The sequence below is a fragment of the Anguilla anguilla genome, chromosome 5 (assembly GCF_013347855.1).
Source record: "Anguilla anguilla isolate fAngAng1 chromosome 5, fAngAng1.pri, whole genome shotgun sequence".
NCBI lineage: Eukaryota > Metazoa > Chordata > Actinopteri > Anguilliformes > Anguillidae > Anguilla > Anguilla anguilla.
Window position 1 is genome coordinate 49,298,704 of NC_049205.1, and position 60,490 is coordinate 49,359,193.

The following is a 60,490-nucleotide window of genomic DNA, read 5'->3' on the forward strand; positions in this document are numbered from 1 at the left end:
CCGAATAACCTTGCCTTGATATCGTCTTAGATAAGGTTAAGCAATACATATTTGCACAGGACATTTTATTTTGTAAAAAGTTAGCCTTACCAGAAATCATATAGAAATTGGGGACTTGACATTCAGCCTATCATTAATTGAGACCTTTCTCTTTAGCAAGAGTAACTAGTAAAGAATTGTAGAATTGCAAAATAAACCTACAATAGGATAAGGATGTACAGTTATCATCAGGGTCCAACTGTTGCCCTTATGTGCCAATATATTATATGTTTCAAGATGGGTTTTGGCACGGTTCAACCTGTATGACAATATTCCTTTTTTTAAATTAGTACTGAGAAACATTGGGAGTCTAATTTACTGTACTGTTTGGATGCCACACTGACTGTATGTGAATTCCCAAGCTGTGAACAATAAGTAATGCACTGAATATTGTCTACATGGTCAATACACTCCAAATAAGGTCCATTCACATAAAGCACTGAGACGTCAATACAAAGAGCAAAACATATCTTTTAATTTATTTAATGCAGTGAACAATAAGGACACTAACCAAGTGCCCACAAAAGCCATAAAATCTTTTTTTTCTGTTGTCATCGATCTTCTGCTGCTTGTGGTCCTTCAGATGCAATCCAGTTTGCTTTTTGATGTGAACAGATGTAGCAAAAAGCAATATGGGCAACCTGAAAGAGGTAAATGTCTTCTTTTGAGGGAAGCAGGATGTCTTCCTGGACTTTTCCACAGTTTGGTGAGAGGGCTCTGGTCATTGAGGTAGACTATGACTTGTTGTCACGGAACTGTTACAACAACAAAATCACTAGTCTTCCACGGTGTCCAGCACCATAAATAAAAAAATGTAATAATAATGAATTCATAAATACACATACAAATTTAGAGCAAGTAACTCAAAACTCTATGCTAAATGCAGTTAGCACATTCTTTACAAATATTTCCATAGCACATAGACAGACTATTCAACACAAAATGTATTATTTTGTCAATTTATAATGTGCTGCCTGTTTTGTCTTACTGTTACTGGGTGCTTTTTCTTTCACCATCAGCCTTGATTGAAAGGCTTACTCTGTGCGCATTAAAAAGATATTGGGAGTATTCATGCCTTTCCTTTCCTACTCACCCTGTGTTAAGAATGAGCAACACGCTTATAACCTCAAAAAAAGAGTAATAGAGCATATAAACAAAAACTCAGTTAACCACAAGGATTTACTGCTACTTGCAAACTACATTTATGAATTTATAAAATACCTTCAACAATCATAAATTTTATCTTTTTAATAGTCTTAGATCCAGTGATGTATGTTGAAGGAGAAGAGGCAATGTAAATCTGGTTGTCTAAATTATTTGTTAGCGCTTTTGATACAGAACTGATATTGGTTATAAACAGAACAGTGGCACGTGTGACACGAAGGAAGAAGGTGTTTATATCTTGTCATATAAAGATGTGCAAATATACATTTATTAATTCTATTTAATAAATACTCAATTTATGTTTAGACCTTTAACCTAACAGATACTAGGCTATTTTGGCTTACTGTACACATATAATAAACATTGAAAATGCATCCGAAAGTCAGTTTTTTTGTGTGTTTCCCATTATATTTATTCCATCATTGAACTATTGATTTTATGTGAGTTGTAAACGCACAAGCAGCATTTTGAATTTCAAAAACTTAGGAATGAATATGCAGGCTTTGGCAAGCAGTCAAAAGTCAGACATGAATGCAGTCTATCTGCTCTTCAAAATTAAAAGCTCAATCTGCCAATAAAGTCCTGTTTTCAAGGAATTAATATGGTCATAATATGAGACGTCCATGTGCCCTTTTCACTGTGTGATCTAGGACCACGGCTATCTTTCCAAAATCCATCCTTTCATTTTCACAGGCTGTCATCTGTGTCCCCATTTCCCCAGCCACTCTCAGTCCTATAAAATGTGAAGATACAGTTGGTGTAATAGCTTGGCTTTCAGTTTAATAAAATGGACCAATGAAAATAGTACCGTTCTTGTAAAATTTGTCCAATACTCTGCTTATGCCCAGACCATGCAGCGAGCAGTGAACATTTTATAAAATAAAGTAGGGGGGATGCTTATCAGTATGCACATAGATAACAAATAATCTGAATTACACAGTGCTGACTGTGGAAAATAATCAGAATGAAAATGCTCAAACTACTTTACAGCATGCAACAATCTTATACAAGAAACAATTTTATACATGAACTTATCTCATGGGTCACATCAAAATTGAAACTAAACTTCCTTGGGTGCTTGGGACATATGTGTCGGGCCAAATTTAATTTTACCAACATAATTATCTACTGAAAGACTAGACACCCCTTAGCTGACAACGTCCAGCATGTTTGCTGTGCAAGAGATTATCAGGAGATGGAACACTGCTTGGTGTGCTGACTGGTCTCCATAAGGAGATTTAATTTCATGTTTCATAAAAGGTGAAAAAGGAGTGGTGTGTGGGAACAAATGATTATGTGGCAGGAGCTCAGCAGGCTGCTGAGCTCTGTCTATCTGCTCCTCCATCAGACAGTATGGAGCGTGAACATCGGGCACTGTGACTTGTTATTCAGAAATGGTGGCAGCTTCTTCATGTAGAGTGCACCTAATTGCTATACAGAAATTGGAAATGTATATGTTTTAAATGTCAGGATGAATTGTAATGCTTGTGCGCACTCTGAAATATAATAACTTAAACCCACAAACCCACACTACAATGGAGATCTTCCATTTGCAGCATCAAAAAATCATTACCATTTGGAAATAATTTTTTCCATTACCAAAGACAAAAAACTCTACCAATATCTGTAGAATATGGTATGAAAAAAAAATTGCATCTATATCTATATATGGATTTTATGTTTCTTTCCTGGAATGATCCCTTCACTCCAACTCTCCTTAACATTAATGACTAAATTGACGGTTGCTTCAAGGTGGTGTGGCTGCCCCAAGTTCAAGTTACATTGCCCATTTATTTTGTATAAGGCCCTGCTTGGGTTAGCGCATACAAAGACGATGGAACAATTGGCTGCCATTGTTCTGGAGTCAGTATTGTATAGAGAGTGACAGGACAATTCTTTGCTCTGAAGGTAAGGGTCATTAGCAACTTGCTCCTCCTGCTACTGACTCATAGAGGTAATGGATTACTTTAGAAGCCAGGCTGTGAAGGGGAAATTAGTTTGGATCAAATATGTTTTTCCTATTAAAAAATATATTAGCTATAATGGGCTACTCTGTCCCTTTGAATACCAGAGACTCTTTCAAAATAATGGAGCTTGTCCCTGCATTCATTTATGCATTTACGCAAGATTGTAGGGAAAGAGCCTTGTATCAAACCAGCTCTTTCTACCTCCAGTTGGACTCTTGGTAGAAATAATGGATCCAGCATTGAATCATGATGCATTATTAAAGCAGAGTTAAATTATGCCCTCCTGTTTGAATGAATGTTTTTCATTCTACACTAATGGCCATGAAGCACAGTATGCAGAGAGGAGTTCTGTGTCAAAGAAAAGCAGTGTTCAGATCTGCTCTTGTGCCATTTCAATTAAGCCTGGCACTCAATTAACGCAGCAATATTATTCTATATATATTCTAGATAGACTACGGTAAGAAGAGCAGTCTTTCACAGACAATATATCTGATGATCTGATAATTTATATTAAGAGAAATATTTCTGATGATCTATGCAGTTTGCAAAAAAACAAAAAAAAAAAAAACAATGCAAGCATGATTAATGCTACAGTTTCCTTGAATGAGAAAGATGCAATGAGGTGTTATCAATTACATCAGCAAATAAACATTCTCTGTGTTATTTTGGCTGGTACACTTTGGCTGGAATCTAACATTTTGCGTATGAGGATTAATTGAATGTAAAAAAACATTGAATTAAAAGAGAGCTCTCGCTGTCTTTTGATTAATTCTGACAAGTGTTCTGTCTTGAAAAGCTATTGTTCTGTGTTCTGTATTGAAAAGCTATTGTCAGAAGAGAGGTGCAATGTTTCACAACCCCAGATGAACCTTCAGAATTGGATGTGGTGCAGTTTCTGAGCTACGTATTGCTGATCATGTCCCATAGCAAATCACCTTGCTGTCACTGATTAATAAACAAGCAAGAACCCAATAAATTTGTAGTGGGTCAAAGCATGTACCTTAACATATGTGTGCATTTGAAAATATAACATCTTTTTAAGACTGAGGAATTCTCAGCATCATAAGTTAATTGTGCTCAATCTCGACACTGTATTTACATATCCAACTTACACATTTTTGGCATGTGTATGTTGCAGTGATTAAATAGCTAGGCTCCTGGAGCTGGGCTTGTAGCCCAAAGGTAATTAAAGGTGATTAAAAATAAATAAACAAAATAGATGCCCCATGGCAAAATAATCAGGTGTTAAACTCATATTCCTGTCCACGCAATGGGAATCAAACAAGGATGCAGGTGTTTTTTAATTCAATAGTGTTCACTGATAATAACCATGCCCTTAAGGTAGCACACTGCCTTTACTGTCTAACTCGATTGGGTTCCCATTGAATAAGCCTGACCTTGGGGAACATGGTGGATGTACCTTAAATGGCTGTTCATTCATCCCCTTAATTCATTACTTTTGGCTCTCCCTGGGCACCCCGGCACTGAGCAGAGCTGATTAGGAGCGTGACTTACAGAAACCAAAGTGACTGACCCCCTCCTCAGTCTCTGGGAACAAGAGAAGATATTGCTGATTAGATCTGCTCCCATTGATTTCACATTTAAAGACTGGCAGGGGATGAGGGGCTGTCAGCAGAGAACCGGGCCGAATGAATGAAATGCTGAGCTGTTCTGTCCTCTGGATAACCTGTCAAAGCCCACATCGCCCCTTCCACTCTTAGAGGAGTGTCCCAAATTATTCATGACCCATAATTGACTTCAATTAGTTTTGAAAAATGGTAAAATCATTGGTATCATCAGACAAGCAGAAATAAAGATGATACGACACAAGTGTGCGATGTTACAGTAGTTTTGTCATTTCTAGTGCGAATATCTTACAGAATACATATTAGGATGAGTAAAATGTCTTTCCTGTGGTCCTTCTAAAATGGCTTTAGTACAGCCATCCATTTTGGCTAAATAGGTAATATATGTAATAGTACGTGACATAATTGTTATTGTTGTAAGTGTGCTATAGGGAAAACGAGTCTTGTCTGTCAACAAAGTAGACAGATTTTCAATAATTAGAGCTGGTGAGAGTGTATGATTTGTGGTAATTGCCTTGACTGGGGCTGTGCGCCGCGACGCTTAATTACCCAAGCATGTTCCCTCCCAGGAGTCCTGTGGGGAATTGCCTTTCATTTTTTCCTTTGCTGAAATTGGAGGGATGTGGGGGTGGAAATTTGTCCTGCACCCCTTCGCTTTCTCTTCACACCTGTCAAAGTGACAAAAAATCCTCTCTGATGTACAATAAATACGCCCCTGCATCGCAACTATTTGCCCTACTGTAAGTAAGGGATGTACCATACATGATTAGCATTAACAGTGGGCTACGCATGTCCAGCTTTTCCCACCTTCCTTGAAATATACCTTCAACCCTACTACACACCTTTTCAAAGATAATCAGTTAGCTGTACATCATAATTTATTTTGCTCTACAATGGATGTCTATACAACTACAAATGCCTCCATAAAGTGTGCTACAGGCTTGCTACATTCTTGGTTCTGAAAACTACATTACCTTTATGTTTAATCTAATCATCTCGGACAGGTAGCCTCAATACCCTGTAGTGCCTCAAATTTTAGACTTGTAAACATTTTCTTTGTATCGGTTGCTCAACAAATCAAAACACATTTGGTTCATTGGAAGGCTAAACAGCTGTAGTGCATCCTAACATGCCCAGATGTGTTTTTTCATCCACAATACTAATACATCTTTAGAAATTTGAGAAAGAACTCACTAAACAAAATTTGGTTGATCAGGCGCCGAGGTGGATGGGAAAATCAAAAATGTAAAAAAAAGAAGAAAATGGTCATCCAAGGATGCATGCCATGCCTTCTGTATGACTGTACTCCTCCGAAACCATCCTTAATTAGGCCCATATGGAGCATGGTGGATGCAGGCAGTATTTAAACACTCATCTGCTTCCGGCTCTACCACCAGCAAACAGTCAGCATGCATCCCATTAGGCTGAGATGGCTCCCGTTCTGAATGCTGTCCGACCGCAGAGCGATGGACTTGGAGAGTGAAGTGACCTCCCAGCCCGGGTATTTCCTGTAGCGGTGTGGGTGAGAGGCGGGTGGAGAGCAGCAGGGAAGCAGAGAGGAGATGGCTGTGCGCCTGGATGGCCTGGTGACTCAGGCCCCTCACTGAGCTCAGAGCTGAGCCTGAGTCTGCGATCGTCCGTCTGGCTCCTCATCCCTCGCTCTCTCCACTCCACTCCACTCCCTCCCCCTCTGCCCCCCCCCCCCCCCCCCCCTGAACCCCCCCCCCCCCAACTCCATCAGTTTACATTTGCTTTACTCTTTCTACACAAACTAACTTAATGCTTTTTGGGCTTCTTATCAGTTTTACCTCCATTTTTGTGTAACTGTGTGCTGATTCAAACAACAACCATAGCAACCAACAGAAAACACCTGGACACTGCACCTGTTTGATTGTTTGAGCCACTTGTTGTAGGGTTGTCATAACCAAGGCAACCAAAGCAGAAATTGGCTGGTATTATAAACCCATATAAGGTGGCAATCAAATGGCTGGTTGTTATTTTTGAGTAATTCACATACGGTGCAATTATTTTAACTGGAGTTACTTAGTTCTGACACAATCCCATCTGAGAGAGAAAAAGGAAAACAGATGAAAAATATTCACGCACAGATGGTGATGAATATACTTACAGTGTACCATGGGTAAAGAATGTTTCATCGCAGGCAACATATTCATGGTTCTTTGCAACTGCTCCTTTGATATTCCTTCCAAAATCTTGAACGTGGAGAGACGAACGCCAGCTGAAATGCACAAAAAAGTATAGGACCTATGGCTGTTTTAAGAAATCCATTTAAATATTCAAGTCTGAGAAACTGCTCTTGCTCCTTGGGAGTGCCATTTTTTCCTGGGATAACATAAGCTGTATTTCCTGCCAATAGTTGAATTTGTTAGGCTCAAACACTCCTGGTTTAAACATTTCCTTAGCAGTAAGAGCTGCTTATGAAAGAATATAAATTAAGAGATCAGTTAACAAATGCTACAATGTATACATGACTCATTCAGATCTTTCAGTCTGTGGACAAAACAATGAACTCCCCAGCTCAATTCTAGCTCACTTTTATTCTGTTTAACAATGTCGTCACAGTCGCTGCTCACAAAACCGGCATATGAAAACAGATCCTGCCAAGCAACACCTTTGCTGCTGCTGCATAATATGTCATTCTGCTAAAGTGACAAAAGAGGCTATTTACTCAAAATACATCAGTTATGCAGTACAGAGGTATAAACAGCTCTCTTCCAAATGCTTCTTCAAAGCCATTGTTCACCCATAACTATGTTTGAATCACTAATTAAATGATTGTTGGCTAAATAAGTAAGGATTGAATAAATTGTGTAATGCATTGTAGACTGAAAATGTCTATCGGAAGTTGAATTATAAATGCGTAATATTTGGAGGGTGAGGGTGTGGTAATCAAAAGCACACAGATAATCCTCACACCCACAGTTCCATTGCTGTAATCCTGAAAAATGAAAAGCAATAAGGACCACAGGACCAATACACACCCCGACAGACATTCTGGCATGAAGACTGAAATATTGTGGAAGTCACCAGTAATTCTCGAAGACAGTGTTTTTGAGCAGGTTGCCATTGGTGGCCCATCCACATTAGATTGACAAGGTTCATGATTCAATTTCTGGTTGGATTACTACTGACCTTAATGACCATTTTCTGTAGATATTTCAATTCATCACAATAAGTACACATGCTGTGGCTACATAATAAGAAAGTATAGTTAATTCATAATTCAGGCCAGTCAATATAATAATGTTTTTATAATCAAACCAATAAATGTAACCATCCCTGCATGCGCTTCAACATCCAAATGATGTATGACTGTAGATTATGTATGAGATATATGATGCTGCTCTGTATTTGCCATTCACATCAAATCTCGCTCAATGATTATTCTCTATATGCAGGATAGGTGAGATAATGTCAGCCTCCACAGGTGAAGTCATGGTCTCAAGTGAAATCTCACTTCAAGGAAAGCACCTGCTTTCGCACAAGCAGGTGCACAATTCTGAACAACAAAACATACGGTATCTGGATGAGATATGGAAAAAACGGTCAGCCTGGGTTCATATTTCATGAGGCCGGCCGGCTCATCCTCTTAAGATGTACGTTTCATCACAGACCGCCGAATTCAAGTCGGGCCGATCCCAATCCGTCCGTCTGTCAGCGTCCACTCGTTTCTTTGGAGAGCAGTGTCAACAGATGCACTGAAGCATTGCTTCTCCCCGGACGGACGTGACGACCCGCGCTCCCCTAATACTCCACAGGGGCTCCTGGCCCCGGCCGCCTCTGTTCTCCGATGCGCTGCGTTCACCCCTGGGCCCGTGTGAAAGACTAGATCAAACACTGCGGCACAGTGCCCCGCTGATTTCCAGGGTCCGCCCGGCCTCAGCACACCCAGCCACTGATTGTGATTGCACTTCAAATGCACCCCTAAATGGCTCTTTTTTTTTTAATACACATACTCTGTCACGTTTTGATGTTACTCAAAATGCCCTGCGGTGCTACCACCGTCTTCAAAAAGAGCTACTCCTTCAAAAGCAGATTGCCTTTGCCAAGGTTAGGCGTGAGACACAAACTCACACCATGCTGCTCTGGAGCTTTTCAGCTGAGCCTCCCACACATTCAGATATTCTCTTGGTGTTTTTTTTTCGTAGCACTTCAGCCCTTGTGATATCCAGAAACAACTGAACAATGGACACAGCTTAATTTTTTTATGATCAATAGGTTTGTTGGAACAATAAATCATGCCATTGTTACAATAAGGCAATTTTGAATGAACTCTAGATCTGCACTGATACAAGATTTTGCTCTTGATCTTTGCCATGTAAATTCAGTCAGCTATTTTTCTTTCAAAAAGCTTTGAATAGTCCACACTCCTTATTTCAGGTATATAACTGCGATCCAGTGCAAAATAGTATCTGGCTATAATGAGGCTGTAACCAAACTGTATCTAATTACAATAATTGCATATATACAAATATATCTCCCTGCTTGAACACCTGTTCTAAATGATTGTAAATATACATTTTTGGAATAGTTTCAGAATGTTGTTATGCAGCCAAACTGCTTCAGAGACAACCTATAACCTTTACCTACACAATCATTGAAACAGGAATGCAAGGCATCCCTTTATCAGTAACAATGATAGTAATTACCATTTGTTTCTGTAACAAGTTTACGATGCCACTTTTCAGCCCAATGGAATATTAAATACAAAAAGCATAATTGTAGATTCTCTTTAGAATAATGGACATTTAAAGTTAATCACAACGTTTGTATCAAATGCATGCTTTTTTAAATTTGGAAACAGCTTTATATGATTAGCTGTTGGTCTGAGCTGTGAAAGCACTCTCACTGAATTGAAAAGCGCAAAGGGGAACTCCCCCTCCCCTTTTTTTTCTTAAATCATGTCATACTTTCTCCATTTTCCATGAGAGTGGATAGATTCAGATAAATGGATATGCGAAAATTAATATAAAGAATATATTAACATAGCAGAAAGGAATGCAATTGCACATAGGTGTTTGTTCTAAGGGAAGCTTAAGCTGAAGTAAACTAAGCAAACCTTATCCTATGTGTTAAAAGAATTGTTACAAAGTAGAGCTATTCCTACATACAGTAAAGTGATAATTCCCATACAACTAATGGTACACATCTGACATTACTTGGATGAAGCTAGAGTTCTCTGACATTTTCCTCGACTAAGACATATTTTTTAAAGACTTCAGCAGCATGAACACAGGACTGTTTCCAGCAGTGACATACAAAAACCAAGTGATTCATTATAATGGACATTTATATAAAGCAAAAGGACCAGATACTCAAAACAATTAATACTGATGACAGCTAAAGCATTACAAATGACAATCCAAATGTCCATAATCTGTACATTGTCTGTATTCAAATATTAAAAAGCAAAAATGCAGTTCATCATAGAGTATCACCGCTTTCTGCAACGAATTTGAATTTACCAGCATTTCACCTTGAGACAGCGAATGTTACTGAGGACCGTGAAAACAAACAACAATCACAAAAACTATATAAACTATTACTTAACTTTTACTATTTTCGTAGTAAAGGCACCGGTATAATTTTTGTGTCTTTGTTTATTTCAGATATTATCTAAACTTGAAGGTAAACACAACCAAGAATGTGTAAAAATATCACTATCTGGGTATCATCTCTGAGCTAGATACGTCATTTTTATTTAAACATACATCCCAGACCCTGAAATGCAAATGAACGTCTTACCGCCGCAGTTACGCTACCACATGCCGCGCACAAAGTCGACTGCTGTAGGAAAACTGACACTGTCACTTGACGTTGCCACAGATGCAAGATATTGAGGTGCATGTTTTCCCCGTACCTGATCACATAAGGAATGGGATAAGTGAACAGTAAACACAAAACCAGTGTGATAAAAATATTGCTTCGAGGATATTCGTGGTGGGTAGATCTCAGTTGTGTGGATCCTTCGGGTTTTAAGGAAGCGTAGGTGGGGGCACGATCATTATTGTATCTGGTTCCAAATAAATCATTAATCTAATGTAATCTAATGAAATTCTCCAGACAACTATAGGCCAACAGCAGATTACCATCGTGGGGCTGAAAATAATTACCGCGGAAACTGGATTTTCGTTTCTCTGGGATTTGGAGCTGTTCACACTTGTGGGTACTGAAACGGTTGCGGTACCGGTTATTTTAAAAGTGACAAAGATGACATTATAATATATGTGCTTGGCCAACACCTTAACCACTTTCGTAATTTTGACGAAAAACAATGGTGTCACATATCCTTCAAACACATCCTGTTTTTACATTTCTTGAGTTGGAATGAGAAAGTGATTGAGATATAGCTTAAATGCAGGGGGCGCTGAAAAAGGAGCACTTTATTGCCAAAATCGTGTTTCCCTACTCTTTCGTAGTGTTGACAATATGTTACCACAAAATTGTGGTGGGGGTAAACATGGAAAATAAAATTGATATTAGTACCAAACACATACTCCAGTGGCTAGAGTCCGGACTTCCTTTAAAATGCAACATAATAAGATAATGCTTTAATAAAATTCAAACTATGCAAAAGCGAGCTGACCCCGAAAGCGTACCTCAAATTACGTGATGATCCACAGCATAATACAGGCCTACTTCAAAACATGACTATATAATAATCTCCTTAGCTTTGTGCAACAGATTTAGACAAACAAGTAGGCCTGTTCGCACATATACGCGTGACAACAACTCACGTTGTGGCGTGAAAAATTCTCAAGTACTGCCTTATTAAATGACCTCACGGTTAATACTTCCATTGTGTGGAAAAAAGCCAGATGCCTTATAGAAGGGGTAATGCACGATATTTTCTTATGCAAAAATACGAAGATATAGTCGCGCTGATACGGACATTGCTGGCTACTGTGGATGATAACTGTAATACAGTGTTTTTCAAGTGTGATTACAGTCATCCGATAAACACGAAAACGCGCACACGACCATTCCTTGTGAAGTGTATTTCCTATCATCAATAATAGCCTATCATTGCATATCACATCTTGACAAGAACAAAATTATGTTGGAACGCCTGAAGGCAAAGGGACGAACTAGCCTACAGTTAACAAAAACAAAGGCAAATAATTTAAATCACTAAAATAATTTCGGGTCCATGGAAAATAAGAATAGCCCACCCATGAGTTGCACTGTATGTATGTATGGATCTATGTAGGTATGTAGCCTATGTATGGATTCACACACGCACGCACGCACGCGTTCACATATATGCACACGTGTGTGTGCGTGCGTGCGTGCGTGCGTATGTGTGTGTGTTTGAGTGCATGTGTAAGTAGGCTATCTTAACAAAAAAAAGACCAGCACAATCTGCGCAAAGAACTGAAAACAAACAAACGACAAAAACAACAGCAACAAAATAAATAATCACAAGGCAGAGTAAATAAAGCTCAACAGTGAAAAATAAAATCCACCACTTTTCCAAAGATGATAACACTGCCCCTGTTCTACCTGTTGCTCAGTCCAGCATCCTTTATATCTTGAACTCTCCCGACCCTCGACACGTTCCTTGTAAATCTGCATGTATTTTAATAAGAGTACACATCTTGCATTAATACAATTACAATATACGTCAATAATTCAATTATAAATACACTTTTAGAACATAATGCATTAACTCTTGACTGCAGACACTACGTCCTGCTTTATATAATATCGTGCATGATGAATTTGTATCCTGCCTTTTAGTGTCTGATATTTAAAATGTACAAGTCAAGCATTTGATTGTGAATATACTCACACGTTTTGTTGTTGGCGTCTTGGATGTCCATCAGATGTCCTGGTGTCGCTTCGTTTTGTGAGGTCTCCAAAAAGACCACGGTGTTCAGATGACACGCCAGCTGAATCACATGAATGCTCGCCCTCTTTACCCTTCTCTCTCTCTCTCTCTCTCTCTCTCTCTCTCTCTCTCTCGGTCTCTTCCTGCCTCTTCCTGCCTCTCTCTCTATAACGAAGAAAAAAATACAACACCGATGTTTTCCGAATATCATGATGCTTCTGTTATCCTTGTCGACTGCTTGGCTGTCGGCTGAGCGGCAATCTGTGCTGGGGTTGACAGTCTATCTTTGTGGTATGGACTGAGACAAAAGCCACAGCTCTAGTTTTAACTGATCACTGCCTCTTTAAAGCCCGGTTCGTCCCACAGGTGGCATGTCAATTTCATGAGCATCAATGACGTCACCACAAGGGGAAAGAGACGAAACCCCATTTTCATAACAAAAGTCCCCGGGGAAATTATGGCAACAGAACATACATTTAAAATAAATGTGCGTAGAGAACAGAGAAGAGCCCAAATGCTCGCTATTACGATACCACTAAATTAGGCTATGAAAGGGTTAAACCATGTACCGTTGTAGCTGATAAACATTGGTCATTGTCCTTTGAAAGCCGGCCATTTATACACTATCATATAAATGTTTTACAAAATACTTCACCAAATTACCTTAGCATATATATTTACTTTGTAAATAAAGAACAACATTTATATGCATATTTTAGTCTTTAGAACAGGTTTACATTATTTTAATAATCAAAAATGAATTTGAGCTTAAAAATTACAGACAGAAAAGTTTGAAATTGAGTAGCCACTAAAATGTCTGTGAACAGTAATACATTTTCTGGGGGGTTATTTGGCAGGGTTGTAATATTTTAAAAAATGTAAGGTCTTCTGACAGATGCAAAACAAGCCCAAGCACTTTTTTAAAGTAAAGGCTAGCTAGTCCAATATGGAACTGTACCCCGAAGCCTATTTCTCTTTTTTCTCCTTGTGAGATATGAGGCATCTGTGAGGCTCTGAGTTAGCATTTCTCCCACACTCTTCCTTGGGCGCATGGCCAGAATACTTTTCAATCTCCATTTTTGTCCACTGAACATTGATTGTGCTTCTTGAAACATGATAAGTAATTTTAAGCACTTGCAAAGATGGTTTTCCTTTTTAATTGGTAACAGTACACTCTAAAGGCAGATTTGCATTGCCAAGGTAGTACTTCATTCTGCTTCACAGGGTAATTTATAAAAAAAATAATTTTGGCTTCAGTGAACCTCTGTGTTTTGGGCCAATATTAATTAACATTAGAAAGCAAGTGCTTGTAGGTGGGGAGTGTATCATTGTAGTCTGTTATAACATTTTAAGGAAATGTAACTAACACTATACACCTTTACAGCAGAAGGGCATGTACCATGATATCATTTTACTTAAAAATCTTTTATGCGAATGGGTGCAAATAAACTGTATATGCAATAACATGTTGCAATCCTGCTTCATATTTTTTGCATTTTAATTTTATGTTGCCATTGTATTGTACTGCTACTTCAGTGTAACATTTAAACCACTGTGGTTGGTCAGATTATGTCAACAGACATATAGTGTACAGACTATATTGATAGTATATAGACTATGCAGGTGTAGATTTATGAATGTAAGTTTAATGCACATTTCTGCACAAATATTTATCTACTACCATTTACCAGTTAGTTAATTAGAACCATTATGTTTGACTAAAAGTTCATCTAGTTTTACTAACAATGTCCATAAATTAAGTGTCATAAAATGTTATGTTATGTTATCAGTAAGCATGTTAAGTTGTGCATATAGTATAATACAGAGGTGATTCCACCAACCGAATTTTGTGAGGTTTTATCCAAGCTGAACACCTCTGCCTTTTTTAAATGCCAACTCCTCCCTTTACGGCAAATCACTGTCTATAATAAACAAAGAAATTGGGATATTTTATTAAAATTGAATGTAACACAAATTATACCTCCTTTGATAGCAGTGAAAAAAAACACACCTTTGATGGTGCTTTCTATTATTTGGTACTTCTATTATTTTCTAAAAAAGCTCTAAGACATGTATTTTTTCAGGCACAATTGTGTTGTTTTAACCCCATTGTCTCCTCAGAATCACTGTTCTCCCCCGAGACACCAAAAGATGATTTGTTTTGTTTGGCTCATTATGGAATCAGTCATTCTGGGCTTTTGTTAGTGTGTGTGTGTGTGTGTGTGTGTGCACACGTGTGTGTGTGTGTGTGTGTGTGTGTGTGTATGTGTGTCAGTGTATGCATTTGAGCATATGCGTGCGCGTGCACACTTGTTTGTGTGGATGCGTGTGTCCTCGCATGCAGCTACGTTTCCTGCAGAGATTGCACCTCCAGACTCTTTTCAAAGAGTGTTGTGTCTTTATGTGTCTGATGTTGCATACTGTGAAATTCAATAATGTCTCCCTGTTCTCCCATTGAATATGATGTGTTGGGTTTGGCCATGTAATAAGGTTCTGAACAATGGTGTCTTCAAGGACTCCCTCTGAGGAAGTTCTGTACTTACACTTCTCCAGGGGGGGCCATCTTGATCACTCAGGGTGTGTGCAGATGAATTTGGGGCATAGGTGGATGGAGAAAGAGGGTCTGGTCAAGAGACATCCACATAAGTGGCTATCTGACGCAGGGTCACCGAGAAACATCTCATATTTTTTCTCTGAACAACAGGCTTTACACTGTATGTCCGGTATATCCTGACTAATTTTTTGTACGTTTATAAGTAAGCAGCACCTTCTGATTTTATTTTTTCATTTCAAAGACAACATAAGAGCGTATATTACCATTCCTAAGTGCAGCAGACCAAATAGATGAATGGAGCGCCATCTTATTGTTATTCAGTATGTAATGTAAAATGCAACATAATTATGTCATGCTGTGATTACGTGAAAGAGGAACCCAGCTGGCCAAATGAAGCAGCTGCTTTGTCAGAGAAACAGACTGGAATAGGGTGCTTTTCCAAATGAGAAGATGGTGAAATGAAAGGTCATTCTGTGTTGCTGTAGATCTACAGCTATGGTTAATATTAATTGGATGCTGTTTTTTTCTTTAAGATCTAGAATACTTTAACTTGATTTTCCAAGCATTTGTATGGAGTTAACTATAAGTCCCTTCAAAGGTTTGAGGTCTAAATAAATAAAAAAAACTTTCAAATACTAGATGGGTGGTTGATGTTCTTTATTCAGACGGAGCTTTTCATTCGCAGCTGGTTTTAATCAGCTGCACAGGCCTCTGGCAGGAGTGATAAGGGTTTTGTTACCTGACAGAAAAAGAGCAACAGAGTTCAAAGGTTACATTAGCAGATGTCCGTATCAATGTTACACAAACCCACACTGAGCGATTCCTTGTTTGCTAAAGCAGGCTATAAGTAATTCATTGTGCTCAGTGAGATGGAGCATCTGTTCATATATGCCTGGGCCAGACAGAGTCCTAATCACCTGGCAGAAGGTAGCGCTTTTCCAGGTAGCTGCACTCATAAGCTAATGACCTTTCACTGCTTAAAACCTCAAATACGGCAAAGGCTTTCCTGGGCACAGCAATGCAAGGTTTCTATTAAGTCTCACCCTAGACACGGTGCGCAAAAAGAAGGATGGTTAAAAATGAGGTGTGATGGCCACAACATGGGGTACCAGGAAAACATCATTAAGAGGAGAATGTATTGGTTGTTGGGATCAAAAGAGGAATCCAGTGTTGAAGGTTGCCAAGTTCTCATGGTGGTTATATTTCATGCACTTGGAGACGTAATGATGAGAAAATACACATCCTTTCCCTCTTAGTTGCATTTAGAGGGGAGGTGAAATTGTAGCCCTCTATATTTGCTGAGAAGGTTCAGTGTATGCACATTAAGGAGTGAGAGGGTCATTCAGTCCAAGCCTGCCTACAGTACTTGACCTCTCTGTGCCTGCTCTCAATAGCATGCATTAGCTTGAAAATGGCTCAATAATTTTCTTCCAAATTACTTTTCCATCTGTGCTGACCTGGGCTCCAACCTGGAGCCCTAGTACCCTTTGAAACTCTCGTCATTGTCCTGTTCTTTCCCTTATCCCACTTTCATGGCTCATTGAAAGCTATGCAACCAAGAACAACTGTAAGTGCAATCCAAAATAATACTCAAATGGGCAGATCTACCACACAAAAAATGGATGATGTGGTCTGATGAATAAAAGGGTATAATGGGAGAGGGACTGTTATTTGGGAAGAGTCCAGTTTGCACACGAATATGAACACACTCACTTGTGCATCCATAGCAACAGCCATTCAATCGGAATTGACAAACAAACCGACAGGTACAGGCGAGCACACACACACACACACACACAAATAAAATGAGAAACACGCGCACCAGTACAGTCACCCATCTGCCCGCACTCCCACATAACACCTTCGCAGAAATATGAGACACCCCCCACCCCCCTACACACGACACTGTTACAGCATGCCAATGACACAGGCTGTCATTAAAAAAAACAGGAAGAAATACTCCGGTTTATATCTTGAATGCAACAGTCACAATTATATATATATATATATATATATACATACAGTGTATATTTATGTTGTAGCTGATTGACTCATAAATGTGGATGATTGTACTTGTTTGTGGGGGATGGGAAATCAGAAGGAAGGTTAAACATTGTGCAGTGAGTGAAAATGTGTACTTGGTTTGTGTGTACACACAAACCAAAAACACATTTTCAATCACTGCACATGGTCATACAGAACAACAATGTTTATAACCTTTCTCCTGATTTCTCTCCCCCCCCCCACAAACAATTTGAATCACTCACATTTATGAGTCAAAACAAAAACATCACACATGCAAGCCTGTACATATGCACGCACACGCACATCCATTCAAGACGACACAAGAACCACAAAGTAGCATGGCTGCCTCCATCTCTGTTGTGTTTCTCCTCTTCCCTTTCCCTTCATCCTATGTTTGGCTCTGTGTGGTTTCCATAGTAACCAGCATTAAAAACCATCCTGTACTTTAAGACATATTACACAATGAGTGGCAGAGTTCCCTATTAAAAGTAAATAGGGATGTGGCCCTGTAAACCAAGGTACACAGAGGTGCAGTGGGTAGTTTGGGATAAATTGTTTGCAGTAGCATTACTAGAAGAGATTTGCTGTGGATTATTGTGGTCAATACCTCCAGCAACAGATTCAGGCTGTAACCAATATGATTGTACTGACAATTACTTTTATATTTGGGGACAAAGCCACAGTAACAACAAGCACACTCAAAAGTAAAGACAATGCTTCCTTAAATAAGCAGAAAATCAAAATCAAAATGTGATTTTGGGTTCTATGTCGTCGTCATCATTCTGAGAAAGACTTTACTGAAAGTCAGATTTTTCTGTTAGTGATACTCCTATATTTGTATATTACTGTATGCAGTTCAATCAGTGTGAATTGGACAGGTCATGTTTTAAACTTATTTCAAGAGAAGACCATCAATGCCATTATTCTCAAACATTAATGAGATTGGTTTTTACTGACTGAAGCAAAGCATCAGGTTGGAACTAGATTGTTTCTAGGCAGCAGTAACAAACCAGCTGACTGTAACCTAGCACTACAAGTCATGTGCTATCTTTCAGGGTCAACATTGTATGTAGGTATGTTTAGCATTACCCGTGGAGATCCTTGTTTCTTCCCCTTTAACTGTGTACCCTGCACCTAAGCCAACTGCATTTGATAAGACCTGGCAGATGCTCTTTCACTTGGTCACAGGCTTTGTGTATATTAGTTTCTTCCTGGGCAGGGACACATTCACAAGATGGAGTCCAATCTTTGACTTTCTCTCTTTCATTCAGAAGGGAATATCTTGAAATGCTAAAAAGTTTAATTCACACCTATATTGCCACAAAATATTTTATTGTATCAAATCTACAGAGTATACTATGGCATGGTCAATTTTATTTCTAATGTAAGTAAATTATCATGTTTTTAACAATTATATGAAATATTAGACTGTTCCTAACATAGAATTGTCATAATTCAAGAGTAAAAATGTTTCACAATTCTGTCAAAAAATGTCAAAAGCTTTAAGATACAACATTTGGTGTAAATATAGCATTACATTTTTTTTAAATTGACTGAAATTAAATGTAATAAAATAAAATGTATCTGTTAATACCCAGTACAGGTCACATTACAGAAAATATATTGCACACAGAAAGCTGTATACTGCAATATATGATATAATGCAAACTGGGTATAAGCCATGAATGATAAATTGAAGTTAATAATTATCATTCATATTAGTGATTAGATACATATTAGATACAATAAAACACAAGTCAACACAAGAAATTATAAGCCTCCAAAAAAGAGAAAATAGAAAAATGTAAAAAAAAATTTTTAAAAAAAATATTTAAAAAACAATGAAATTCAAATATTCTTCCAATGGTTTTTTTTAGATGGTAACTTTAATGTTTGGACATGTAACTTTTCTATGATAAGTGCATGCTGAAAATATAATGGGGTTGTTCCTTTGTTTGGGATGGCTTCAGTTAACCTGGTGCTTTCAAGGGTTTAGTACATAGTTGCATGCTATGTTTAACATTATTGCTCTGTCAAAAAAATAAAAAATAAAAAAATCCACCCAATAGGGATCAATTTCAAGAAACATCACATAACAATGGTCCATGTAATAACTAAAGTAAAATTTTCTCATGTCCCTTAGCAAATGGTGAAAAACTAATTTGGTCTCAGTTTGTCAGTTTCTTCCTATATAGGCTATTTCATTATTTGCTAAGGGAAGTCAGAAAATTGAACTGATAAGCGACACGTGGACCAAGAGGCCTACCTACACACATCTCATCGTTTAAGGCTGCTAATTTGCACTTATGATTCTCTGAAATATGAGACCTATTTCTGATAGCATTGACCAAACCTATATACTTTTAATAGAAATTATTGAATGATCAAAGAATTGTGAGATTTGCACCTACAATAAATAGGTTAAATAGAACCTAAAGGATAAAATGTATCCTCCCAACAAATATTGTCCATCTAGCCAATGCTGGATATAGCTAATATCCCTCTAGTCATAGAACTCCCCTCTTGTCCAAAAACAAGCATTAAAGCAAGTCAAAGAGACAAACAGTTGCTTCAGTCAGTGTAATTTATCATTATGATGAACCTGGCCTTTGTACTTTTTACTGAAACAACTTTATGAAATGGCAGTGATTGCCTTTTCGATATGTGGAAAGTATTTTCATTTCACACCGTTACATCCTGAAAACAGTCCCCATTGAAATGAACAATTTGCTCCATTTTGAAGTAAGTCTGGTAAAAAAAAACTATGCTGGCCATGCTTTTTGTGATATAGGTTGCGTTTTCTGAAAATAAAAAACATATTTATGAGCTGTATTTAATCATTTTAGCACAAAATTTGAATGAATGGCTTGCTGGTTGAGTCCTAAATCGGGTAGGAGAATGCCAGACAGTATTGAGCATCAGACATACTGTAAGCATTGTGGGTTTTGGTGCATTCATAGAATATGTTGACAACATAAAATTACACTGTGCTTATCCTTTAAGAATGATTCAGGCACATATGATATGTAATGCTATACATAGTGAATGATACTAACGTTTTGAAACATTAAAATGATCTGAGCAGTAGACATCTCCATGAAAACTACCATGCAGCAGGTTTAACTTAAACCTCAGTTAAAGTGACCTCTACTGGCAGTTAAGTGATTTCAACAAGACACAGCAATGTGGATTTAAGATAAACCGTAGGTGAGTATTAAACTACAGGACACAGCAATTGGATTTGAGAGACCATGTGACCAATTCTAGACAACGCAGGTTTGAAATCGTCCTAAACTCTAAACCACAACTATGCTACAGTAATGACAATAGCAATGAGCCCCAGAAATGAGCAATAGCCCCAATGTGTTTTGTGTTTCAAAATCTTAGGCTTACAGTCTAAAAAGTGAAAAGCATTTTCCGCCTTCTTGATTTCTGCTTTTATTACATATTTGTCACACTAAATGGCTGTAGATCTTTTGACAAAATGTAATATCAGACAATGGGAATCTGAGTAAACAGAAAACACATTTTAAAAATTATTTAATTTATTTAGAGGTATACTATGTAGGATTTTGCGGCCCTGTAGACTCTGTGTTTGTAACCTCACTAACGCCTCCTTTTGTCCTCAACACCACTCACACATCTTCGATGAGGACACACCCTCGAATGTTACAAGAAAAATGTCAAACGAAGAGGTGAAGGTGGTCAGAGAAAATTGCATTTTAGCAACATGAATGACTCCATATTGATTGTAACAGTAATTAGGCAGTGTTATAACCATCTTTACACCGAGTGACCCCATAGCACGTGGGAACAGGTAGCTACTCAGTAGTGCCAATGCAGCTATTTCATGTTTCTTGTCATTTATATTTAACTATTCTAGGCCCTGTTTCAAGAAGCAGGATTACTGAGTTAGCGGGATTACTGCACTGAGTAAAACTTGGAACCTTCCCAAATCTGGATCATGGACTGAAAAAGAATTGGGATATAAACACAGAATTGCACTTGGAATAAGTAAAATTAGTAGGCCATAGGTCTATCTTAGCTAGCTAATATATTTGTAAAGTGAATTACTTTTTCATAAAGTTATCTGTAGTCTTTTTAAAACTGTTTGCAACTTTGTTTGCTATGTTAGTGAAGTTGGCTACACATAATTTTGAGCATCAAACACTTCATTTCCTGCATTCTGGTGAATTATTATGCACCAATTTGTGCATTTTCTGCATCAATTTATGGTGGAAATGTATTTATTTACGTAAAGGAAAACACAAAATTCAGTTTTTATTGGGGGGTGACAAATGAATCTGTTCTAAATATTGAGGGGGACGTCACGAATCCCCTGCGACCCCTCCCCCCGCCCCCAAATCTATGCCCATGAACAGCAGTTCCCATAGTGGGGGAAGACATCTTGATAGACAAAGAAAATTTGATACAAAAGTTACCCAATCTCGGGCATCTAGTTGCGTAAGTTAACTAGCTAAAAGTACTGTTATTTACAGGTCCAACAGAGGAAAGGCTAACTCTTGACGAAGTTGGAGAACTTCAGCTGACGCCACCAAAGAAAAGAAATTTGACTGGTTGACTCCGGTTTTTCAACGAGTCCTGTCTGCTTGTCTTTTTGCTTCGCTGTATCTAGGTTTTTCACATCTGCCAGTGCAGCAGCTGACTAGCAACAAACACTTTGTTGGAATCTGATCCCAAACCACAGGCTCTGTAGCCACGTGCACCCCTCCCCAAACAGAAAAAGAGTGGCATACCCAGAGATGTGCCAAACACATTTTAGAATGTCAAATACATGTAAAAGGTGCACAAATCTGGCTAAAGTGTGTAAAGACTGAGATTGCCAGTGCATCATAGATATGCCTTAGCATTGTTATGTTATAATATTTTCTAATGAAAAATCCTCCATAGTATGCCTTTAATGAAAACATACTATCGAACACCCATACCACCCATGTGAATAATGAATTTCCCCTTTGAACTTAATAACTTATTGCACCACCTTTCAGGTCCTGCCACAGCATCTCTGTTGGGTACAATCAGGACGTTGACTAGGCCAAAATTATATTTTGTTACTTTTCAGCCCTTTGGATGTGAACTTTACTTTGAAAGTTCACAATGAAACAAAAAACTTTGTGTTTTGTTTCATTGTCTTGCCGCATAATCCAATTATGCTTCAGCTTCAGCTCATGGACAGATGAACGGACATTCACCTTAAGAATTTTCTGGTACAGGGCTGGAATTTGTGGTTCCTTCAAGTCATCGAAGTCCAGACACAGAAAAGCATACCCACTCCAACACACTACCACCACCATGTTGACTGCTGGTATGATGTTCCTACTGTGAAATGCTGTATTTGGCATCCAAAATGTTCAACCTCATTCTGTCCAAAGAACATTAGAACAGATGTTTTTTTTGCAAATGTGAGAGGAGCATGATGTTTCTTTTTGGTAGCAGTGGTTTCCACCTTGCTACACTTCCATGAATCACATTTTTTCCCAGTTTCTTTCTTATTGTGGAGTCATGAACATTGACCTTAGCTGAGGGTTAGAGAGGCCTGTAGTTCTTTTGATGTTCTTCTGGGATCTTTTGTGACTTCCTGCATGAGTCATTGTTGAACCCTTGGAGAAATTTTGGCAGACTGAGTCGGCTACCCTTGGGATGATTCACCACTGTTCCAAGTGTGCTCCATTTTTTGAAGATCTTCTCTGGAATTTTCTTTGCCCGTGGCAGTGTGCTTTGTGATGACTACTTCACTCTGATGTCTGATGAAAAGGTTCAATATGACTGAGCTTTAGATTCAACAGGGCTGGCTGCAATCAAGCCTGGCTGTGTTCAACTAACTGAATCTAATTATCAATTCAATTAGGTTAATTGGTTAATTGAGTAACTAAGGGAGCAATTACTTTTCACATGGGAGACATGGGTGTTTGATAACTTTTTTCATTAAATAAACAAAATCATAATTAAAAAATGTTTTATGTTTACTCAGTCTCCCTTTGTCTAATATTACATTTTGTCTAAAGATCTGAAACCATTCAATGTGACAAATGCAGTAATAGAGGAAAATACAGGGAGGGGAAAAAATACTTTTTCATGGCACTGTACCTGTTTTGAATGATTTTTTTTCTGGGGCATAGCCAATCAGATTTAAATGTCCAAAGTTGATTCATATTTTGCAGTGATAGATGATGTGTGGAAAGGAAATGCCACTTTCATTTCACCAAAATCTTCTCTAGTGGTGGGAAACCTCAAGCTGTGGGAGGGTCCCTCACATTGTGCAGCTAGCCCAGAAATATCTGATCATTCCTGGTACTCATGTTCAAGCAGAGCTTTGTTTTCATGCGCAAACAAAAAATGTACAGCACTGGCTTGTAACTAAATGGATCCTCTTATGTTGGGCAAATAATCTCTGACAGGAGTGTGCAAAGCTGCCAAACAGAAACAGAACTGTATTCCGTGACTTTTTCATGAAGACGTAATCTGTATTGGTCCCCATTATTACAGAATCAGAATGTTGTGGTCAACATGTAATAAAGATCTGCTATTAAGTTAAAATACATGATTTAGGTGATACATGCCATAGACTATTTTCATGATGGGTTTTCTGTTTTGAGTACTTTTGCTTGTTGTTACAAATGATCATATTCTCAGTCAGTTTTCTCCTAGTAATTTAGGGTTAACCAGCCCTGCTTTCTGTTTTGTTATCCATCAGCGTTTATGTCAAATCTTTCAGTGGAACTTTACCTTGCTTTGCCTTTGTGTCCTCCCCCCTTTGTGTGCCCCCTTATGGACATAACACACATAACAGAGGGTGCATAAATGTGTCCTACACATTTCATGGCACTGCAAAAATTATGCAAATTTTGCAATAAATATTACAATATAATTTGAATTCACGTTATTCTTTGGAAATAATTTTTTTCTGTAGAGTTGACAGCCCTACAAAACAAAAAATATTGGATTTGATGCCGTATTTATTTAGATTGGTAACAGTTTAGCAGTTTTGAACACAATGGCACCATTTGCTCACATTCTCTCACATTCTAGTGTGTCTGAAATATGACATGCATCTGCTGGAACCATCCCAATGATAATATTTCATTTAAACTGTAACTCTGATTTGAAATGTGTACATGTGTTAAACAAAAAGAGAATGTAGTCATGAAGCTATCATATTGATTTGGTAGTCAGTATGGAGTAGAATCCCACCGGATGTGTTTTAAGTACTACAGACACATAAACTCCATCTAACCATAAACATATTCATAAATAAGATGGACACAGTAGAAACTTTTATATTAGTTCTTTTCAATTTAGATTGACTTGAGAATAGAGGACATCTTTTGAAAGGTCAGACAGCTATTCTTGATAATGCAGGATTCAAAAAGAAAATCCATTGTGCGAAATAGCCAGATAATGTCATTCCATTTTCTTTTTGTGCTTAAAAGCAATCTTATCCATCATTTGTTTTTTCATTTTTTTTTTTTTTGGTGTTTTAGCAATTTCACAATCTGTCCTGCATACCATGTAACATTTTCATCATAATTTATGAGAAACTTGGCTGCTGACCATTTATGGCCATTTTATAGGAACCTGACTACTCACATGTCCTGTTCCTAAATATCATATCTCAGATTTAATATATATTCCAACTATAGCCCCAAAGCCAATATGCCCTGGTCCCAGTTCTCCTGAAGAAGAAAGGTGCTTTCTGTTCTCGGATGAGTCTCACTGAAGAGAGGTTGTGTAAGAGCTACCAAATGGAGCTCAAGTAGGGTCTGGCCTTCCTGGTTGAATAGCAGATGAGAATTCTTGTCTTTTAGCTCCTGCCTAATATCCATTTCAATAATGCATCACCAGCAGCTGCTAAAAGCCTATGCGAGGAGGAATATTTGCATTGCATTTAAAACAATGGTAAGAAAAAACAGAACAAAACACTGGGAAGAGGCCTCTTTTCAAATCCTTCAGACAGACAGAGCTATATTGGATTTCTACTGTACATTTCTTTAAGCACAGCTAAAATGCTTCAGCCTATGGTCGTATCTTCAAAATGACGCTATGGCAGATAATTCACACAACACTTATGTGCCCTTATGTTAGTTTCTTAGTTTTTACTGCATATTTTTTTCATGTGCCAAACCTACTATTACAGAAAATTACAACTTACATAATCCACATACTTGGGGCAGGGATAATTGAACACAGACCCATTATCCAGCACTCAAGGCCAAGAGTGTGGTCTCCTCCTGCTTTTAATGTCTGTATTTTTTTTGCAATTCCTTTTGGTTTTTAAATTCACCCAGTCCCAATCTATTGGAAAGAATAAATACCATACCTGGTATGTAACCAGAACAAAAATCAATTCATCCTAATGTTACAGCCATACTTTATTTTCTCAGATTTCTTGCATCAAATATTTTCTTCAATGTATCCAATACATACAGTATGTCCATCTGTCCATAGAAAGGAATATGCAAGCATACTGTCTTTATTGCCACTTTTCTAGAAAACCAGAGATACTGTTCCAGTGATGAAATGTGCAATCAATAGGTGGTGTTGTTGAAACAAGAAATGCACTGGTTAAAGATTCTTGTTTAAAACTGTTAATTTGACTTCACTGAATATATAGGGACCTAGTGCAGAACATAATAAAATCAATAATTTGCTAGATAAATTAGCATAGGCTATTCTACCCTTTAATGCTTTATTAGAAATTAGCTGTTCAGGATAGTCCTGAACAACCATATCACTTCATCTTCATAATTTTATGACGTCATGTTTATGAGCCTGATTCTGACCTGAGGAACTAAAATGCTTTTATGCACTGTCAAATGGGCAAGACTTAAGTGCATAAGAGATAGGCCTACCTGCATGCTAACTTGAGATACACATCTGCTTCGTCCTGGTTTCCACTGAAAATAATGAAATTATATTATATGGTTTATCCTGACACATGCACACAGATGAAATGTGAATTCATCGGGTGTTCCCTTTCCTTTGCTTTTGTCCTTTATAAAACCAATTACTCAGTGCAATAAAGCATGGATGACTATAATTACAATATACAGTAAGGAACTCCAAAATTTAAAGGAGGTTTCTTGTACACACAAGAACACACACAATCTAAAATGTATAAAATCAGCCAGTAGCTCATTCAATGGAAACAGAAGAACTTGGAACATTTGTTCTGCCAACCATGCAGCCTATATGGTGAACATACTTTATTTTTAGCGCCTTGCGAGGACCCACAGAACAGTATAAGAATTTTAGTTCTTATTTAGTACTGTGCATGAACCAGATAGAAAGAAACATGGGCAAATTTGACACATTTGCTGAATTTGAGAATAAACTATGCACAGCTGATTCATACTTTAAGATACAAATGTATGCAATCCATAGTATATGAACTATGAGAACGTTCACACTGAAGACGACCAGTTGGGAAATGACACAGTAATCTTGAGACTATCGAAAATAAGATAAAAGGAGTTGAAAGTGTTGGTGTTAAAATATTATTCCACACTCAACCCATGGGTAGCTGTACAGGCAAGAAGTCAGGTAAACGGAACATGGAATATGAAGGGACGTCATAAGTAATATTATAAGTAAACATTATTATTATAGTTACTTATCACAATGGTCGCGACATCTCTCCAAATTCAGAATAATAATAATAATAATAATAAACTGTATGTTGATTCTGCTGATGTTTTGGGTGCTATACTGTTTTTCGCCTCGTGAAACAATGGCGCTGTGATGAGCCGCCGGTTACAATTTCATTTTTATCTCTCTTTGCGACTTGTTGACAGTTACTTAGCTGCTTTACGTATGCACGCAAGCACAGCTCCACTTGAAAGTTAGCTATGGCAGTGTGGTGCGCATGGTAGGCTATATTTTGCCAATGGAAGTTGTGCTTAGCGTTTTCGCAGATTTCGTTATTGCTTGCTTGTGCTAATAAGTGCGATCAAAATTATCCGCAGTTGGAATGTGTCTGTTGTAAGATGGCTTTCATTTTAGTTTATCGCCCCCTCTGACGCGCAGTTAGCAGCTTGCTATGCATCGCTAATTAACTAGCTAACATCCCTTATTCGCGTGGCACAAGCTATAGAAATTTAGCGATACATATACATAGCTATATAGGCAGCAAGGGCAGAATACTTTAACTAGTAAACGTTAAGTTCAGAGTCACTACTGTGATGGTTTCAGAATGGCTAAGAAGCTATAGCTAGACATGTAAGTTAGCCATTTTAACTGGCTAACTACCGACCATCATCAGTATTAGGTGAGTGACTGTTTTGTCCACCTACGTTAACTTGAAGTTAACGTTAAAATATGTCTTTGTGTTATTCGCTAAATAATGAGCAGCATATTTAGATGCACGATTAGCTGACTGGATGCAAACATAAACCCAGCCATGATTGGTATCATAACTTGTTATGTTGCGTTCACTCTGCCGGGTGCTGGTTTGCTATCGCTGGTTGGCATTATGTTCGTTGCAGCAACGTTTAGGCTACTTCAGATTTACTGGCCACACACAGATAGCAGGCTTGCTATCTGAGATAACGTTTTAAGCACTACGTTTGCTCGTTCATTCCATTCACTGGTTCACTGGTTTACCAGCTGGTTCATTCAATCATTCACTGGTTTACAAGCTACAAATAAAAAGACACACAAGTTGGTTGGGAACAAGGAAATAGGTGGAACGCGATTCCAATTATTAAGTACACGGTCTGGAACGCTATGGAGACACAGTGATGTGCAACTGGATTGACCTTAATTTGCAGTCTCTCTAATTGTATGCATAAACGCATATTGGTATCACCCCCAGTGCTGTATGTTGGCGTCCTGTCTCCTCAGGTATAGTTAATCTCACGGAGCATTCCCTTTAACCAGTGCCATCTACACTTGTCATCTGATCATGATTGTCTGAAAGTAAACACAGAGAGACAATGAGAATTTTCTAGACAATCTAGAAAATGAGAAAATTCCCTTGAGTTCTCAATTGTGTTACACTCATTGGCCATTTTATTAGGTACACCTCTCTAGTACTGGGTCTCCTTTTTGCCTTCAGAACAGCCTGAATTCTTTGCGGTATGGATTCAACAAGGGACCGTAAGCATTCCTTGGGGATTTTGGCCCTGACATGATCGCATCACACAATTTCTGCAGGTTTTTTTGGCTGCACATTCATAGTGCAAGCCTCCCGCTCTACCTCATCCCAAAATTCAGGTGGGTTTAGTGTAGAAGTACCATTACTGCCTTTGTCTTTAACCCTTATTTTGTAACCCTGGGCAGGTGAAAACGCTCGTAGCATGGAGGACGAATCCCCCACACTGAAGCCTCGTCGTATTCAGAACCAGAACGTGGTCCACCGACTGGAGCGGCGTCGTATCTGCTCGGGCCGCGCCGGAGCGCACTGGTACCGGGTACGCTGCTTCCACCAGAACCTCTTCCCCAATTTCACGGTGGTCAACGTGGAGAAGCCGCCTTGCTTCCTGCGCAAGTTCTCCCCGGACGGACGTTGCTTCATTGCCTTTTCTTCGGACCAGACCTCGCTGGAGATCTACGAATATCAGGGTTGCCAGGCGGCGGAGGACCTGCTGCTGGGACAGACGGGGGAGACCTTGGCCAACGGGAACGACCAGCGCTCCCTGAACATACGGGGTCGCCTCTTCGAGCGTTTCTTCTCTTTGCTACACGTCACCAATGTGGCTTCCAACGGGGAGCACTTGAATAGAGAATGCAGCCTCTTCACGGACGACTGTCGCTACGTCATCGTGGGCTCGGCGGCCTACCTGCCCGAGGAGCCCCACCCACACTTCTTCGAGGTGTACCGGAACAATGAGTCAGTCACCCCCAACCCCCGCTCCCCGCTGGAAGACTATTCCCTGCACATTATTGACCTGCACACCGGCCGCCTCTGTGACACACGGGCCTTCAAGTGCGATAAGATCATTCTCTCGCACAACCAGGGGCTCTACCTGTATCGCAACATCTTGGCTGTCCTCTCTGTTCAGCAACAGACTATTCACGTTTTTCAGGTGGGGCTAAAAGCTACTGTCCATAGTGATTTGTAACATGCAGTTTCCCACACTAACCTATGTCGCCTGCCAAGCTCCCATATACAAGTGACCACAGTATCCAAGAAAATGAATGCTGTCCCAGGATCATCTCCTTCAACCCCAGGCCAAATTGTGGTCTTTGACAGTAGAATGTTCATTTTGATCCTGATTCAGTGTCTAAGGGGATCATTTAAATAAAATGGGCATTACACTTTGTTAGATTAATCACTGACCAGAAAGTTCCGTAAAGTTCCTCTTGTTTTGTCAGGAACTTTCAGGCCTACTGTTGAAATTAGTTTTTGTAAATTTGATGTTATTTACGGATTGTCAGGGAGAGCATATGGAGTGTACACGTTTTTTGTGCTGCTAATCCTCAGGTGACCCCGGAGGGAACCTTCCTGGACGTGCGGACGATCGGGCGCTTCTGCTACGAAGATGACCTTCTGACGCTGTCGGCGGTTTACCCGGAGGCGCAGGCGGAGGGGCAGGCGGGGCTCTCGCGCCTCTACAAAGAGAAGACCATCAACTCTCTGAAGCACCGGCTGCTGGTGTACCTGTGGCGCCGGGCGGAGCAGGACGGCAGCGCGACCGCCAAGCGCCGCTTCTTCCAGTTCTTCGACCAGCTGCGCCAGCTGCGCATGTGGAAGATGCAGCTCCTGGACGAGCACCACCTGTTCATCAAGTACACCAGCGAAGACGTGGTCACCCTGCGTGTCACAGACCCCTCCCAGGCACTGTCCCTCTGAACTTCCCACGTTCTCTCATAGCGGTTGAATTGAGGATGGTTAGCTTTTGAGGCAATAGCTTTTCATTTTTATTGGCAGGGAATGTAAATTTGTTTTTAAATGAGTTATTTTTTTTTAGGAACTTGACTTTTTAAAGCCAATGAAGCTATATTTGGTGTTATATCAGACAATTTATTTGTTATTATAAGAGTAATGTTTTCAACTTTTGCTTGCTTTAGATAGCATTATTTTGGTCGATTGAATAAACGGTCAGAAATGTGATGACCACTAATTAGCATTTTATTTGCATATGAATTATCATTTCAATCTGGCAATTCATACCTCTCTTTCTTGTGGTTCCGTCCTCCAGCCATCCTTTTTTGTCGTGTACAACATGGTGTCCACCGAGGTCATGGCAGTTTTCGAGAACACCGCCGACAAGCTCCTGGAACTTTTTGAGAATTTCTGCGATCTTTTCCGAAACGCCACGCTCCACAGCGAGGCCGTGCAGTTCCCCTGCTCCGCCTCCAGCAACAACTTTGCCCGGCAGGTTCAGCGAAGGTGAGCGCCAGTAAGGGATACCGAGCCTCCAGGGGTAATGCTAAACCAGTTTGGACAGCTTCCTTATCCCTGTAGCGTTTCTCCATCGAACCGCCTCAGACAGACAGGCTCTCGCCTGTCACCGGCAATGCTTTCTGCAGTCTCAAGTGCTTCTGCTGTGTTTCCTTGTGGGCAGGTTTAAGGACACGATCGTGAACGCCAAGTACGGGGGTCACACAGAGGCGGTGAGGCGGCTCCTCGGCCAGCTCCCCATCAGCGCCCAGTCCTATAGCAGCAGCCCCTACCTGGACCTCTCGCTCTTCAGCTACGATGATAAGTGGGTGTCTGTGATGGAGCGGCCAAAGACATGCGGGGATCATCCAATAAGGTAACATCGCAGCTCCACGCATTCATTCATTTCCTAGAGGTGCGATTGGCGGTGTTGTATTTTGTCTTGTAACTTTGGATCCCTGCTACTGCAAAAAATCATGTAAAAAATTCTGGCTAAACATACGGGAACATCCATCATCTTATCTTCATTTGTTCTGCTGTAGCCATATTTGAAATAGCCATAGCATGCCTTAGCCAGTTCTAGTTCAGAATGATGTAACAAATTAGATGTGACAGCCACAGGCCATTTGAGGTGTGTTAAATCACAAAGGGATATGAAACACAATTTGATAAGTATTCATGCACATGGTAAGCACTCTATGCTTATAATGATGGCTGTGGAATGAACAAAAAACAACTCTATCAAAGCTCATTTCTGGAGCACCTTTCTGTCTCAGCCCTATAGGACTGATTTTATGTTAAAATGAGGCAGAACTGTTATTAATATTAACATGGCTCACAAAATATAGTCAGTATTGTCATGTTTTTTAGTTGGGATTTTAAGCAATTAAACAAAATAACATTAAATATGGAGTAGGGGTTAGTAAAATTGTTATATTTTCATTTTGTACCCACATATATATATAGAATATTTCAATAAAAAGATGCTGTTTATAGTGAAAACTTTGCATTGACGTTCAAATGTGCTAACAGTGTGGTTGTTATTCCTGTTTTATCATTCTTTTTTGTAGTACTTTAGTATGATGTGGTGGCACATTTGCTGGGGGGGTGCACTTGTTCATTCTAGCTTTAAACACATTTTCCGTTTCTCGATCCCTCTTGCTTTATTCGGTAGGTTTTATGCTCGGGACTCGGGATTGCTAAAGTTCAAAATCCAGGCGGGACTCCTGGGGCGACCTATTAACCACGCGGTGCGGAGGCTGGTGGCTTTCACCTTCCACCCCTTTGAGCCCTTTGCCATATCGGTTCAGCGGACCAACGCCGAATACGTTGTCAACTTCCACATGCGCCACGTGTGTGTCTGAGGAGGAGGGGACGGGACCAGCACCAGAGGACTGCGCTGAATGGTGCAGCCCGGTTCCCCTCTCAACCCTCAAATCCAGCTCACCCATCTGTCTGAAGCAGCGCTCGGTATGAAACGGCACTGCAACGATGGTGTTGTCATGGGGATCTCCCCCTAGATTGACACTTGGAACGTGATGGCACACACTGCAGATACCAAAAATGATCATGGTGGATTCCGAAATGTAAAGTGGTCGAATTGTGCTCTGACTCAAAATATGCTTTATTGTATTGACCTTAGCAGCGGTCTGAAACAAAAGCCAAAGTGTAAAGCTGGTTGCAGTCGGTCCTTCATTGCTGGGGCTTTGTTAATGACACATGTTCTCACGTCATATCTGAATCTGGCTTTTATTTTCTTTTGGTTTAATATTGTTCTGTGCTATTAAACGTCTGATTTTAAATATTTCTGTTTTTAAATTATTTCATATGAGGAATCTGTTGCAGTACAGTTGTGATACAAACTGTACTACCTGTTGTGATAAAACAGTTTCAACCAAAATAAAGAAGACTGAACAGCAATAAAACGGCTGGAAAACGTTTATTTACAGATCCTGGTAAAGCGTGCCCAGTTTCTGCTACTTTGAGACTTCTGCAAATTTATTCGATTTTTCCACACTTAGAATTTTCTGATTTTCTTGTTCTGGTTGTTATCCTGAAATGTGAACTGAGTATAAGACTTTCCTCTGTTCATCAACCACTGGATTTATGCGTACAAGCATATTGCTCAAACTGAGAAATCAGCATTGACCTTGAGTTGTGTGAAACTACAGGGATTGCTTTATTGCATCTTGATTTGGAAAATGATGTGTTAGTTCTTAGTGCAATTTATGACAATGTGCAGTTTTCCATTTCATATAGTTCGTAGAATTTCAATTCAATATTTGTTGAATTTTTTTATTGCCATTATTGGTATTGTCTGTCATTTACTCCCACTTTGTAAAGCAAACTGGTTGGTTTGTAAAAAGGTTTGGTTGCTCCAATGGTAGGTAAGGCATCATACTGAGCATACAAGCATTCTACCTACCGTTATATAAGCCGTTACTGTACGTTGAGCTGTTAACATAATGAACACTCATTCATTACCATGTATTACATACTGTAATCAGGTCTGCCTCTCAGCATACAGGAATGGTTCTGATTTTAGTCTGGGGTTTTCTGGTTGATTTAGTTAGTATATAGCTTCCCATATTTGAAATAGTCCAACTTGATATGACTCTACCTGTTAAAAGTACAAATTACTGGGTAGTTCACAGGCCACAGTTTAGTTTAGGTTGAACTAATGCTGAGTCACATATATGCTAGCCACATGTGAGTGGAAGTCTTTGATTAGGGCCAGCCAGGTATTCGAATAACCAAACTGGTTCATAACGTTTCCCTATTGAGTTTTGCTATGAAAGCATCAACAGAACTGTATTTCTTTTAAACTTCACGTGGTACACAAGTGGAGAAAAAGGATGCTCTTTGCTAAAGAGAGAGAAATCTAATATAAATATGTATTTACTTTACCCTAAATAGCATTCCAGACATGAAGAATAAAACCCTACTGGAGTTAGTGTGAGTATGATAAGATCATGCACTACAGGGAAAAGATTAGATTTGCAGGGTATTTGAAAGAATATTAAACCTTGTGGTTTATCAGTTGGGACTTTATTATTTTTTCCATCTCATAGTTCAGCATATACGTATCTTCCATCCATCCACGATTTTTAAAAGCTGGATGATGGATAAAACAGCTATTCATCCATTCATAAGAACACTTGTGTCTGTGTTATGCTTATACTTATCTCACAGTTAAGCCAGTTTTTGGTTAAGCCACAAATTAAAGCTGAGCCTGGAGCCTTTATTGGTAATACAGAATATAGGTTCACAGTCTTTTTGTTTGATTAAGCGTGATGCTGAATATTTGTTTATTCATGGACATATTCATTTGACAATCAATGTATAGAATCTACTCAGTCAAGCACATGATAGCATCTGTTGTCAGAACATTGCTCAATTCAGCATCTTCACCCCCTCACTGATCTCCAGCATTCTGAAAATGTTGCATCAAAGAGGGCTTATCTTTTTCCAAATTACTGATTTTTGGACATACTGTATAAATATGTCTACAATATTATGAATGGAAACTACTACTATCACTGTATTGGCATGTGCTATTTGCAGATGTATGTGTAAGGACCTGAATGTTCTACAAGCTAAGTTAGAGAAAAACGAAACTGTTGTACACACAACAAATTTGAAATACCAACGTAATGTCACTTAATAGGGGCCAAAAGTGAATTTAATAGGGTGAAACTGTGCTCTCTCCAGCCTGTTTGCACCAAACAATGTCAGTTGACTCATGCTTACTTGAATGGAAAAAATTGTTTTGGGCAGATTATCCTGTAATTGCTCCATTGAGTTCAGATGTGGCGCTGAAGAACACTGACATACAGAGAACATGAACATTAGGCCATATGTATAATCATACAAAAACACACTGAGAAGCATTATGCTTTATAAAACAAGCGAAGGCAATGTTCAGAACAGAGACTGATAAAATTCCTTTTTGATACGAACACAAATATTGTAAAACACGTAACTATTTTATTTATAAATTGTATTTCTACAATTTGGTCAACACTCGAGAGAAACCAAATGTCTTGTAATGTCCTTTAAAATCAGATAAAGCAAGCAAGGCCCAGGCAGCTGCCATCATCAAAGCCTTGTTAAATGGAGGTTACCTGGAAGGGACAGCAGGTGTTTTAGGATTAAGTGTCCACCCAGCCTCCTGTTACACAAGCTAATTGAATGCATTCGTACTATTGCTGGCCAGCAGGAGGGGAGAGGGGGATCTGGAGACTTGGGTATTGCTGTTTATATTGTATGTCACTTGATTTGTTGGTAAGATTTCTGGGTATTATTCCCTCAACAAAATGTTTTGGAAATTTAAAACTTCTCCAATTGTGTTTTCAGTAGATAGATGATTTGAAAGATTTTGAAAGATGGGAAAGTCTACCTCTGAATCCTTGGACAGAAGGCCACAATTGCCCTGTTTCTTAGCAAATGCGCTGTGTTCATTGATGTGTGATATAAGGGTTTTACACTACTACTCTCCAATATTTTTAATGATACAGCTGAATTAAGTCCCATCTGAAATGTTGAAATATAGCTAATTAATAGATCTGTCATCTTGGATAAAACTCAAAATTGTGGAAAATGCCTGGTACACACAGGCTCTGAGTATGTCCAGTTCATGACAGCTTGCTTAGTGCAGCCAGCTGACAGGCAGAAAATGTGGATACTATACAAGAAAATTGGTAAGATGAACTGAAAACCGAATTGCTCTATTAAAGAGCTGTTATATAACAAAAGATTAACAGGTATTCAGGAATGCCATAGCTGCTGGTGCCAGTGTGGAAGAAACAATTAATGTCAATGTTATAACTCTACAGGCTTGATGAACATAACCAGAACCAGAATGAATAAAACGTTGCTTTTCCACATATTTTATGTCCTGCTGCCGTAACTGATTATTTGATATAGAGTATTTGGTGGAGAAATGAGGAATAAAATGTACCGTTAAATGCTGCGAATAATCTATGTAATGAAGTTGGTGTACAGTATTTAAATGGTTGCTTTGTAATGACAGGTTGCTCTAAACGATGGTGTCCATATTGATGTTTTTTGTACAAGACTGTGTAGTAATCAGAATGAATATTTAAACACTGCATTAGGATACATTTTAAGCTTTCAAGATATTAGCTTAATTAATTTTGACACTCTTTTTAAAATTAGTAACACATATATAATACAACACTCCAGTATCCAGGAAAAAACTAAAATGTCTCCTAACATCTCATTCGCGACCAAAGATGAGGGTCTTATAATAGCAAGTCACCAACCCCTAACAGGGTTATTGTAGTGTTGGGCATATGCTTGCGTTTAGTCACTGTATGTAATCATATCAATCCTCTTCAGTCCGTGTGCTTTGTAGCATGGCTTGTGGGAAGGCAGATGTGCACAGTTGGCTTGACCTTGGTTGCTATGACTACTTGGTGCACAGAGTCATATACACTGTCTGCCTGGAAACTCAGTTCCTGCTAATTGCTGTTGTCACGGCAACAAAGCACCTGATGTAATCGTAGGAAAAGGGCACAAATCTTAAATTAATGCATTTATTTATAGTGTTTAATTCTGCTTTGTGTTTGGGACACAGACAAGGTTGTTTTACCATTCATGGGCTTGGGGTTAAACAAAGACCAGCCTTTTAATAGAAGACACTGGGCATATCATACGATTTCCTTGACTGGAGGAACCTTCTAGTTACTTCCAATCCCAGCTGTAACTGTGTAAATGATTCCTCTACTGCCTGTTTGATGGTAATTTTCTCCAATCTGGAAAGAACCTGTTTTGCGCAGGGTCATTTTAAGGACCGCAATATAAATGTGCAAAGGACTTGCTGCATCATTTTAACCTTTCTGTTGATGAAAGTAATCTTTCAAAGAAAATAAGGAGGCTAAAATGTAAGACGTACTATTACCAAACAATATTGTAGATTGTTGTCAGACAATCTCAGATTAAAGTACTGTAATACCTTTATTCAATGGCTAATCTGGACTAAGGGATTCTTTCACGTGAAATGCTTTATAATTTAAGATATATAGTATACACTACATGGCCAAAAGTATGTGGACACCTGACATCCAACATCTCAACCTAAATTATGGGCATTAATATGAAGGTGGTCCACCCTTTGCTGCTATGACAACCTCCACTCTTCTGGGAAGGCTTTATACATGATGTTGGAGCATTTCTGCAGGGATTTGCTTCCATTCAGCCGGAAGAGCATTAGTGAGGTTTGGCACTGATTGGGTTATTAGGCCTAGGCTTTCTAAATTAACCCAAAGGTGTTGGATGGGGTCATGGTCAGGGCTCTGTGCAGGCCAGTCAAGTTCGTCCACACCAACCATTTCTATGTGGACCTCGCTGTGTGCCCAGGGGCATTGTCATCCTGAAAGAGGAAAGGGCCTCCCCCAAACTGTTGCCACAAAGTTTGAAGCACAGAATCGTCTAGATTGTCATTGCATTAAGATTTCCCTTCACTGGAACTCAGGGGCCTAGCCCAAACCATGAAAAACAGCCCCAGAGGGGTGTGGTGGTCATGTAGTGTATTTTTATAAACCAATCAAATGAATCTTGGCATATACAGCGAAAGTAGCACATATTTATCCTAACACTTAAATGGCATGAATGAAGTAGGGAATTCAAGATAAAAACTGAGCTTGAAAGTCTCCATAAGAATCATTATTGTGCTTAATGCCATTTCAGAGACAATTATAAATTATCCGCCAGTTAAAATTTTTCATTATATTTTATGCATAAAGTTGTTACTTGGACTTCAGGTAATATTTAGAGAGAAATGGAGAATCACACTGACAATAGATAACATCACATTCAATTATTTCATACATAAAAACTTCATGAAAAAAGTCAAACACCCATATGAAAAAGTAATTGCCCCTTAATAACTGCTTACAGCAATTTTAGCAGCAATTACTGCAACCAAACCCTTAACGCAACTCATTGCTGTTGGAATGAAATAATCATGTGTATGTATGTACTGTACAAGGTTTCACTCGTTGTTGTTACTGGTACGGCAGTGTAGAATACTGCAGTAACAAGATGACAACACCTTTGCACTTTGTACTTTATTTTTATGTTAACCTTTATGAAATGGAATAACTATAGTATTTTGTGAGATACGGGGATGCTAATGGCAACCTTCATGAGTCACTCAGTAAGTGTTTTAACCTTTATTTTTAATTCATAAATTTGATACCTGGAACCAGTCACTTTTTTCTGTTTTTTCTTCTTCTTTTTTTCCCCCAAGAGCCTCAAGGTTACAGTGTGTTGGCAATAACAGGACACGGTACTGTATTATAAATAATGATCTGATGAATGCATTGTATATCATTCATATAAAATATTTTATGTGGTTGCAATGTAGTTTTTTCAACAATAACATATTTCTGCATGTCAGCATTTAGTTTGCAAACATTCACTATTCCAAAGGTAGCATCATGCTATATACTGTATATGGAATCTAAAGTTGTAGTCATATCATTTGCCAGTCTGCATAACCGAGAGTGCATATGGAGCAGCATTAAAAGGTTAGCAAACTAGCTAAGTACTTAAACTATTGCTTTGTGACTTTGCATATTCACATTTATTCACTAGTTGGTTAGGTAATCAGTAGCAGCCACAGCTTTCCAGTCCTCACGCCGGCTTGGCAATGGAGGATAAACCTGCAGATAAATTAGGTAGGAGGCCTAATAGCTGGGCAGCTAGCTGTAATACAGACAGCACATTTTTATACTGGAACAATTTTATATGGTCAGCTCATTCATTATTAGTATCTTAATTCACATTTTATTTCAGCTCTGAAATTGGAATACAATAGTCTACAGTAGCATGAAAACAGGCATCTGATGGCAATATTAGAAATCAATCCACACACTTACAGGTGGGTGTGTGTACTTCCACTTGCTGACTAAGCCATTGCACTGCAACGGTCTTGTAATTCATGGTAATGTAATGATTCATTGAGATTAATGTACAATATGTTCCTTGGTTTCTGTAGTGGCTTCAGAAAGTCCTATAGCCTCTCTGCGTTGCGGCACGGAACAAAAGATTCAAATGAAAAAGCCAAGAATAACTCATGTCCTCACTTGCATTTTCCCTCCAAGAAACCATTCAAGGTAAATCTAGTCGTTCTCTGGGTCAGAGCGATTCCATTATATCATTAATATAAGGCAGTGTGATACATTCTTGTACTTATATTGTCCTTCCACTTTTCGAACCATCTAGAACTTCTCCAGTTTCTAGGGATTTCATAAAATCTTTTGAATTGGTTACGCTTAATTTTATCCCAGATAAAGAAATAATATCTGTACCTTCATCTTGTTCCTCAACTGAACTTCCTGTTTCAGTACACTCTATTCTTATCCAACTTCCCTCTTGCAGAATTACTTTTTGCGGCTTAACTGATTGGCTTCTCAGAGAATTTTGGTCATTACTTTTTTTCATAATGGGGCACATTTTAAAATATATTCCTACATTACTACATTTTACTTAGTTAATGATTCTCTGAAATGTGAATACAGCATCCAAATTAGGCACTGCCTACGGCTAAAAATAAAACTTTTTTCCACAGTGTAAATGTTTTTGGTCACGTGTGCAATAAAATACATGGTTCTGAAAGCAGAATTCTGTCCCATCCAGGATTGCTTCTATAGGATTTTCTTCTACTGGTCTGTACTGTATGTGTTACTTTTTCTGTACACTGCAATGAGTACAGTCAGGGGACACAATGAAGACAGTGATGCCCTGTACCTAAACCACATCAGCGAGTGTGATGTTTTATCAAGAATGACAATCTGAGGGCTACAACACAGGAAGTGAGGATACAGTAAATGTGTGGAAAAACTCATATACTTACTGTTGGTCAAAAGCTCTCATTGTGCCTGCAATAACTGAGCCAACCCCACACTAACTCAATACGCTAACATTGCCACACTGTTGAAATTACTCCACACTTTACAGCCATTTTTCAAATGGTACTGGAATTTGAGTCTGCGTATTCCGATACATAGATTTGGTGTGAAATTAGATACGAGAAATGTTTATTTTTTATAGTAGTTAAATGCAATCTGTTTGCTGCCCGAGATGTATGATGCAGTTTTCATATTGAGTTAGTTTTTTGGAGAGTGTGATACTGTTTTAAGTGCATGCATGCAGCCAGCCACCACTTCTTATCAGGCTGCAATCCACAAGGTGAGCTGCAGTTTCTGCGCTAAAGGGCAGTACGTCCAGCACAGACACCCGATCGACCGCAGAAATCACTACGCGCCGTTGAGATGGAGAATACTGCTGATATGATGCTATGGCCAATTGTGTGTGCCCCACAGGACTACTGGCTACAGTCAACATCCAATCTCTGCAATCTCTGATGTATCGTTGCAAAAGACACATACCACAGCTGGATCAGTCAGTAGGGATTACAGATTTTAACTGATAAACCACGTGTCATGCGTAGAATGTATCAGCACTAGAATTTATCTACATGCACCTCTCTGTTAGAGAGCAATGATACGCCCCTGATATTCCCATTTCCTGTTCCTGTAAAAAGCACTAAACAAACAAAATTGAATTGAAATTGAACTGATTCACTTGGGTGAGCGCTCCAAATAAACCAATTGAGCGGAATCCTCACAGCTAAACATAATAAAATCCCCTTAATGCCAAATGCTACGCCAATAAAACACAAGGTGTACAAAGGGACAGGCTCCGGTGCCATCGCGTATCTGAGGAGAATCATACAAACTCGCTAAAAGCAGGGGAAAGTGGGGGTGCCCCCTCCCCAACCCCAAAAGAAAAGAAAACAGCACTGATGCACTTCACTTCCCAACGAAATGTAAAGGCTGTCTGAATGCACAGGCTGCGAAACAGAAAGGAACATTTTATTGGTGAATTCACAGGCAGGCTGCGGAGTCCCCGTAGCGCACAGTATGGAGGGGAAGTCTGTCCTCACATTCTCCGAGCCTTGCGTGGGCGGCAGCCGTTGTGGGGTACAGGGGTGTTGTCAGTGATGGACACAATCTCCAATCCGCCCATCGTTAACCCCTTAATGGCAGACTGAGAGGAGAGGAAAGAAATGTGAATTACCAAACCGTTTGTAAAACTTGCGCCTAAGCGCAAATTTGCTTCTCTTTATCTGGGAGGGGGAAAAGCATGAAACGGAGCGCAAAATGTTTGCCGGTCTTTCCATCACAAAGAACCCGTTTTACTTTACGACTTGGGCTGTGTAAACCAATAACCGTTTCCCCTTCCCTTGTAATTTTATTTTCTTAAAACATGAAATCTTGGCAGAAAATGTACAGATTTCTAGTGAGGGATATCACTAAAGAGATGCTATCTATACCTAGTGCTTTCATTCAGTTTCATGTAGTTTAGTCAGTCTTTAAGCATTTACTATTACTGAGCAGGCTCTTGAATTTTTTATTTTTTAGCATATTTCCCCCTCATTCCTCGCATTAATTTAGTTATCTACCTATGCTGGACTATTTTAGGTGAGCCCTTACAAAAATGTTCAGATCTATCGGATACAGCAAAGCTCTCCGATATACTGTTTTTTTTACGGAATAAAATGGTTACGCGTCAATATTGATGGAAAACAATAAGACCAAATGCTAGCGTTTCCTAGTCATTATTCAACATGAAAAATTCCAGCTGCCTGTGAACGTGGCTGAGGGAGAGTGGACTCCCACAGCCCTGTGAAGCCCCCTGTTGCTCGCGGGTGGAGCGAGCCTCATTACACGTCCCCCCCCCGACTCCATTTCCGCCTCAGGCACACGCCCGCCCATTTGGCGGCGGGGGGTCCGGCGAATGTCCGCTGCAGGCGCAACGGAGGTGCTCGCCGAGGCTAAAAATACGGCGACTGGAGCTTCTAGCTCATCTCTCCTGCCTCCTGCATGACGAGCAATCTGAACAGAAAATCAAGGATGTTCCAAGTAAAATAATGAGAGTAACACGCTGCAATGCAGTTAAAGTGTGACTCGCTGAGTTGTTAAAAAATAAAAAATAAAAAAAATATCAGTGGACTACAGATAATTTTTGAAAAAAAAAAACAAACAAACAAACAAAAAAAAATTATTTCTGGTCTAAATGATGAAAGTATGACACGTGAGATGTACATATTAATTCTGGAATATCGAAAGTTAACGTTAACTTCAAATGCATCCCAGCAACCCGCACGTATTCACAAATATCATTGTGTGCGCTGTGAAGAGTGAATGGGACTGTCAATCCTGACTGGAGTATGATTTCTGTAGTTTACCCCATCTCTGTGATTTACCCCATCTCTGTGATTTACCCCATCTCTGTGGTTTACCCCATCTCTGTGCCAGCCTGATGTAATTCACAGCCCCGATGCCAAGGAAACTGCCCCTCAGACTCATTGGTTGGGCAGACAGGTAGGTGTGGTTGTGCTGGGTGGACAGATAGGTGAAGGGACTTACCAGCCTACCAGGGCCCAGGCCTTTCACCAACACGCGAACAAATGCCACTCCCTTTGCCTGAGCCTTCTGTCAGTAGGAAAACAAAGCAAGGCACAAGGAGTCAAGGAAACATAAGTAAAAAACCATAAATGCTTACAGTCAATCAATGGACAAGGAGGCAGGAAGTACACTAAACACAATAGTCCACCCTCTCTCTATTGCCTTCATATGCATTTCATTCTTACCAAAGAAATACGGTTTCATTTGATTCACCCTCTGATTTGTTTTTACCCTATATTTACATTTACTGTATAACACTAGTGACAGGCAAAAAATGCTCAATTAATGCATACTGTACAAAAAATTAAAATAATAAAAATAAAATCAAGGTGATGCTGCAGTATTTAAGGTGAAAAAATTCAATCACCTGTGGGTACTGATAATTATATTAGACCTGTCATTAAGCACTAAAAGAGAAAGACTGATCATAACTTGAAAATGGAGAACAGAGTGATTCAGAGGATTTCTTGAGGGCCATCTGTTCATAGCCACCAACTTCAGAAGAAAAAAAAAAAAGATTCTCTCCTGTGGCGTTTGCAGGGAAAGGAAGAGACTGCAGGTCTGCACTAACCTGATCTGACCATGTAAACATATAAATATAGATAGCAGAGCAACAGTGTGATCATCACCAAAAGATTCATATTGACAGTTTATGGCAGGGGGTTTCACTTGCTCTGTGGGACGTCATAATCAGATCATGGTTAAAGGTGTTGGGTTGTCTATATTCATAAGTAGTTGCACCATGAGGATATATCACATTATTACTGCTTAAACCCCACTGGTAGAACTGCAAAGGTGTTGGGAGGTATCAAGAAATGCAAAACGCACATCCACATCAAAGTCAATACTGTGCTGCTGCTGCCACCTCGTGGAACAATGTTGTAATACCAGAAAGGTGAGCCAGAAGATGATATGCAATTTAATTTCTGAGTTTGGTAAATCTTTGGCACAAAATAATGATTCTCTTCAGACTCTAATTTGATCAGTTATATAACTGTGCTACCTCTTTTTGTGTAATTGTTTGCAATATGAGACCAGTAAGCACAATGCAACCATTACCTCTTCATGGCACGCAGAGCCATTTCAGCCATACAGTAATGTGGCTTAATAATTTAAATAATCCCTCTAAACAGGAAAAGTACCTAATTGAGAAAAATAAACAGGTTTTTATAATTTTGGGATTGCAATTGTGGCTGGATCAAAAACCAACATACACAGACATCCCCCAGGACCGCTGATGGGAACCACTGTATCTCTAAGATCATTTTAACTTTCTATTGAACTAGTTGACTGTATGGTTATCTTACCACTGCAGCTGAGATGCCTGCAGTTTGAGCAGCGATGGGAGTTCCTTTCTTGGCATTTCTGAATCCTTCTGTACCACAGGATGTTCGGACCATGTATTGACCCTTGCTGTCTGTGACCTGGACATGAGTACTGCGGGGATAACACAATTGTACATTGGTATGTTTTAAGTATATTCAAAACTCTTGCTCTTGAAGCCATCTGCTCAACTCACATGCAGCACATGTTCAGCTTTATTATTTGTTAATGCAAGGATATGATACAAATTATTCAATTTGTTGGCTGGATTTAGTTGATTTTAGTTGGCTGGCTTATAAAACCTTACATATATTGTTAGATATTTTCATAAAAGTAGGCATACCAAGCAGAACCATTTCTGTCAGCCTTTGTGGTACAAACATTACTTTTCTATGGTCAAATTTCTGAAGAAAAGAGCCTTACTTATTGTACGTGGCTTTAATGTGTGCAATTGGCAACTCTTCAAACTTCTTTCCTGCCCATCTCAATGAACTCTCCTGGCCAGGCATAGGAGGATAGACACTGGCAGAACACATAACAAATAATTTGGTATACAATTAACAATAATAATAGTAGTAATAATAACAAGTATAATTATTATTATTTTAAATTAAAAATTTTTTTAACCTGAACTCCGTCTTTTCAGAAGGATTCGTGTTATGATCTAACGTTACAGACTCTTGCAATCGTACTGCACTGGAACACACAGCACGTGTTGTGTGGGCATTTCCGCACCTGCAAAGACAAATAAAATTCACTTTATTAATTAAACGTTCTAAACAGGGATTTAACTAAGCGAACTCAATATCGATATGTCCAATGACAGTATTGCCGGTGTAGATTTTTGCTGCATTAACGTATACATTAGTCTAACTCGCCATACATCTTTCAATATTCTCTGATATTGCACAAATAATGCTCTGACAGTATAATAAAGCGGGAAATAAAACAAAAATACAAACTTTGACTTTGTATATTAATTGTCAGCACAGAACGCTTCCGACTTACTCTGCAAAGCTTCCTGTATGCGCGGGGAAAGCAAAATGCTGGCAAGCCCCTCTTACCAATGCAGACAATTGTCTCGAGATTTTATACATGGCTGTTAGTTGCTGAGACGCTGTCCTCCAGTTTATTCTACCTTAATCTGATTAAAACCGTTAACATAATATTTAGCGGCGACATCACATGTAACTTACATGTCACCTCTACCTAACTGCTAGCAATTCATTCTTACATTTCTTAACGTGCATCAACACATGTGTATCCGGAATGTGACATTGCTCTATATGGGGGTGCATTATACCATAAGTATAATGACACAGCTGTTATATATCTTGTTTTCTGAGAAATATTAGTTTTAAGAATTATTCGCTTAGTAACTATTATATTATGAGACATATTTGACATGTATATAAACAGAGAAAATATATTTATTTTCCAAATGGAATTGTTCCACCCCATTCAGTGTCGTTTCCATTTCGTATTTCCTTTACACAGGGAATTGTGGGTATAACATAAGTTGAAAATGGCTGCGCCTACGTGCAAAATGGTTGCTCGTCCTTTAAGGAAATTTTTAACGTGTATTTCAGAAACATATTTGCGGAATAATGCCCATCGTAGGCTGTCACTCACAGTCCCACTCTCCAGCGTTTTAGAAGCTAAAAAGACTGAAATAAACGCTGTATCTCCGTGGACGCTACACGGGGCAGTTTGTCTGCAAAGACTGCCTAAAATATCACAGGAGCGGAGCCCGTTTGAAGAACAGTTTGCTGAATTAATGAGTCGGGTGAGATTGCCTAACATTCATTTAGCAAACGTTGGTGATTTACTGTGAAAGAGGTAATGAACCTGAGTTAGCTATGTTAATTAGTGTAACGTTAACTTATAGTGCCAGACCAGTGATGCACCATCTGCCATGTTTTATTTTAATTAACATGCTACTGTGCATAGTTAGTTCTTCCATGTAGACGAAATGCATATCGGAACATTTCGCTTTGCTGCTTTTTGTAGATGGAATTAGAGAGGAGCCTTCTGTCGGAGCACGAGTTGCGCCTGCTGGAAGATGTGGAGCGGATGAGCCGTAAGCAGTCGGATGATTATGACTCTGATGACGAGTGCTTGGTCGACCAAGACATTATTACGGCTCAGGATATGGAAGACGCCTGGGAGCAGAAGTTTCATCGGTTCCATCCTGCGCCAAGGCACAAAGGTGTTGATTTGTCTTATATTTATATTTATATGTTTTAAGCTATCCCCTTGCTGAACAGCACATTGATCTGTTGCTGAATCTTTCCCCTGCAAAATTCTGGCAGATGTGTGGTGAACATCTAATCTGTTTTATTAGAACCAGTTGATATGGACAGGAGCTCTGTGGACCGTTGCCTGGGAGACAGTCTGGTCCTGTTGGCGAAGCAGCAGGTTGGCAGTGAGGATTTGTGGCTGCTGCCACAGCTACAGTGGAATGCTGGGGAGACCCTCCGCCGGACAGCCGAGCGAGCTCTTGCCAGCCTGCCAGGTAACTGTCTGACTGCTCCACGCTCACATGTCCCCTTGCACATAATCTGTGCATCGGTAGCATTTAGCAAGAATTGTGAGAAGCCGCATAATTTTGAATCTGTGAGGCCTGGTCAGTTACCTTAAGTACATATGACCTTGGCTGCAGAGATGGCTTCCTCTGTGCTGAAGAGTCATGCTGCAACGGAGCAATGGCCTTGTTGGTCTGGCTCCAAAACTGCTATACTATGTGCTTTGAAAGGGAGAGGGTCTTTTTTTATTTGGAAAAAGTGCACATTGTCAGCAAATTAACAATTCAAATTAAAGTAACTTTTAATTCCAGTGGTCCATAATATTTTAGTTAATGTACTTGGTGTGGGCCACAGAATATTCTTTGTTTGATGAATTGTTTCTTTTCCTCATTTCAAGCTGTACTCAAATGGTGACAGATTGCTTTAATTAATTGAAATAAGTTTCCCCCCTCAGCTCAAAACTAATGATTGACATTATCGATTTCAGGTGCAGATTTTAAGGCGGCATTCCTCGGCAACACACCCTGCGGGGTCTTCAAGTATAAATTCCCCAAGGCCACCCGAACGGAGAGCTCTGTCGGAGCCAAGGTATTTTTCTTCAAAGCTTTGCTGTCCAGCCACAGTCCTTCACCAACTAAAAAAGGGGCCTTTGTGTGGGTGAAAAAGAGCGAACTGGCGAATTACCTCAAGCCTCGGTACCTAAAACAGGTGAATCGCTTTGTCATGAATATTTAAGACACTGGAGTGCAGAAGGAAGGAACTGTGTCTGCCCAAAGGCAGAACGAAGATCCAAAGCACCATTTCTGCACTTTGAGTACTCTTGGCATCATCATCTTTTCCTTTCACAATCCCAGCACCAGTTCTACGAACACGCTGAAATAAAGTATCACTGTTTTCAAAGCACGTCTTGTTCATGCCATCAAGATTACAAACACGTAACACCTGTTAGTAACCTTTGGTCTTGTTGCAGCTGTCAATGCCGGTGTTTTAAGGGTGACCGGTAAGAAGCCAAAAATCAGCAATGATTTTCTAAATGCAATCTGATCCAGCTTTTTGGGTGTGAGACATCTACAGAACCTACTGAGTCATTCAAGATTTTGTAGTAGTTTAAACTGTAAACTTTTTTTTCTCTTAATGTCATTTTATTACATAGAAATCAGAAAGTACAAAAATATCCAAACCCTTCCCTTTATTCATAAGCTGCTTGAAAACTGTCAGTTTTCCCAACTATCAATTTTTTCCATTGTGAATACTTGAGAGACATGCCTACCCCATCTACATCAACCTTGATGCACGCTTCAGTGCATACAAGTAAAGTTGTACGCTGGAGAGGAAGAACAAAAACTTAGCCATTTTCGCTTGATTAATCCTTATCTCTCCAAAAGTGCTTCAAGTTAAAAAAAAAAACGAAAAAAGTTTTTCTGGAGCACAAGACTTACGCAACACACACTGTCTATAAAGCAAATGATAATTTAATAACCCTTTTTACACATTAACTTTCTACTCTAAATTATTGCATAAAAGCCCAAAGGATAGCACGACATCTTTCCTGCAAACACATTTGAAATGCGGTCTGTAATGGCAATTAAAACAGATCTGCTTTACAAGCTCAAAACCACTGTAAATGTATAAATTCGAGAACAAAATCTCACAAAAGTATAAACCCTTAATTAGTTACAAGAGCACAAAAGCAAGCCTAGTTCATTTAAATATGTAGAGTTAAAACATTTATTGTGCCGTTTCCAATTTTATATTTCACTGATTCAGTTCTTCCATATCAACAGCCTCAGTTGTTCTTTAGAAATATTTCTGTTCTGGCATTGCTTGTTTAGCAGAGGGATGCCATTCCAAAGACCGATATGGGTGTTTAAAATTGGTTTGGACACTTTGTTCTTACTGTTGAATGGGACAGAACACGTTCTCTTGTTTTGTTTTTGTGTTGGTTATGGACCGTGTAAAATTTATGACTTCATGTAATTTGGAGAACTGCCATTAGTGGTGTCAAACATATGGTTGAGTGTCAGTTGGTCTACTTCACGCTCTACTGGGAACAGACGTACTTCATTGAATTTGCCAGCCCCAATGTGTGTCCTGGGGCGAAAGTTAAGAACGCATCTGATAATGTTATTTTTATAACTTGCATTCTGTTTTCAGCCTGATAGTTTTGATGGGGCACTATACCATGCTGTGCATGCACATTCGTAAAGTGTCTTAAAATCAGTGTTGTTACCAAAATACTGAAAGCTTCTTAACTTTGATATTGAACATTGTGGTGTTTCAATAATGTTATATATGCGCACACACATGCGCGCGCACACACGCACACGCACACACACAGACGGGTGACAAATTATAGGAAAAACCAACATGAAGTGTCTTCATAAGATGTTGGGCCACCACGAGCCGCCAGAACAGCTTCAACGGACCTTAGCATAAATTCTGCAAGTCTCTGGAACTTTGCTGGAGGGATGGAACACCATTCTTCCAAAAGGTATTCCCTCATTTAGTGTTTTGATGATGGTGGTGGAGAGCGTTGTCTAACACATCCATCCAAAATCTCCCATAAGTATTTTGTTGGGTCTATCTATCTTTATCTCTTGTTTGCACTTTTAGTATGACTGATTAATTTTAGTGACTGATCAAGAGTTATGCTTTGGTAATTGATACTTGTTTTGGATTCAATATTATCTGCACAGGTAGAATTAGCTTTGCAACTGACTAAATTAAGTTTTGCAAAGATGTCATCACAGTCTATTTTCTCTTGACAGTGCCTCTCAGTTTCAAGTTCTTGATCTGTACAATATAGTTCCCTTATACCAAGAAAGCATTCGCATAAAATGACCCTAGAAGAGGTCCCTGTGGTACTCCACATGCTATAATTGTGGGCCTAATATCTTGTGTTCTGGCAGTTAAATAAGACATAAAATTGTTTGCTGACAGTAAGTAAACTATAAATGTGAATATCCTGTGTTAAATGTACAGACAAGATGGTCAACTTTGTGCCTGGATAGAACACGTGAGTGCTATTTTTGACATCATCTGCTCTTTGAGAGATGCAACCATATATTCAGTTGAATCATTTAATGGTGGGAGTTCTATTTTATGTTAGTCAAAGGAAGTGAAGCACTGATCATGGCCCAACTTTATGCCCATTGACTTTGTTGTGAATGCTGTGTAGTCCGTTTGGAATCCACTTGAGGACATTAATGTTTGAATTGTTGGACTTGTATTTGTGCCTGTTGTTACACTTTTTAAAAATATGAGTAGCTATAATTCACATGGTGAAATTCCTGATCAAGTATTCATCATCGAGCAGTACATAGCATAATGTTAAATGAAAGCATTGCTTTTGTCTTTTCTAAGTCTTGTTCAGAGTCCATATTGTAAAACATATTTCTCTAGAGTGCTTCTTTTTTGGCCTTTATGGAGCAGCTGTCTTACTTCAAATATGTGTTCCAGACAGAACTTACCATGTACTTAAATTCAATTCCCACAGCTTCTGTTACTTTTTATCCTTAATGAAATTCAATTAAAATTAGTCTGCTCTGTCTCTTCAGAAAGCTCAGGTGCTAGTACCCTGGATACAGGTATAATGGGCCAATTTTAAGTTCCCACCTGACAGCCATTATTTAAAATTACAAATTTTCTGACAGTGCAAACTCCATGTGCACCCAGGAGCCAAGCTTGCAGTTAAACTGTCTGTAACACAAAAAACCTTCATTTTGCCATTTTCTTCTCTTGGTTTTTAAAGCCAGATGCAGCCCTTCCCTGGGGTCTGAGCCAGTTTCAAAGGAAAGTGTTTTGGCTGGGACCAGCAGTGTGTGTAATTGCTCAATGTTTCTGAGGACAGCCGTTATTATTTACTTTGCGAATTCCACTTTGGAACTGCGTGTCCCTCCCCTGCCTCAAGCCCACCTCTGAATCCCAGTCTATCTCTGGTAAAGCTATGCAGGCTTCTTCTTAGTTTTAATCAGGACCATTTTAATTAGATCACTAGTATGACAATTACTTACAATTCATTTTCTACACTAGTTTTTTAAGGGTGATTAAAAGTCAAGTCAGATCAATAATATTTTAGGATTTTGTTTCCATAGCCTTTTTAATGCTTTCTCTCCACACACCCCCCCCCCCCCCCCCCGATTTGAAGTTGTATTCATCAGAGCTCATTGCATTCTCAGTCTCCGCTAACAATTTGGCAGAGTGCAGGCAAGCATATTCTCTCCTCTGAAATATGTGATTGTATGGTAATACGCAAGTTGGGATATCACAGACATGAGTTGGAGGAGGACACTCGTTGTGTAGCACAACAGATGAACTTCCAGGCGCCCAATCGACCTGCCCGGGGTCACTGGTGTGTGATGGGACTCAATCCTCCAGGCCATCTGAAACCCATCCCTGGGTGGCACTAGAGCCAATTGTGTATTGCCCTGCATGGCTGTTGTATATATACATAAATATATTTATTCTACGTTTATTCAGTTAACATTGTTACAAGTTGAAACACGAAATGGACACAGTACATACTTCATCTCAGGTCTATAACCAAGGGTAATTCCCTATCCAGCCATGTCTCTTTTAATGCACACAGACAAAGTTCACTCTTTAAGTGCAGTCCAAAAAGGTGTTGTAAAGAATTTTTGAAATTTCCCCCGTTTGCAAAACTGCAGTTTGCGCTTAGTTCTTTTGCAAGCGGAAAATGTGGTCTCTTGCGTAATTCTGAAATATCCCATAAACGCTTATTTGGGTTCAGGGCTGGTGTCTGAGAAGGCAATGACACGCATAACTGACCCGTTTCCATGATGTGGGCAATTGTGCGGTCTACCACTGGGTGGCAGTAGTTTGACATTTTGAAGGGCTAAAAAAGACTTGGGCTGTTTCATGGAGCCGGGAACAGCTGCAGAGGGGTGATGATCTGGTTTCTTTTAAGGTCCTGCTCAGAAATTGCTGCACTTGCTTTTCTCTTGTGAATGCATGTGAATCTCAAACGAAACTGGGTGCTTTTTTTAGAATACAGGTAAGATTAAGGTCACCCTGCATTCCTATTCCTCTTTAAGAATTGTACAAACGCTGAATGAATCATTTCTTTTTCAGGTGGGGTTATGGAGGTTTTTGACATTGCAGAGAGAAACTGTCTGCATTTAGCTATTTGAACTTTGTAAAACGGAATCCTACTATTTCTCAGTAATGCTTCATGTGCTGAAAAACAACCTTTTCACTCTTCACCTTAATGTTTCTGAATATTTAAAAAATGGCAGTCCTTTTTTGTCAGGGAATAGTTTATTGGGATGAATAATATTGAGATGTGGTCTGAATCACAGAACTCTGCAATGTTGTGTTTAGCTTTCAGAAAGGTGTCTGACAGCAACTTTGCTTTTTTTCAGACAGCTATTGACTTTTGGCCTTGACCCTCTGTTCCTTTGCAATGGATATTTTCTGCTATATTGTCAGCAGTTGGACTAACTCAGAGTGACTGTGAAACTAGGTTCTCACTCTAGCAGATGCTTAATAATAAGAGCTGTAAAGGTCAGGCTGCTGATGGGACACGTAGAGTGGGGAAGCTCCAAATAGTGATGGCAAGGAGATTTAGCATCCAGTTATCCAATATATATTACTACTGTAATGAGATTATAAAAATAGTTCATTTCAAATTTGCTGGTTGTAGAATGGTCAAAAGCACAGCTAATGGCTGATTGAAGTACAATTACTAATACTACTACTACTAGTACGAGTAATTATAGTTTTTATGCCTGTCAGTTATGATTATGAAGGCTGCGTAGGTGTTAAGACTAAATTAGAGTCTTAATATGACGACAAACTGAAATACATTTCTGCAGATGTACTTTGTTGTATGACCTGCATTGCCCTTGCATATTGTCTTTGTTTTTCATGTATCAAAAAATCAAATGAATTGTAAAATCGTCCTGGATGTAGGAATCCTTCAGGAGGATTTTCATATCCAGTTCGTTGGATGGATTTACAGGCCTACTGCCATTGGATGCAAATGCATGAGCTGTACTACCGGATGGGCATAGAGAATGTGGTGTCACAAGCATTAGAGTATTTTAAGTATTTTCTCCTCATGGTCCTTTTTCCAGTTGCGTCATATATAGGCTCCTATATAGGAGAACCTCTTACCCTCTGGGTTTTATTTAGCAACTTCCATTCAAGGCCGAGCAGGACCAGTTCACCTGTCAGATTGCTATTTCCCATAGAGACCACAAATACTGTCTCTTTGTTATCATTTGGGGGCAATCCCAAAACCACACATTTCCAGATGGATGGTCTTGAACGTGGATCAAAATGTCCCACTTTCAAAGGGGTTGTGTCCTCATCTTTTTTATTTTTTTATTTTTTAGATTTGATTGTTGATTGTGTCTCTTCCAACTAGTTGTAGCACTCATTTTTAAATAATTTCCATTCCATGTTATAATGACTCGCATTCCCAACACTAATATTTTCATGTACATCACTGAGATTATATTATGCACAGGAGCGGGCAGTCACGTTTACATAAGCAGTGGCGAAAATATGGTAGCACTGTAGATGGACTTCCCTTTAAACATGTACGGACAAGCATGTTGGTGAACATTCCGCATTGTGTGTCCTTCGAGCATTCGTTAACCGGCAAGCAACAGATTAGTCCCATTCTGGAGGATGAGGTAAAAGAACACTTGATATTTGTGGAGGGGTGGAGGTTGGTGGGGAGGGGGGTAGGAAGGGGTGCTCTTGTGGTAGATGTGGATGCAGGGACAATCGGTTACCGTGCCATGGATTTAATGAAACGCAGCAGCGTGGTGGAGTGGCGTACCAGGTGGGACCTACGGCGGAAAGAGGAGAGGAGCGGATGTGGAAGCAGCGCGTCCCACATGCCACTGTGAAATGTGCCCTGGCAGCCTCAGTGACCCGACGCTCCAAGGGGAAGATGAAAGCTATTTGGTGAGACCAGGGGTGGTGTGAGTGGGGGGTGGGGGGTCTCCTGCTTGGAAGGAGATGGAAGCCGCATGATTTCAGAAATTATACGGGGGAAGGAGGGAATAGCCGGGTGTCGCGCCGCAAAACGAGGACAGAAGACGGTTATGGAGCCGAAAGATTGGAGAGTGCGGCCTTTTCTAAAATAACATGGCGGCGACCCAGTCTGCCTCTCGGAAGCCCCGAACGAGTGGAGGCAGAAGGACGTTGAAGGTGCCTGTAGACGCTGTCAGTCAGGCGTCTCTGACTGATGGTTTTCGGATTGCCGCAGCGCCTTCCGGTTTAAAAAAAAAAAGTGATTTAGAGCCATAAGCGAGTAGCCCTGCAACCGCGCGAAAACATCTGAATGACAACGCGCTGATCTGCGGCGACATGAGAATGAGCGCGCTGCCGAAACGGGGAGACCATGTTTCCGTGCCCCGTGAATTCGCCCGCTGATTTATTTCTCTGTTTTTGACACATCAAATATCCACCTCGCTGCGCTCTGTGTTCTGTCCTGCATGGGGGCCTCAGCAGTTTCTTGTTAATTTATGGCAGGCAATATCTGATGTTTATGGTGGATGCATTTGTAATGCTGACATGAAATCTGCCTTTATTTTGGCTCAAAATCACCGCATTGTTTGTATATAAGGTACATTTTTAGCTGTTTGTGTTTAACCGGTTTTCTATTTATCTTTAATATTTTTAGTAGAAACAATATTAGTAGAAACAGATTATTCTAAAGGAAATCTTTGTGAGTAAATCTGGATTGAGGCACAGGTAGGTTGATACAAAACTACTTGGATAACCCATAAATTTGTTTTGTACCGTAAAGCCTTTGAACAGAGGACAAAACGTAGCACAACTAACTACTTGCTATTCATCACAATCTGGAAACTGCCCTAATCCAACAGACAATTGAGTAATGCATATACCCATTTTGTTTAATTATGTTCTAAGCAGGACAGATTGACATATTATTTTATATTTGGTACTTTATTGACTTAATTTTTCAGTGCCTGTGGGAGCCTTGTGTGTAAAAATGCTATTTCTTCCCACTAACTCCCCAATATTAGCCTAACTGTGAAGCTAAAATGTATGACCCTTTGAGAATCATAACTTCTTCAGGTTTGTAATCTGTTCCAGTGCCTGTGACGAGGCTATGAGATTTATGCACTTGAAACTTGCAACTACAACTTTATGAAATTCGGAACTTAATTAAAATGTACATTAACAATGCCCCTTCTCTGTCTTTATTATTCCACACATAATAACTTAGCTATAATTTTTGAATGTGACTACCAGGCTGGCACAATCACCATGTGTAATATCTTATTAATGATAATAAAGCACTGGTCGAGTAAAATTTATAGTTTATTTCATGTAATTCTTATTCAAAGTAGTTAAACTTGTCCTTCCCCTAATTGCCTATAAATCCTGTCAAATTCAAACGAGCTGCAACTGTGTTTGTAGTATGCAGTGCTAAGGAAGCAAAATTATAATTCTTGGCGTTCTGCACGTAATGGTCAGACATTTCTGTTAGTGTTTTGCATGTAATCGTCATAGGCCATATCTGTTCATTATATTGGCGTACATGTAATGTTTTCACCATCTTAAGAGAAAAAAAACGTGACTGATTAAGGATACAGCTTTGGGCACATTGTTCCACTGAAGGTGTTTGTCATGGGCTGCACCTGCTGGATTAGCTGTTTACACCAATGTTTGAACAGGGATTATGACAGGATCTGTGCCTTTCACTCTGTGCTCCCATGACATAGGGTCACATGACTGGTTTACATGGCTGCATCAGTTTCCCCCTGCTCCCCGCCATCTTGTGCCACTTACTCACTCTATAGACAGGTGTCGTGCTCTCCGGGTGACTTCTTAACTCCACGGCGTGTGTGTCAATCATCCGCAGACAGCGGCGCTCACTCTGGGGTCTGTCACGCGAACAGACGGCGAGCGGAACGAATGCAGGAGGGCGGGGGGTTGCGTCCCACGCGGCTGGGGTCGTTTCCCGCGGGGTGAAAGCTGACTCTGCCGCAAGGTTAGCTACGGGGCCCGGAGCCAGGATGTAGGGGGAAGGGTGGTGGGGGTGGTGGATTGTTTTTTAGGGCGGTCTGTGGGGCTTGGCAGATGCCCGTCGAGTTGTCTGGTCAGCTCTGAGTACGCATGAGAAGCTCAGGCCTGCTTTACATGCAACTTTATCGTTACTTTGTAGACTTGATACTGCATACGTGCTCCTCTGAATGCCATTCCTGAGGTCTATGAGACTCACTATGACACTTCATAAGAGTGAAGGTACCTTTCTTAGAATGCAGGGAAATGTTTAGACAGTTCTGATACAGGCCATATTTCTCTTCATTATTTTAGGCCTAAGAGGCCCTAAGGCAGCACGTTTTGGCGAATAAGCCACTTTCATCAGAGTGTGACTGCTGAAATGGATGGCCAAATAATGTAATTGCTAACCTCTGTTTTACCGTTGTCCAACTGTAAAGTAATTGAAAATCAACATTAGGTGAGCCAAAGTCTTGTATTTCACAAATGAAAATGCTGTAATAAAACATTATTTGCATTATTCTACTATCAACTAGTAAAAAAAAAAAAATTAAAAAAAAACATAATATGCTTTAAGAGGCAATGGAAGCTGCCTGTGAGCTTTTGGCAGTTTAGCTGACATTATTCACAAAGAGTAGCAGTGAGGTGAAGCTTAAAATCCTCTTATAAAGTTATAAAAAGGTTTTATACTGAATTCATCATTAAGTCTCATGAAAGGGACCATGACATTAAGAACATAAAGCCAAGCCATATATCACTGTAACGAGCCAAAATGCATTAGCACAATTATGATTTTGTCTTATTCTGCTGCAAATGGCAATACATAAATGACATCACACAGCTACATGGCAAAGTATTCTTATCTTTTGTGAGTGCCACCCTTTTCCACTTCCTGGAATTTATGTATCTTAGGCAAGAGGGGACTTGTAGCCTGTTGACGGTTTTTTATTTCTTTGCGCATCCCATTTAATCTTTCTTGCAAAGAGCATGTGACTTGCCTCTCCCTTCAAAACACATCTGGGTATTATAGTCAAATGTGTAGTATACTCAAAGGATGCCAAAGGTCATAATTCTCTGATCCTTCTGCCTGTCACTCTTTGGTCCGATCAGTTGCTTGCAGTGTTGTGCAGCTCCTGCTTTCTGACTTAAAATGAGAAGCACGTAAAAAAAAACTAATATAGGAATTCTTGTATTGGTTTTGTTCCTGCGTGGGGTTCTACCCCTGTGTTGATAGAATGAGCAATTGGACCTGACAGAGGAGAACCAGGAGAGAAAGCCAGCCATAGGTGGGGATGAGGAGGAACCAGACATGGCTGCCGAGATGAGGGAGGGTTATTGGTAAAGCAGCTTTTATCTTGTTAATGCTTGATGCAATATCTACAGGCTGCAGGGCGGAGGACTCGAAAGAGAATTAGTCAGGATAGGGGGAATTCACCCAGTCAGAGAGATATTGATCTACGCTCAGCTTGGGTTGTTACCTCAGTGCTTTTCCACTTTTTCTTCCAGCTCTTTTTTTTCTTCTCCTGGATTGGCGCACACCTTTCTGGGCTTTCTAATGACACAGCAAAATCAGGCAAACAGCTTTGCGAAGTGAATATTCTTGGAGCGTAATAAACTGTTACCATCTTACCAGAGCAGTGTCCAGCTGTAGCGCCTACTAAAGTATACCGTTAGCTATCTAGAAATTCAAATATTGCTTGTATAAAATACATGCTGGAGAAATCAGAACAGTTCATTGTTTATTTTAAAGGTAATTTTGTCATTTGATAGTTGTGTTATAGTGGTTCTGTGTTGATAGATGTCACATCACTTTCATGTAGTTTGTCTTTGGGAAAATCCTCTAAATCATGTCCACAAATCATTTCGAATTGGCGAACAATATATTTTGCCGGGCTGTTAATATTTTCAAATGCTGTTTTCCATCACAATTTGACCCTATAGTCTCACAGCAAATAGAATCGCACGCAGGACCCTTTTCACTAAAAGGCTTTTACAGAAAGGCTCTTTCATCTGGCGATGACAAGTGAAAGAAAGCAGATTGGTGATGGAGCTTGCCTGACCCCAGGTCAGTCCCAGGTCCTCTGTCAGTGCCCTGTCTGTCAGTGTGAAATCTCTGGTTTCCAAACCACACAGTTAGAAAATAGAAATGGACCTTTTCTACTGAACTGGGCAGCTGGTTATGTTCATGTGAGGCACTTACTGTAGCTCTTGCAGGTGCGTTCTGTTCACGTTCACACCAAAGCCTCTCTCCCATGCGTACGGACCAATGCTCTTAAATTACTCTCAAATTTCTCTTAAATTGCCCGTAAATTTCTTTTAAATTACTCTTAAATGTCTGGCTTTTAAATAACATGATCTGATGGACAGCCCAGATAGATAGATAGATAGCTAGATAGATAACAGCTTCTGCTCTTGTGTCTTACAGTGGTATTAACCTCTCTGATGCATTATCTCCCGACTGTGTCCGGCTTTAGATTATGATTGAAAGTGGTTCAGCTTGAAATATGGATGCGTTTCTCTCGGAAAACTTTTCAGAAAGCCTTAAAACATGGTCGTTGGCTTTAATGGGCAGATTGGCTGCAGAGGTACGGTAACTCAATTTTGTGTCATTACACGCCGTGCCTTACAGAATGAGTCCGGGAATTTGGTGAAGCCGAGTGATCACCTCTGTTGCATCGGGGCTTATACCGTAAGACAGTTTCTCTAAAGGCCTTCAGTGAAAGCTCACATTGTCTGCACATTGTGATTAACCCTAATGCACTCGCCTGAAGCACTACTGCAGCTTTTCACAGATGTGTTCTTTGCGCTCCTGCTCGCACCCCTGTCTTTTAATCCTTAGTGGAGATTACATTTCTGCCCAGCTGACACCTCTATTTTGTGCTACCTGCAGCTCAGTAGGGGATAACCGGTCTACCTTTCCACTTGTTTATTTATTTGCCCGACTGACCCTTGAAAGCAGCACCCCTCTACCTTATGCGTTGTGCGTGTGTGTGTGTGTGTGTATGTGTTTTTTTTGCTGAACAGACAATCTCCTCATGAAATCCCTTTTCAAATTAAATTTAAATGACCCCCCCTAAGCTCATAAACAGTGGGTCTCCTGACAGCTTAATTCATAATTTAGCGCTGAGCCAGGGGCTTGTAGGCCATAAGGAGGTCCTAAATGGGAGAGAGAAAGCAGTAAATGGGGTGTTCGTTTGCACCTCTCCCTCTTTAAAAGACCGCAAGTCTGGAGCTCAGCACTGAAGAAGTGGGCAGGGGGCATTAGTGGGATTGGAGAAGTGCTGACCAGAAGATTTTCGCACCGCATCCACCCCGATTTATTCCATCTGCCTCATTTTGGTGTCTGTCTGCATGGGTTCTGCCATTTATTTTGTTTTTCAGCCTTCATTTAGGTTCTTTATATCTGGGGCTCTCAGAATAGGTACTGGGCAACCCCTGCATATGCTGGCTTTTGTTCAAGCCGATCTCTTGATCAAATCATATTGTTGAAAAGAGGTGTTTCATTTAAGAACATTTCCTTCAATGCATTAGAAGATTTTTTCAGTGACCAGGCGTCAAATCTTTCAGCTGTTTGGATCTTTCTTATTTTATCTGTCAGACAATAATTTAAACAGAATATGTATAAACTCCTTCTATGAATCATTTGCCATTTTACAATACAAATATTAGTTGATCTGACTGATTAAAAGCCCTGGTACATGGAACATTATTCTTCATGTTATGCATCTGTTTTAGACATAATGTGAAATACTTCAACAGCCATTCAAAGGCGTAGAAGTGTTTAATTAACATTTAACTAAATTACAATTCAGGGGTTGCAACTATGCTTGGAACCAGCATACACCAGAGTCTTGACCAAATTCAAGAACCCCTGATTTGTATGATTTGCCACACCTGTGCCAGTGATGCTGGCTCACATCCATATAAACACACAAGTAAGCATTGCGCATGGACATACTGGATTATGAGTATATATTTGTATGTGCTCTGTACCTGCGATCTTGCCTGTCTATTACTGTATGGTGTAGCAGAATTTAAAAAAATGTTTCTTATGAAGGACATAGATGTCACCGCTGAGGAGAAATGCGTACATACAGATTTTGGCACGTCTGCATAAAAATAATCAATTTGCATTTAATAATGTAGAAGTCGTAGGCTACTGGCTGGACTTCTTTGGCATTGCTCCAGTCATAAGAAGAGCATGTCTGTATGAGGCTAGTATGAGTGTAGTGCAAGAGGAGAGGAGTGTGGGAGGGGGGTGACCATGGAGAGCGGAGTGTGTGTGTGTGGGGCGGGGTGGTTGGGTTGTAGAAAAAATAAGTGTCGGGGTGTGTGACGGAAGATCTAGGAAAGAAAGAATGAAGGTATGTGTGAGGAGATCTCTGAAAGAGCAGTTTGTGTTATGGGAGATCAGCAATTAAGGAGTGGGTGTATGGGAGATAAATTTCATTCCAAAGTGGACCGTTCATCCAGTTCATCTGCTTTTTCTTTGTTCAAACTGCCACAGTATGAAATGAAACATGGCAATTTAGAACACATATGTCAACTTTAAAAAAAAAAAAATGTATTTGGCCCACATTTTCAATTTTCTTATTGGCCGCTATTATTCTGCATTATGTGGAGATCTAAAGAGACAGCGCGTTTAAAATGAGATTCAAGTGCCCTCGCGGGATCTTTTGCACTAGTAAATTTAATGGATGGCATTAATGCAGGAAGCAGCGAGGGAGCGGAGACTGGCCAGTGATGTCAGCTGAGGAAAGTGGAAGTCAGCAAATTTATCATGGCCTGCGAGAGACGCGGGAGCAGGTTTCCTTTTCCTCCCGATGGGCGTCGGAGGCAGACGGACATGACAGCTGAAAACAAACTACAGGAGCGAACGTAAGGAGGACATGGGCAGGGAGATGGCGATGTGCTCCATCAGCCTTCTCAATTGCCAGTGCTCTGTTCCCTCCAAGCATTCCCCTACATAGGCTCTCTTTCTCTCTTTTCTATCTCACGCTCTCTCTTTCTCTTTCCACGGCACAGTCAATGCTGTCTTGCGAGTGCGCTCCATTAAAAAGTCATTAAAGCTCAGAGAGAGAGCAGTGAAGGCGCGATCCTCTCAGCAAAGCGAACCGGCGGAAATTGCTCCATCCATCATTATTACACCTGATGGACAGTCCGGCGCGGAGCAGCAGAGAGGGCCCCCTGCCCCTGACCCGGAGTCACTACCAACGGGGAGGCCGGGACGGAGCCGAAATGACTAGACAGCAGAGGGGAGGGGCCCGGGACCCGCGTGCGAGCCCGGCACCACCCTGGCACCACCCCAATCAGGTGCTGCGCGGCTGGCTTCTAGACCCGCTTCATTTTTCACTCTGTGTGTCCTACTCACAAGAAAAAAAAAAATAAGAAAAAAAACTGGTCGTGGTGCCGAAATGCTGGAAAGGTTTTCAGCTACATTGCCCTGGTTCGTCATAACTGCTCTTTGTTATCTCAGCTGTGGCAGGCATGTGGTCGGACATGAGCTGGACACGCCATTGGTTAAGCTGCAGACCTATCCCTATCATTTATTATACAGTAAGGTGCATTAATCATACGCCCACACCTTTCAGAAGGGCCACTCAGAATAT

General features: G+C 39.8%; 3 protein-coding genes and 1 long non-coding RNA gene across 10 annotated transcripts; 2 read left to right on the forward strand and 2 right to left on the reverse strand.

The window, feature by feature from the left end:
* Positions 1-490: 490 nt before the first annotated feature.
* LOC118227100 lies at positions 491-12,937 on the reverse strand. 2 transcript variants are annotated; one of them, XR_004765160.1, is made up of 5 exons: positions 12,570-12,937; positions 12,281-12,346; positions 6,885-6,995; positions 4,591-5,424; positions 491-1,936 (listed from the first exon to the last, which is right to left on the reverse strand). It is a non-coding gene; the product is annotated as an uncharacterized LOC118227100 (long non-coding RNA). The 2 variants fall into 2 exon arrangements; XR_004765159.1 differs by having other exon boundaries at positions 491-5,424.
* A 14,060-nt stretch (positions 12,938-26,997) lies between these two features.
* det1 (DET1 partner of COP1 E3 ubiquitin ligase) lies at positions 26,998-32,449 on the forward strand. 6 transcript variants are annotated; one of them, XM_035419485.1, is made up of 7 exons: positions 27,004-28,047; positions 28,262-28,302; positions 28,486-29,231; positions 29,630-29,983; positions 30,348-30,538; positions 30,714-30,905; positions 31,704-32,449. In XM_035419485.1, exons 2-7 carry the CDS (start codon positions 28,284-28,286, stop codon positions 31,891-31,893), a joined length of 1,692 nt encoding a protein of 563 aa, XP_035275376.1. In that variant the 5' UTR covers positions 27,004-28,047; positions 28,262-28,283; the 3' UTR covers positions 31,894-32,449. The 6 variants fall into 6 exon arrangements, with proteins under 6 accessions (XP_035275381.1, XP_035275376.1, XP_035275377.1 ...); XM_035419486.1 differs by having other exon boundaries at positions 27,004-27,472; XM_035419487.1 differs by having other exon boundaries at positions 27,056-27,073.
* A 7,123-nt stretch (positions 32,450-39,572) lies between these two features.
* mrps11 (mitochondrial ribosomal protein S11) lies at positions 39,573-44,634 on the reverse strand. The gene is made up of 6 exons (XM_035419978.1): positions 44,359-44,634; positions 43,978-44,085; positions 43,774-43,872; positions 43,335-43,464; positions 41,989-42,054; positions 39,573-40,606 (listed from the first exon to the last, which is right to left on the reverse strand). Exons 1-6 carry the CDS (start codon positions 44,445-44,447, stop codon positions 40,499-40,501), a joined length of 600 nt encoding a protein of 199 aa, XP_035275869.1. The 5' UTR covers positions 44,448-44,634; the 3' UTR covers positions 39,573-40,498.
* A 219-nt stretch (positions 44,635-44,853) lies between these two features.
* On the forward strand, positions 44,854-46,997 carry mrpl46 (mitochondrial ribosomal protein L46). Its single transcript, XM_035416956.1, has 4 exons — positions 44,854-45,136; positions 45,361-45,559; positions 45,695-45,865; positions 46,363-46,997. The coding sequence occupies exons 1-4, from the start codon at positions 44,876-44,878 to the stop codon at positions 46,608-46,610; spliced, it is 879 nt and encodes a 292-aa protein (XP_035272847.1). The 5' UTR covers positions 44,854-44,875; the 3' UTR covers positions 46,611-46,997.
* Positions 46,998-60,490: the final 13,493 nt, after the last annotated feature.

What these genes read in the sequence shown, in the direction of transcription:
- det1 (XM_035419485.1), top strand. An exon ending in AGACTATTCACGTTTTTCAG is followed by an intron (nt 29,232 to 29,629) that starts GTGGGGCTAAAA and finishes GCTAATCCTCAG; the next exon opens with GTGACCCCGGAGGGAACCTT. An exon ending in GTGTCACAGACCCCTCCCAG is followed by an intron (nt 29,984 to 30,347) that starts GCACTGTCCCTC and finishes TCCGTCCTCCAG; the next exon opens with CCATCCTTTTTTGTCGTGTA.
- mrpl46 (XM_035416956.1), top strand. Translation starts at nt 44,876, where the DNA reads ATGGCTGCGCCTACGTGCAAAATGGTTGCTCGTCCTTTAAGGAAATTT. An exon ending in TCCTGCGCCAAGGCACAAAG is followed by an intron (nt 45,560 to 45,694) that starts GTGTTGATTTGT and finishes CTGTTTTATTAG; the next exon opens with AACCAGTTGATATGGACAGG. An exon ending in AGCTCTTGCCAGCCTGCCAG is followed by an intron (nt 45,866 to 46,362) that starts GTAACTGTCTGA and finishes TATCGATTTCAG; the next exon opens with GTGCAGATTTTAAGGCGGCA.
- mrps11 (XM_035419978.1), bottom strand. Translation starts at nt 44,447, where the DNA reads ATGTATAAAATCTCGAGACAATTGTCTGCATTGGTAAGAGGGGCTTGC. An exon ending in CATACAGGAAGCTTTGCAGA is followed by an intron (nt 44,086 to 44,358) that starts GTAAGTCGGAAG and finishes TTGTCTTTGCAG; the next exon opens with GTGCGGAAATGCCCACACAA. An exon ending in TCTGAAAAGACGGAGTTCAG is followed by an intron (nt 43,873 to 43,977) that starts GTTAAAAAAATT and finishes GTGTTCTGCCAG; the next exon opens with TGTCTATCCTCCTATGCCTG.